The sequence below is a fragment of the Podarcis tiliguerta genome (assembly GCF_965153285.1).
Source record: "Podarcis tiliguerta genome assembly, chromosome: 10".
NCBI classification, from domain to species: Eukaryota; Metazoa; Chordata; class Lepidosauria; order Squamata; family Lacertidae; genus Podarcis; species Podarcis tiliguerta.
Genome location: NC_139543.1, coordinates 44,959,519 through 45,030,545, shown reverse-complemented (window position 1 = coordinate 45,030,545; position 71,027 = coordinate 44,959,519). Strand labels below are relative to the sequence as shown.

Below are 71,027 nucleotides of genomic sequence, written 5' to 3'. Positions count from 1 at the left end.
TGAGATTTTGCATCTGTGGAATTTCTCCTAACTTCAAAACACTGAAAGGAAAAAAGAGCTTTATCCAGGGTGCCATTTGGTAATTAGATTCAGACCAAGCCTGACGAAGATGACCAGGGAGGTGGCAATACTGTTTTCTCTCTGTTCTCCTTTGCATGGCAATGACTCAAAGTACAGTATTGCATTTATTATGTTCGCAGGGGAAGTACATAGTTTCGGTCAAAAGGGTACTAGGGATCTAGCTATGCCAACTCCCCACTCGGTCATGCAGCTCAGTGAGTGATCGTGAGCAGGTCGCCACCTCTCAGCCTAACCTGCCTCACAGGCATAGCTGCCAACTTTTCCCTTTTCTTGCGAGGAATCCTATTCGGAATAAGGGAATTTCGCTTAAAAAAGGGAAACGTTGACAGCTATGCTCACAGGGTTGTTGTGGGGATCATATGAGGAAGAGAAACCCATATATACCAGTTTTGTTTCATGGAGAAAATGGTGGGATATACATGCAATAAATAAATAAAATATAACATAGTCTAACCAGCCTTTCTCAACCTGTGGGTCCCCAGATGTTGTTGAACTACAACTCCCATCACCCCTATCTAGCAAGCCCAGAGCTCAGGATGATGGGAGTTGTAGTTCAACAACATCTGGGGACCCACAGGTTGAGAACGGCTGGTAGCCTAACCCCTGTTAAAGCACTCCTTGCTATATATAGGAAAATATTCTGAATTATGGTGAATACAAATGGCAGTTGTTAATCCAGATTAAAACCCCTTTGTGGAAGTTGGGTTTGGACAGAAACAGTTCCAAATGCACCAGACATCTTCACATCCTACTCATGTACAGAAAAGATAAGACTATTCAATGCAGAATTGGCTGCTCTTACCATGAAATGATTCTAGTAGGAGCTCCATTTTCTTACAAACAATATTTGTGTGTGTGCGTCGTTTCAAAAACAAAAAACAATGAGGAGGCATCATCCTGCACCCACAAAGGAGCAGACATTTCCCCAGAGACTCCCCGTCCCCCGCAACACATCTTGACACTTCCTCCCCCCCCCCCCCCCCAATGTCTGGAAAGAAGCCTAGTAAGGGTGGCTTTTTAAAATGGGGAAGCAGAGAAATGGCAAAGAACTCAAGGAAGGAAGGAGGCATACATTTAAAGCAGCTATACCACTTTAAAAGTCATGACAGTCCCCAAAGAATCCTGGGAACTGTAGTTTGTAAAGGTGATGAAATTCCCCTCACAAAACTACAATTCCCAGAATGCTATGGGACGAAGGCTTGATGGTTATACTACTCTGAGAATTGTACGTCTGTGAGGGGAATAAAGGTCTCCTAACTACTCTGAGGACCCTTAACAAACTACAGTTCCCAGGATTCTCTGGGGTAACCATAACTATTTTCTTCTTCTTCTTTGGTGATCTCTTGTAGCCGAGTAAGATTGTCTTCCATAAACACGGTTTTAACAATGAATCCATAAGTGACTGTGGAGGCCAATTCTGGAACTGCATGTCCTTCCACAGTGGGGACATTGGTTTCTGGGTGGGAGTTGATCACAGTGTGGATTTGTCAAGCGTGCCTTCCTCTTAGCACGTTTCTCCCTTGCGTCCTGAGTTCGAGTGTAGCTTTAAATGCAAGATGCAGGTTGGACCAACATAATATAAACATGCCCTGTGTCTTGGCAACCAGGTTAGGACTAAGGAGGATAGGCACTGCATTTCCTAGCTTGCCCACAAAGAGCTACATAGTTTGAAACTACACACACACACACAGCCTCGAGCAAAATTATTCAAGCACTTTGCCATATAAAAGGAGGATCGTAACTCCAGCTTGTCAGTTTACTGTTCAGGGTAAGGAATATCTCAATATTACACAGTTTTTACATCAACTTGGTTGAGGCCTCAAGGTGCTTCTGTCATAGAGCAATAAATAATAATTAAGGAGACAGCGAGGCAGCAGTTTTAAACTTGCCTGATTGCATGTCAAACGAAGTTACTAAAACTTAAAAAAAACACCCTAGAATGAAATACACACTTTCAAGTTAGATCTGTAGCATCAAAACAGCACAGCGCAGGATGGGGTGGGGTGGGGGGGTTAATAATACATCGTTCAAGGGGTCTGGCGGGGGGTGGGGGCAGTGAGCCAAGGCACCAGCAAAGAGCCACAAGCTGTTGAATGAGCCTTGCTTCATCCCCCTTGGGCGCATTAATAAGCTCCTCTGCCATGTTAAGCATACTTAGTGTGCTCCACCTGTCGTTCTGATCAAAGCTGGAGGTCGGCTTCAATGCAAGAGTGTCAGATGGGCCAGTTGTGAAGCTAATTGTGGGAACAGAGAACGCAAAACCCAAAGCTCCCCACCTCCTTGTGTGCCTGAGGCAGCCTTGGAACACCAGTTAACGTCTTCACTAGCAAGTTGCAGCTGCTTTTCACTGCAACTCCAAAGTGGGAGAGGAGACTGGGAACAGAGGCAGAGTGAAGACTCACACACAACCATCCTGACCACGGACACAGGACTCAAATCAAGGTGCCTAGCTTTGAAGACCAGCCACGTTAGTTTGGTACCTGAGGCGGAAAATCCCACAAGCGGTATAAACAGGGCCGGTTCTACCATTAGGCAAAGCGAAGTGACCACCCCAGGCAGCAGATGTTGGGGGGACAGCAGCAGCCCCCCCTTTGTTAATGAGCTCCCAGCCATCTTGCTCTGCTGTCACGTCACCTGTCCTGGGTCCTCTAATCTGACTGCTGTTTCAGGTGTGGTAAAGGATACTATCCTGTCATCAGCAGTGGAGTAAAATTCAGCAGCCAACTCAGTCTGCTGCTCTACAATGGAACAGGGAGTGGGCAGCCACTTATTGTATTTAAATTTATATACCGCCCTTCATTAGAAGGCTTCAGGCGGTTCACTTGTCATTCACCATAGGTAGTAAAATGTCTCTGGACAGCTCTGTGTAAAAAGACAGCTGCCACAAAATAAATGAATAAAGAGCAATTTGGTTTCCCTTCCTGACACCCAAGTCAACTGCCTGGAGGTGGCTGCCTCTCACTACCTAATGACAGAACCGGCCCACAAGATCTCATTCCTGAAGCAGGCTGGGAAACTATGGGGTTTTTTTGAGAGAGAGGCTATTTGCAAAACAGCCACCTGGATCTAGTGTTACCAGGTTTAGTGGTGAACCCGTGTCTGAGATCCTTCATGGATGAGCCAAATAGAAAATGGCAAGGAGAGCTTCTCAGGTCAAAAACTTGTAGTGGAGGGAAAAGTTGCGCGTGTGGGGATTATGTCTTATATAGCTAATAAAGCCGCAGGTGCCTGGTTGCCCGTGAACAAAAATCCCAATACTATTTATAGTTCCAGAGCAGTCCATGAAAATTGACAAACAGGGTGGGGTGGGGACAAAAATGGATACTTCTTGGGGTTCTAAAAAATAATGTGAGGGAACCATCCTCCTCTGAGGAAAACTGTTTTTGTTTCTTAATTAAGCTTTGGAAAGTCAAGCCCTACCCAGCCACACAGAATCTTACACAGAGGTGTGAGGCAGATGGACATGGTGTGAGGAAAACAGCCTTGTGGGCCAGATCAGGACCCTGTGCCAGCACACATTGGGACCACAGGCCAGACACACCCTACCACTGTGCCAGAGTAGCAGCCAATCAGTGCTTATTTTCAAAGATTAAAAGTGCTGGGGTTCTAAACACGCCATCCTGAAGTTTCACTTCTGACTCCGTAAGCTCTTAGCTCCCTCCGCACATGTCAGGAGAGCAGCTTACAAAGATGGCTTACAGTCTAAAAGGCAGAACACAACAGATTGGTTGGGAGAAGGGGAAAAAAGCAAAAAAACCTCAGGGGCCAGTTTTTTGTTTCCAAGTTCTCATACCATCCAGCTAGAATGGAAACCATTGAAGTTACCTAACTGCACTACTGCATCCATAACAAAATAAATCACATGAGAAACCAAGTTACCAAAGGTGTATTTAAGTGCACAACTATTTGCTCTTTGTCCTTGTTCCCAAATCTCTGATCTTGAGAACGAAACCTCTTGCCCACAGCAAAGTCCTGGTCTGTGACCTCACTTGATTGTTACCTGTTGCTGTGGCGACTGTGTCCTAAACATGGAAGGCAGAAACTGAAAAGCTGGTTGGCGGAGAACGCAGGCAGTTCAGCAAGAGCAGAGACCACCACCTACTGGTCCATTCAATTATCACTTGAGTGGCTGCTTTCAAGGACATTTCCTATATGCAAGGCAATCAGGCACATTTGAGTTCCCTGAGCATTTTATATTGAAGCTTGGTCACTGTGGAAAACAGGATATGCATTGATGAGGGCATTGGCATACATACCCCTTAATGATTTTTCTTGCTGCTGTTTTGCCACTGTAATGCGCTGTACTAGATGCTAAAGTCGTTCATTTTTAATTAAAACTTTCTGCCATGCCCCACCTGAATATTTGGGACCACTGGTGGCCCACAGACCATACCTTTGGGCAACACTGGTCTGTAGCAAACCTGATTCAAATAAGATCCAGTTTAGGACTCAAATGAGAAATATCCTTTATGTTCTTACACATTCCCACATTCTTGGGAGAATGCCCATAAGCCATGCTTTACAGGAACTAATACTTGGCTACCTCCTCACAGGGTTGTGAGGATAAAGTGGGAATGAAGAGAAACAAGTATGCCACCTTGAGGTGCTTGGAGGAAAGGTGGGGATACAAATATAAATAAAAATAGTAACACTTTCCTAAAAATGCCAGGTTCCACTATTATTATTGAATTCAATAGCATTTTGTCTTGGCTTTCTTTGAAGGCTGCAGTCAGAGGTTTTGTCAGGTGGGTTTCTAAATGTCTCTTGGATGCTATTCAGGTGGCAGCGCAGACCAAACCTTGACAGAAATTGAGATATACTGGAATCTGAGCTTGTCCATCACCTCACACCTCCTGCACCAAGCCTCATCTTCAATTATAATCTCACTCAAATCCTGTGGTTCAAGTGAACTGCCGACTCTGGAAACACAGACTAGGGAACAAGGAATGGTACAGGTGCAAGGCTTTTATGTATTCAAAGCAGCAAAGAAACATGAACCAGGCTATTTCTGTTTGTGACGCTCCCTGTACATCTGGGTTAGAAATGAAGGTTCTCCTTCAAGAGTCCTGTGTATTAACGAGCTAGAGTTGCTTAGCACAGGTGTGGGGAACATCGGGCATACAGGTCAGTCTTATCCAGGGGATCATCCATAGGGCCAAGGAGGTTGGGTACTGAATCCTGTCAATAAGTGCTGGCAAAGCAACCCTATGCAGCTGGTAGCATTGCACTCTCTGCTCATCACCTGGAAATGGGAAGATTCAATCCTGCTGGGTGCTGCTTTGCTGGTGAAGGCGACCCCTCCCTACTGCATGTTAGATGATGTAGGTGGGGCCACCAGCATTGCATAAGGAAAATGTCACCTAATACTTCACAGCAGTGATGTTCCCAAAATTAGTGCACCATCATGCAGACAAAGCATTTTGGTTTAAACCAGATTTATGTTGTATACCTGTTCAACCGAAATTTCCTTCCAAGCAACCTTGGAACAGAGTGTACTGGACAACCTACCTTGCCTTGTTTTGGAGCAGTCCTAGTGTGTGTGGCATTGCTAAAGGAATGTACCAGTCCTGACAGGAAAGATTTGTGGTTGCTGTAAAGCGGAACATTGTATTATGAGAAAAGTGGGGGTGGGGTTTGCATATAAAAGGTGCCAGGTTCAACCAAGGGTATTTCCAGGTAGAATGGAGAAAGCCTTGTGAAACCTTGCTTGTCCATGCAGGCAATACTGCCTTAACACAAAGGTCTGACTTGGTCTAAAGGTAGCTTCTTATGTTCCTACCTTATTCCAAACTAAATTTTCATTTAAATTCATTATTTGAAACCAACTGTTTCTAGGAGCAGATGCTTTCACACTTGATTCTGTGTAAAGTTTGCTGCCCATACATCAGCAAGTCTACTGAAATGAGGGTGAATCCACCACATAGCATCCTGTCTTGCAGAAGTGCAATGCTACATAACATTTTAAAATCCAAGCAATTATCACAGCCCACCTAAAGACCAATTACATTTCTATCGTTCATAAAACATGAAGCAGACAGTGTATTTGATATTTGTAGCTTTATTATAAGACTACAAGCCAGAACAGCATTCCAGAAATTAAGCGGTCTCTTCTTTGGCAATGCGATCTTTCTTGAGTGGTCCCTGCAAAGAAAATAGAAATGTGTCAGTCTAAACAACAGGAGATCCATAATCTCAAGACACATCCCAAACCATTTAACATTAATTAACAGGTGGATTTTTTTTAAAAAAGAGACAGAAGCCAATAGACTATGGAACACAACACAATTGTTAAAAGTCTGCTGCCACCAACTGGCCACAGCATATAGCAGTTCACTAGTGGACTACTGGTTACATTCCTGAGGGAACCACTTAATGCTTGCTGGTTCTGGAGATTCCCAAAAATGCTAGACAAAGTGTGGTCAGCGAGATTCTTATGTGAGCAACTACTGTTGTGCCTTAACTGCAAATTTGGAGTAGGTAAATGCACACAAAGGTCCCCCAATTGAATTTGAATGTACTAGGGCTTAATTGAGACTATGCCAATACCATTTAATCCATTTACACATTACCCTCCTTTGGCAAGCTTTACAGAACCTTAGTTTATGGTTGCCATCAATTTTGATTTTAATTAATTTTTATAATGTTTTTATAATGTTGCACTATTTTAGTGTTGTTAGCCGTGCTGAGCCCAGCTTCGGTTGGGGAGGGAGGGAGAAATAAATGTATTATTATTATTTATTATTATTATTATTATTACACATGCAAGAGCTGACCCTAATCCTGAACCATTAATAAGTCTTTTCACACAACTTAGAACAAATTTTGGTGCTGCCCACTGTTCAATTACATAGGCATTAAAAGATCAATTCAAAACATCACATTTTCCTAAGAGCAAATGCAGCAAGTAGCTTATATACTGGACACTAGAGAGGAAGTGCTCTTACCATGAAAACCTTCTTCTCCTCAGCTGTCTGGAAGCGGCCATGACCAAATTTGGAAGTGGTGTCAATAAATTTCAAGTCAATCTTCTCCAGGGCCCGACGCTTGGTCTGCACAAGCAAGGACTAGGGGAAAAAGGACATAGAGTAAGGCCGACTGGCAGGCAACTGCAAAATCTCAAATGGAAAAGGTTAAGCGATGGAAAGCCAGTAATTCAGAAACATTTTTCTACAGCTCTTCAAGCTTCACTACTACATTGTACTGCAAATTCTAACGCCCCCCACCCACCTGGTATGTGGCTTGAAGAACAATATTAACTTTAGATCTCAGGCCTGCATTCAACCACTGTGCATAATGTGCCATTTAAGAAGAATTTAGGCCTGATTTGCCAATACATGATTATGGCCTAACTATATAAACAGAGGTCAGCAGCCAACAACCTGAGGATTGTCCCTGCTGGAAAGCCTGGTTGCTGTATACTGTTCTAAGAATGTAAAGAGGCCAATGAGCAATAAAAGCCCTCTCACACTTCTTGGAGAAGCTGATCTATTGGAAGCAGTGTGCATGCCCCCATTTGCTATTTTTAGTGTCACAATCTGGTACAGAAAATGCTAGCCTTCTAGCACCCTGACATTATTGGAGAGCTTACAATATTCAAACAAACAGCTATAGCACCTCATCTAGCAAAGGAACTTCAGAGATCAGTCACCACCCTTCCACTGCTCACCTTGCGCAGAGTGAGAACTCTCTTCTTGGTCCCAACAACACAGCCTTTCAACATGATAAAATCATTGGTCACTTCACCATAATGGACAAATCCGCCCTGTGTGAGAAGAGCAAATAAATGCGCATGGCAATTATTTAGTACTACATACCACCAATATTCTGAATTCTGCAGTTTCCCCTCACCCCCAATGGGATTCAGAGGCCAGAGATTTTAATGTGCAGCCAAAGCAGAAGGGCAGAACTCATGGCAGACAATCACTGAAGGGGTAAAAGGTGGGGGAGATGGTTTATGTTGAAGTGAATGGCACCTTTAGGAACTGTTAAGAGGACAACTTAAAACTAAGAGCACTGAAGGTTACTCTATGCCTCCAAAATGCAACAGTGGCAAATCTTTGAGGGACACACAGGCTTCCACCCAATGATGTTCTACCCAGACCCCCACATTTAAATTTGAAAGCCACTCACCAGAGGATTAATGCTCTTGTCAGACTGATCATACTCTGTTGAAGCATTGTTTTTGATCAGCTTGCCATCCTTGATTTGGTATCCTTGGCCAATCTTGTAGATCTATGTGAAAAACAAAAAAAGGGAGGAAGAAATGAATACTTTTCAACAACACAAAAAGGGCGCGAGTTTATGAATCTGGTGACACTTGGCAACTCACAGATCCCTACTACAGAGGTCTAATTTCCCATTATAGGTTTTGAGAAGGCAAGATTCTGAGCAGCTGTAGGTTTCCAATGTTTCTTGCCTTAATTAACCCTAAACAAATGTAAAAAGGCCTTGTCACTCAAGCATGTCAAGAGTGATTGGTGGCGACCACGAAAAAATCCTGGCTCAAAAGCCACACAAAGATTTGTGGCCCACCAATCAGGACCTACCTCTTTAAAAAACCTTTAATTCCCAAGGAAGTTGCAATTTTGGTGTTAGCTGGTACATTGCTATCTCCTACACATGTTAAGCTTTGGAAAGTTTCACTTTGGAAAGTTCTATTTATAAGCAAGTTGTACCATTACAATGCTTGTAATCAACTGCAGTGACTATCTTTAAAACTTGCAATGACTCATAACCATTTTAAGAATGCACTCACATATTTACAGTTGAGGGGGAGGTAGCGATTGGCCAGCAAGTGACATTACTGGTATGGAACTATATTGTCCCAACTGCTCAACTAGGACAAGATTTCCATATAGAATTTTAGCAGAATGGGTTGCTCTTTAGTGAAATGCTGCATTCTTATACAACCTGCAGTGTTGTAGAGCAAGTGGTAAGTGAAGCAGACACTGTTGTAGAAGAGCTTGGCACAGAACTTTTTCATGGGCTCAAATCCAGCTAAGTAAACCAACCTCTAATAACACCACACTCTCTTTCTACCCACCTGCCGTTCTGCAGTAACATTTTATGAACACAGAACATGTTCAGGCTTCAACTGGAATGGAACCATTAAAATAAAATAATAATAATAATGCTGCTGCAAAGCGCATCCATACCTTCTTATTGATTTCTGTGCGGTGATGGTACCCCTTCTGACCAGCTCGAGCCACAGAGAAGGCCACACGAGCAGGATGCCAGGCACCAATACAAGCCACCTTACGCAGACCCCTGTGAGTCTTACGGGGCAGTTTTTTGGTGTGCCATCGGCTGGTAACACCTAAGAGGAAGAGACATGGAACTTGTTAGAACTACTTAGCTCCAACATCTAATTGACTGGAGCCTCAACTGTGTGGGATATCAATGAAATGTCTTCCAGACACATGAGATTACTATACTAAAATAAAGGGATCTTACAAATGACCACCCTGAAGTGGCCAAACCCTCTCCCGTTTCTTGCAAAGCTGGTCTCAGAAGGAAGGCAGCATGGAATGACTCCTCATGGGTATCGGGCACTGCGCCCAGTGCATATTCCATGATCTCATCACTGAACAGCCTCTTGCAAACTAAGAATATTTTGCCAACCCTCTTTACGCCAAAGCCAAATAAACTACATAGGATGTTAAGGACACTCTTAGTACAGTGCAGTTTAATCTTTGACATATTGTTGACTGGGAAATAAATTACCTTTGTACCCCTTGCCCTTTGTGACGCCAATGACATCAATCATTTCATCCTGGCCAAAGACAGTCGACACGGGCACTTGCTGCTCCAGCTTCACTCGAGCCCAATCCACCTTCTCAGCTACAGTGCCACCATTCACCTGGATTTCCATCAAGTGAGACTTCTTTTGCCGAAGCGGAAGCATTCGCATCTGAGATACCAAATAAAGAGTTAATGCATTGGTTGTGGCAAAATGCCTAATCAAGTTTGCATTTTTTCAGTACCAATTATTATTTCTAGCTCAATCTATCCAAAGCGAATAGTAATTTAATGCTTTTACAAAAAAATTATGTTTGCAACATTAACTGATGACTTAAATTTCATCCAATACCATCATTCTCCTTGAGGGCCTTCTGAGCCAAACAATGCAATGCATTTTTAAAGGCTATATCAAAGGACCCCGCATTTATTTTCTGATGCATTCATCAACAGCTCATTGCATGTATTAGAATCAAGACCCTTCACAAGTTAAACAAGAGCCTTTAGACAAATTACTGTGAAATAGCTAAATTGTAAAACCCTTGAAGAAATAAACTATATTTTGGGTCAGCAAGGTTTGACTGAACTGACAAAATCCTGTATCCTTCCAGTACTTGCCACCTTCTGGTTTTCAATACTCAATTAAAAGGATTCTGAAAGGCTTATAAAGCATTGTCCAATTTTACAGCCACAAAGCTGTATTTAAAAAGGGCTAAGTCAAAGGGTTGAAAGATAGTAAGTGCATCATGGCACAATAGCTTCTAGGTAAATATTACATCAAATACCAGATGCAACGAGGCACCATTTACTTCACAAGACTTTAAAAGCACTACCACCCAACTGTTTAAAAAAATGGTAATACAAAGTTCGGCAAAAATAATAAAACACTGAACTTGACAAAAAGGTGGAGTCTGCCCTTTTCAGCTGATAATGGCAATTATGGACATGAGGATAGACAGAAGGCAAACCAGTCAAACAGTGGAATCTGCTATTAGCAGATCTTTGGCCATTGACACTAAACTATCTGTGAATTCATATGTGCTTCAGGAAATAAGCAATGCAAGAGCTCACCTGAGTGTGAGCTATGACCCTGATAACCTGACAGTACTTCTTCATGCTGTTGAAGTCCTTCTCCAGTTGTTTCTTGCCTTCTTCATCCTGCCACTTCTTGCAGTACTTGGTAAAGGCCTTCTTCTTAGACTTATGCCTTCAAGGAGGAGCAGAGCAGAGATGGGGATTGGCAGAGCCCTTCATCAGCCCACCCAGAGAGGTGGTTGAGTGGAAGAAGCTGCCATAGGAATCAGTTTTGGCTCATTGCTGGCTTCTAAGGAGCCTTTTCCACCAGCAAGCGGAGCCTGGAGCTCATCGAGCAAAGGCAAGACTGCCAAAGCTGAGTGGAGCTGCCATAATTTCATAAGAACATTAATATGCACTGCACAGAACAGTAATTAAGAAAATGTATTCCACCTTAGAAGCTCCATTTCTACTTCATAGCGTTAACTTCACTTTACTCATTTATAGCTTTCCAATCTTGCCTTTTAACACCATAATGCCACTTCCTAACATAAACAACCCACAAATCTTAAAGGGCAACTTTTACATTTGCATACCTCAAATTCAGATATTCAGGAAAGTTACCAGTTATAGTATCCTGACCTGAGTGATTAACATGAACATGCCACACTATAAGGGGAAGAAATCCTTCCCAAGATCCATGTTAAGACTATACCAGGAGGCAACTCAACTAGAAATTTGTTGCCTTCAGGAAAAAAAGTCATACTACACTCTCCTAAGATAGCAAACTACAGTCAGTGCTCGACAATCAGCAACAAGCACCAAAGGTGATTTTTTAATGTCCGCCCGTCGAGAAATCATCATCTGTAGTGTTCACATACCCAAGGCATCATACCCCCTTACTGCAATGTAAACTGAGTTGCTACCAACTCAGTTCTATAGAGTTCTACAAGAGAGCTAACTATTCCTGCATCTTCCTAACTCATGGAACTCAAGAATCTCAGCCATAATTACCAGTTCTTGTAGAACCGACGCTTGCACTCATCGCTGATATGCTCGGCAAAGATGGTCTTGAAGGTGCGAAGGCCACGGGGAGTTTCAACATAGCCCACAATCCCCACAATCACCATGGGAGGGGTTTCCACCACAGTAACTGCCTCAACAACTTCTTTCTTGTTGACCTCTATGAAACAGATAACAGAACAGATGAGAACTAAAAGATAGTAATGAACCTGAATTATATAACTGAGGGAAATTAAAACACCATCCAAAAGCAACCTAATCCTTCTGTTGTCAGGTTAAAGCCTAACATGGGGCATGTGTGCTGTCCTGAAAAGCTAAAGAGTGCATAAGGTGAGGAATAGGTGCAGCAACAGTTCTTATGCCTGGTCTTTTCAAACACAAATAAACAACAACCCTGGTGATCAGAACAATCCACTTCTTTCTTCTGCCCCCTAGGAATGATAGAGCACATGGACTGGTAGTGAAGAACAGCAAGTCCCGGCTCATACGTACTCCATCTTGGCTATGAAGCAAGTAAATGCAGGCAAGCTGCTAGCCTCACACCTTCATCTAAAATAACAAAGCTAATAATGTCACACTGTAGAAGTATTGAAAATTACTATGTGAAGTGTCCTAAAGTATATCAATGCCAAGTATCAATTTCACTTCCCTCCCAAGAGAAGAAATACATACTGGAGCCAGGTCTGTCAACCTCACGGACAATGTGGGTCATGCCAGCTTTGTATCCAAGAAATGCAGTGAGGTGGATGGGCTTGCTGGGGTCATCTTTAGGAAAGCTCTTCACCTTGCCTCTGTGCCGACGGCTACGCTTGCGAGGCAGAAAGCCCAAAGACCCATGCCTGGGAGCTGAAAACTTGCGGTGGGACTAGAAGGGAGGCAAAGACATTTTGCTTAGTAGGAGACAGCTTTGCAAGTCGTCAACAACCTCAGGGTTCTTAGGAAGGCAAGGAAATGCTCTAAACACCCTGGGAGAGAAACTTCCCTTGCCCATAATAAATCCCTTGGGAGCAACACTAAAGTGTGCTCCTGTTGTGTACAGTAATGCAGTGCATGCCAAGCAACGTGCCTAACCTGTTTTCCTTGCAAGTTTGGCAATACTACATCTCAAACACAGGTACACAAGACTCACGATGTTGCATTAAATAACCAACCCACCCTATGAGAGATTTTTATAAAAATACAGTCAGAATGGCCCTTTTATAACTCTTCAACCATAACCTGAGGTAATGGGAGACTTTTTGTCTTTAAGACAAGAGCATAAAGCATTTACTAAGAACAGTACAACTTGCCCCTTGTATAAGATCAAAGACTATAGTATAAAAAGAAACCATCGCCCCTCAGCCCCAGCCAAAGATCAGGGATAGAAGCAGCTGGAGCCAGCAACATCCGGACAGCCACACGCCCTCCCATTCCTGCATTAAGAGCCATGGCCCACCACGCTCCTTGGTGGAGCTGTTCTAGTCAACCACATGCAATGACCTTATAAAATTATCTGTAATTAAGACGTTCAAGGCGTCTTAGCAAGGGCGACGCTACCAATGCACTCCGGAATAACAATACGAATCTTATGCACGTCTCCTCAAAAGTCCCAATGGGGCCTTCCGCTTAAGTATGGAATTGCTGCCTAAGTATCTATAACAAGTTTCGGCAATTTCAAGACACCCTTTCCTTAGATGAGGTAAAAGATGACGGCAGGCAGCCTCACATTAGGCCAACTCAGCAGTCATCGGTAATGAGAATAGGCCCAGGACCCAGTTAGAGGCGTATGTAGCACCCAAATAACTCTCGGTGTGCCTTCAACAAAGACCCTAAAGCGAAATACACCGGGATTTAGCGAGGCCGGAAAGACCACTGACCCGATGGCAGCGGATTGCATGTTTCCCGCAAAGCCAAACTACCACCTACCATTTTGTCTCCGAGCCGATGTAGAAGGGAAGTGGAAAGGCGCGCGCGCGCTATTTATCCCTTCGCTTCCTAGGCGTGCGCAGACGCGTCCAGCCTATACGCATGCGCATGCGTTTCCAAATCGGTCCCATGTGCACTGTAATCCTCTATGCGAAATATCGCGAGGAGACAGAAGGAAACGATAACTTTTTTAAAAAAGTAAAGGCTACGGATACCGGGAGGGTTTTGCATTCCTCCGAAGATGCCATTTCGCGTGAAGGACTGCTTTTCGGGAGGTCCCTCGTTAAACTCGTGCATGCGTGCGAGGAAGCAAATTCCAGCCTTTCAGTAGGGGATCGGGGAGGGGTATCTCTAGCTAGTCATAATACTGGAGGCCGAGAAATTGGGGCTTAAATTTGTCTATGAAAGTACAGGATTATCAACGACGCGGGAGTCCAGCATAAACCTATATTCGCCCCCCCCCCAAAAGCAGAGAAGATGGTATTGGTTTGGAGGTGTCTGTTAAAGTTTGGTAATGGCTGAATATGCAAGCTTTTGGGTTCCATAGGTCTCTTCAGCAGCCCCTCTTCCAAGTCGGAAGAGGTTTTTCTCAGAACCGCTTTGTGGTTTTGTTTGTTTGTTTACAGTCATGTGATATACACATTTTATTAAGTATAATAAAGAGGAACGAGCAGACTGACGAAGAAAATTACAGTATTCCTTACAGAAAATCCCTTCTGCTTCCCTGCACTGCTGTCACTGATGCTCAGGCAGCTCTGTGCTTTTACTGACCCACAGAAATCTTACTGAGTATGGCCCATCTCTTTCCAGCATACCCAACACCCAAGCACACTCCAGCTTCTTATCTGTGAACTTTCCCCCACTATGGGGTTGTAGTCTGGGAGTGGGGAGTCTGAATCCTGCCCATTAGGTTTTTTTTTTTAAAGCTCATGGTTTGGAAAGGCTGGAGTTCAAGGTAGCAATCCCACCCCAGCATAACCACACTTAGCCCTCTTTCTGATGCAATCTACTGTGGTGTCATCATCACCCAGTTACATAAGGGGAGTCCAAAAACAGATGGCTCAAGTCAGAAAGCAAGGCAAGGCAAGACATTTGTGCTGGGATGAGCGTGGCCTTGCCTCTAAGGGGTCCACATTAACAAAATGGCAGGTGAGAAGAGGCTTGCCATTTACCAGCCAATTGGGAAACGAACTGTGATGTACATGGCACACCTGACTTTGAGGCTGCTGCCCCAAACCCAGCTCATGCTACTCTACTTCTTTATGCATTACCTATTGGTGAAAGTCTACATGCCGCTATTGCGCCCCTTGGCCACCATTGTCAAGCTAGTCTTCTGTTGGGTCACTGTGCAAGTGACTGGGATCTTCATATTGTGGCACTGCAGCCTAAAGATGTTACGTGCCATGCATTTAATTCTCATCAGGAAGCTCTGGAAGGAAGTGCTAGTCCCAGCATTTAAAATCCTATGGCATTCTCGGGCAGCTGCAAGGTACTTGTGTTTTTATTTGGCTGGTGTCTTGCAATGGTGTGCTGCCAAATGGGCTCTGGAGTTGCTAGGGTTCCTGAAACAAAGAGGTCTACCAGCTATTTCATCTACAAGGCTGCACCACTCCATAAGCCCCTTCCTCCAAGAAAACTATGAAACCTACCAGACAGTGTTGCGACCAGTCATGAAGCAAATTATTTTCTCGCTCTTCCTGGGATTGCTTGATGGAGTTCAGGAAGCTTCACAGCTGACAGCAAAAGTAACAAAATGTGCACTGACCCTGCTTTTTAGCTTAGTCAGACCCACATTGAGTTCAGCCTGCAAAGCGAAGATCTTAGACCACATCACCAGTACACTCCCACATCCCTGCATGTCTTTGTGCTCACGTTTCGGGGGCCCTTCATTTTCCATCTTAAAGGACATACCACAGACTTTTGCTGCACTAAAGTTTGTTGTGGCCACTGAACACATAACCAGTGGGCCAGGCAAGTATGGTTTAGATGGCACCAATATCCCTCTGCATGTGAGATTCCAGACCAACATCAGAATGAGGAATGCTTTTGCTATGCAAGAAACAAGTACAACTTTGAAGCAGGTGAAGGTTGCCTGTGTGCTCTTCATTGCAATCTATCTTTCCGTGTTCTACAGTGTTGTTAAGGCCATCATATAAATGGATAGATTAGACAACCTCTTTTATGTATAGTTGTTTTAATTGGTGAAAAAATGTCCTTTGTGTAGCAACTGCACTCGGATTTTATCCTGGTCACTGTGATGATATGCAATAATCCAAAGCTAATTTTGGGATACAGGGGCATATAAATTTCAATTCCATATTTATGTTGCTCATGCAGCTCTGTACCAAATAAGGAAATGTGAACTAGTAAGTGCCTAGGAATCCCAAGAAGAAAATGTGCTTCTGAAAGTCAAGCCTCTTGAGAGTCGTAGTTCATATCCTGACTGATGACAAATTATGATAATGGTGGTAATAAAAGTGTGGCTAAATGCTTAATGGTGAATCGTTATGGCAATTTGCACACATTTTCTGGTCTTGGAAATGTGAAATGCAGTCTGGGAAATTAGATAGATGGGTCTAAGAAGGTAGTACTGTACTCTTTCGAGAAGTTGCATACTCTGAAGCAACAATTATTATGACAGCACAAACGTTATTGAAAGCAGGGAGAACTCAGGTGACAGTCTTGGGTGACAAGCTTGGGAGTCAGAGGATTGCACTGTCAAAATACACAAAAATATGCAAGACTACCTTTCATCATATCAAACTTTTTGTCCATGATCTGGCCTGGTGTTGTTTACTCTGCCCGGAAGTGATTCTCCAGGGTCTGGGACAAAGGTTTTTCACATCACCCTGCTACCCAATTTTTTGCTTTCTTAAACAAACACCCAGAAATGCCAGGAATTCAGCCTAGGACTGAAATCACTTCAATATATTTTATGGGAAGTGACTCATAAGTGGAGTTAAATAAAGAAATAGTCTGAATCACCCAGATGTCTCAGGGTCTGTAATGTTTGAAACCACTCCAAAACACTCTTTGCTGGGTTTAAGAGGAGGGCAGAAGGTTAATCACTAGTAGATCGTCAAGGGTTTCTGACTCCCAATGGTTTGACAATATTGACCCTCCAGAAGCCCCTTTCCCATGCTTAAATGAGGCTGCTGAACAAAGTTTTCACAAATGCTGTGACCAAGCAGTAATATTTCCTATTCATTTGTATGCAGCTAGGGAGAATATTACTATATTTCTATGCTGCCCTTCCTTCAAGGAGCTCAGGGTGACTGACATACATGGTGTCCCCCATCCCTCTTTATCTTCACAAGAATCCTAATGATGGAGGTTAGAGTGACTGGCTCAAGGTCACCCACTCATAGATGAGTGGGGTTTTAAATAGGGCCCAACACTCTTCATATTTACACCACACTGCCTCTATTGAATGTTAGACGACCACAGTGGGTGCTTCCTCCACAAATAGTCATGGCTTACCTGAAGAGAGAAGAGTTGGGGTAGCTTAGCTAGGTGTTTGAGAGGGAGAGGAAAAATAAGTTCTGCTATAATTTGGTCCAGTTCTCTGGGGGAGTTGGAGTGGGTTCAGGTGGGGATGGCAAAACCCAAACCCCTATCCAAGTTTTTCAGGCACTGACAGTATGACTTCATTATTATAAATATTTCATTTTTCTCTCCTGAGTACGATCTAACATTCTGTAAGAGGCTTTGCACAATGTGATGCCAAATCTGACTCCATCCTAGACACGTTACTGTCATGTGCTTCTGTAAATATTATCAACTGGAGGTGGAGAGAGCAAAAGAGGAAATGAAAAAAAGCATGGAGAGGAACGGGGCTGCAGGAGTCAAGACAACAGGGTTATCATCTTTACACATAAAATATACACAACAGTGTAACATTATCTTCCTCATCCTGTTTGGTAGTGAACAAAAACAGATGTGATAAAAATCAGCAATATCGCTGTCTGTTGTTGGAGGTAATTGTGTTGACTAATTTAAACCAGATTTTTTGGGGGGATAAGGTGCTATGTATAATGCTGGCTAAGGAGATGAGAACTGCAACCTGAACAGGCATTAAATTGAGAACAAGAGGATGAGTAATAAATTATTAACTCTTCTTTTCACCAATGCAAGGTAATGTTGAATGCAAGGTGTGCTCTCTTAAGCCTGTGCAGATTGACCACTTTGAAACCACTTTTCTAGCCAAACTTTTAATTCAATCATCCTACTCTTAGCATGGTATGCGGGTGGCGCTGTGGGTTAGACTACAGAGCCTAGGACTTGCTGATCAGAAGGTTGGCGGTTTGAATCTCAGCGACGGGGTGAGCTCCCGTTGCTCGGTCCCTGCTCCTGCCAACCTAGCAGTTCGAAAGCACGTCAAAGTGCAGGTAGATAAATAGGTACCGTTCTGGCGGGAAGGTAAATGGTGTTTCTGTGCGCTGCTCTAGTTCGCCAGAAGCGGCTTAGTCATGCTGGCCACATGACCCGGAAGCCGTACACCGGCTCCCTTGGCCAATAAAGCGAGATAAGCGCTGCAACCCCAGAGTCGGTCACGACTGGACCTAATGGTCCAGGGTTCCTTTACCTTTACTCTTAGCACATACAGATTTATATCTTATATTTTGAACCATTTTGTTATCAGTTGTCATGGATGGCAAAGATTAAGGTTTTTCTTTAAACCAGGCATCCCCAAACTCGGCCCGCCAGATGTTTTGGGACTACGATTCCCATCATCCCTGACCATTGGTCCTAGAAAGGGAGTATTCTAAGTAGCATAGCTCAGCCTTTAACCAGAACAATAAAGCATATATTTTACTAACCACAAAACCAGACCTGCCAACTCTTTTGCTTTGGCCGGTAAACACCTGGTTTTAAAACTAATTTCTCCCATTTCAGAAAAGGAGATTATTTTTCATCTTTTTTTGGGAAGCTAACTTCTAATTAATTTTAAAAAGTGATCTTCAGTCTTTCCCTGTCTTCTGTTCGGTTTCTGCTGTGAGACTGCTCCCTAAAAGAATGCTGTTGTCCTCTAAGTCTAAAGCAAATTGCCCAAGAGCTCAGCAAAGAAGCACGCACTTCAGCATGCTTGCACAATATGAATCATAGTCGCTAACTAAATTCAAAGACTGTGCAAATTGGTTGGCTCTGAAAAATATCTGAATTAAGTTATCATTAGCTGGACTTTAGTCAGAGCCTCTAGTAGCTGAGCAGAAGAATGTTTCAAACTACTGATCAACCTTAAATCGTATCACATGGCAAGGATAGGACTGCCGGCTTCTAGTATAGGCCCTGCTGCTGTGTATCAACAGCAGCCTGACATGCAGACATTTAACAGGCAATGTTTCTCCCGTTAGTGATAAATGGGGGGGGGGGGGGGGAGTGGATTTATGTGTGTCATTCTGCTATAAAAAGCAGAGGATCTGAGCCAGTAAAAACTGGCAAATCTATGCAGGGGTCACATCAGTTTGCAAGACAACAAATTAAGGTCTTCACTTAATACAATTTTTAACCACACATGGGTGTAGCCAGGATTTTTGTTGGGGGGGGGCAGAACCTCAGATTTGTATTGTTTAGTAGGGGCAGCTGCCCCCCTCCAGCTATGCCCATGTAACCCCAATCATGTTGCACATTGTATGTATAACTTGCCAAAGCTGCCTTTCTGAAATTCATTATTCTTTTCTGAATGTAACAAGATTGAAAGACTGACTCTTTCCTGCAATATCCTTTTCGCTTTACAGAGTTTCCATTACGTGCGTGGTTTACAAGTCAAGCAAAATATTACTTTCTTTCCCTTTAATACAGTGTCTAACATCAGCTAGAAATTGTCTCCTGAGTGTACCAGTGGGGGACCCATTTCATAACGTGAAGGCATTCAGAAAAGTATTTTTATTGGCAGCTCTAGAGCCATTGAATTTTCATGTACTGAAGACTTGCAGCACTTGTTGGGTCTTTTATTTCAGCGGTCTTTCAAAGAGCTGGTGCTAAGCTGGAGGATGTAAAAGTGTTCTTGTCCTCTAGATGTAAAAGACAGATGTATTTATTTTTAATGCTGCATGACCAGAATTGGCAAACTGTTTTTCTCCAAGTGTCTCAGCAAGTACCTGCTGAAACATGAAACAAAGTCATCAGAAGTTTAAGCAGCATTGCTGAGCCAAAGCTAATCTGCCCTGCTACATACAGACATCATGCTGCTGTCATAGGCAAAGAGTCTGTGACATCAGCACACAAGCATGCAATGCCAAGTACTGTACCTTTTTTAAATAGAATAGTTTAACAAGTGGGTTTTTTAAATCTTTGATGAAAAGTGAATATTTAACTTAATAAACAGGATTGCTCTGTAACCCTCCTTTTCCAAAGAAGCTCTAGTTTACAGACAGCACTATAATAGCACTAATAATATCCTGTTCATTTACTTGAGAGCAAGTCTCACTGAATTATGGTGAACTTACTTTTGGAGTAAAAATGCAAGGGATCAGGTTGTTAGGTGGAGAGACCCCAGGCAGATAAGGGAATTTCTTCCTGTCCCAAATGAAGTAACCCTAGATGGCTGTTCCCTGTTTAGCTTTCAAGCCATTAGGAATATTATTCACACAATTTCAACATATGAACTGGTGTTTTTCTTCAATATGGGGTTAGTTTTATGAATTTAGCCAGTGTGGAGTAGTGTTCAGAATGCCAGAGTATTTAGTCATGAAGCCCTTTGGGTGACCTTGGGCCTGTCAGTATCTCTCAGCCTAAACTACCTCACAGGGTTGTTGTGAGTATAAAATGGAGAAGAGGAAGTAATATACCATCTTTTAACACTGGGTTAAAAACGTATTAATAAACAAATATTATCAGCACACACTGCACTACAAAAAGCAGCTGCATGAAAGAAAATCAAATGGTGTCTCCCACTGGGTTCAGGGGGGTTTACGTCTATGTAAGTCTGCAAAAGCTTTAAAGCTCAATCAATGCACCTTTTGGCACGACTCTGGCGAAGCATGTCCTGTAGAAGCATATATACCCCCCTCCACGGAGTCTCTGAGGTGCAGAAGCCCCCAGAGGCCCACCCCCTCCCCGCTCCCTTCGCCCCGCCCCCCATGTTGCCGGGGCTGCGCGGGCAGGAAGGTGCGCGCGCGCGCGCTCTCTTCCTCCGAAGCTCGCGCCAGCCCCATGACTGCCGCGAAAACGGGAGCGCGCCTGGCTTGCCGCTGAGCCCAAGCCTGCCACTGGTGCCCTGGCTGCGAGCGTGTTGCTCTCTCCTCCATCGCCAGCCAGCCAGCCAGGCAGGCAAGCAGGCGGGGCGGTGAGCGAGAGGCGAGCCGGAGCGCGGGCTGCCATGCCCAGCTAGCCTTTCCCTTGCCTCGCACACCACCCTTGCGGTACTGCCTCCGCTAAGGCTGCCCCTGCACGGTGCGCCCTCCTTGCCGGGCAGCGCGGGCTGGCTCGCTTCCCCTTCTCCGAAGCACCCCCGGCCCGCCAGTGCAATAAACTTTTCGCTGCCGACAGAGCGACCAGCAGAGCGGCGGGTCTTGCCCCGGGGTCGCTCCCAGGATGGAACAGGGCGCGTACGGAGCTGGCAAAGCCGGGGGCGCCTTTGACCCTCAGACCTTCATCCGGCAACCTCACACGATCCTCCGGATGGTTTCTTGGGTAAGGACTCGGAGGACGCCTCCCTGGCCGCGCGGGGGAGGGAAGGCCATTGGCGTGGGAAATAACAAAAACACGTGCAAAGCAATCGGCACGTCTGAAAGAGAGATCTGCAGAGAGCCCTGAGCGGGCTTGGCTTGGCTGTGGGGTTGATCCCTATCCTGCTGACTGAGCACCCAGGGCAAGCTTTAGATGACACTCAGCGGGGCTTTAAGAAGGAGGAGGAATGTCCTTCCCAGCGCGCGCGCGCGCGCACGCGAGATCGTGGAAAGGAAGATTAGGAAAGCCCAACGCCGGGTGGTTGGATTTGGGGGACCCACTTCTCGGCTTCCGCTGCCCCCGTGGGGCGAAGGAGATCGCGGGGTGGGGGTGCCGGCCAAGCGGGCAACTGGGGGGGGGGGAATCCTGCAACGCCGCCTGCCCAAAGTGACCTCTAAGATGGGAGCGAGGCCGTGTCTTCGCTGTCATGGAGCCCCCAGCTCGGCTTGCTTCTTCCATCTCCGTTTTCCGTCTCTTGTGCAGCGCCGCTTCTAGTCGGCGGCGGGGCGGCAGTGTTTGCAAACTGGTGCTCTGTGTGTGTTTGTGTTGTGCAGACTGTGGAGCACACAGCTAGCCCGGCAAGCAAGGTGCAAAATGGCATTGTGAGCGCCCTTCCCCCGCCTCTCTTCATTGCCCAGATCTCTCCGGGTGAAGCGTTTGGAAAACTAGGAAACATGCCCTCCCAGCCGCCTTCTGTATTGGAGCCTTCTTCCCTCTCTTGTTTCTTCCCCTTTCCTCCTCCAAAACTACTGCCGGCTTCCTTTGAAAGATGGAAATGGTTAAGCCGGTCCTCCAGCCTCTTAAGCCCGACGCTGCTATTATTAAATGTTCATCAAAACATGCAGAAAATGGGAGTTCCCCATAACCTGCGCGATGAGCTGTTAATGGTGAGGCAGTTGGACGAGAGAACTGCAAAAGTGATTCTGAATTTCAGCTGCCCTTTTCCTAACCCTTCCCTTAATTTATTTCAGTTGGTTCCTGCTTATTTCATTTACAGAGGATGGGGCGCGCGGAAGGAGAGAAGGGTGCAAATGCGTGGTGTCCTCCTCTTCCAAATCCTCCTCCACCTTCAATTTTACCGTGTAGCAAATTTTATGTAACGCCGTTCATGTGTGATGGAGGAAGCGAGTTGATGGGATCCGTCAGCAAGAGGAGGGAAGGAAGGCTGCTCTCTCGACTGTGCGGCTCCCTCGGGGTGGGGGGAGGTCACTTATCTTGTGACACTTTCGCCATGGCCGCCCGTGTGTGCCTGGAGCATTTGCAAGAAGGTCACTGGGATTAAGGGAGCAGGCTGCAAACAATAAGCTGGAGGGCGGGGGAGAGAGATTTGTCTCTTGTGGGAGTCTGTAGGGAGAGAGGGAAGGAGGACACAGTGAGGTAAAGCAGATCTTGGAGGTGAGATGCCGCCTTCTCACCCTCCCCCAGTAGGCCAAGAAAGAGAGAGGAGGGCAGAGTAAATGTTGGATAGGGATAGGGCATCTCTTGTTGTGAGGGGTGATGGTGTAGCAAGAGTTTAGCTCTCCTATTGCAGCCATTAAGGCAGGGGTCAGCAAGGTTTATCTTGCCTGGGCCGGATGGGTCCCATGGAGACCCCTCCGTGGGCTGGATTCTGCACCCGCGTGAGTGCTCGCACCCATGATTTTCTGCGCAGACGCGATTTTCAGCACCGCGGGAGTGAGTCCCCGCACTGCGCTGCACCAGTTTAGCACAGCGCGCGAGCAGGCAACTCAGTTTGGGGGCAGCTCATGGGCCAGTCAAATGACCTCCGCAGGCCACCTCTGGCCCATGGGCCTTCGGTTGCTGACCCCTGCATTAAGGTTAGCCCAGGAAGTTGCCTTGAAGTCTTTTGTTCATCTCACCCACTATTTGTCTACCTTTTGCAAGCACATCATTTATCTTTTACATTTATATCCCACCTTTCTCAAGGTTCTCCCCCTCCCCATATTCCAAATAGTTGTTGCTTTTGTGCAAAAAGAGAGTTAGCAGCCTCCTCAAGCACAACCAGTGTGCTTGCCACCTGTTTTTCTGTCGACTGCTGGCTCCCCTTCCCTTCCTGTGCTGCCTGACTGCATGTGACTTGGAGGAAATGTTTGGAGATGAGAGGAGGAGGAAGGAGCTCTGCAGAATTGCTAGCAGTGCCCTGAAGAAGGGATTAATATGGTTGGCTGGTGTGTCTGCCTGGGCTCATTTTGCAGTGCTGTATGCTAGTGTTCGAACCAGAGGGCGGAAGACATTCTAGCAATAATCTCCTGGCTTTCACATCCGCCGGTGAAATTCAACATGATGTGGTGGAAGAACCTTTATTGCTGTTGCGCAAACACTTGAATGAGGCAAAGCAGCAAAGAGCACAGGTGACAGCGCTGGCCCAATTATGATTGACATGACGTTAGATGGGACACTTCTGTCCTTGATAATCTGGGACAGAATGTTCTCCCCTTTAAAGCTGTGACTTCATTCTGTTACTGCAGGGCTTTCCAAGTACAGGAGAAGAGAGAGGGTTTCTGCAGTCTGCTTCTTTCTGCTTCAGAATATCACCTTATTGGCTCTCTTCACGAAATCAGATGACTTCCCAGCTGCAGAAAGAAACCCAGCATCCAAATTTTTCTTGGATGTCCTCCTGTTTCCCCAAAGCCACCAACTATCTACTGCACCTTGACCTTGGAAGTGACTTTGATACCCTTCTATTTCTTGTGATAGTGTGTTACTTTGCTTTGTAAAAACACGTGAGTTGCAGAATAGTGGAAACTCTTAAAAACCATTCCTGTGCATGTTTGCCTAGGAGTAGGTCCCATTGAATTAAAGGGGCTTACTTCAATGTGCATGAAAATCTCAGGAATTGGAGTAGTGGCTTAGCTGAGCAAGTCAAGAGATGGAGAAACTTAGAGCCTCATTCCTCCCGCATTTGAATGTTCTTCTCTCCCATATGGTAAAAGTTCAGTCTTTGTGCCTCTCACTCATTTTTCACTCCTGTACTATAGGTTACAATTTCACTTGCAATGCAAGCTTAAGCACGCTTACTCGGGAGTAAGTTCCACCAAGTTCAGTGGGACTTGCTTCTAGGCAATGTATAGCTGTACATGTTTGAATCCAGTCATATCATTAGAAATGTGCTCGGTACATTAACTTTGCATGGTAAAAAAAATCCCCCCTTTCTCCATCAAGTCTGAAGTGCTTAATAGATGAGGCACACAATATTAAATTTGTTAACCTATTTTTTCCTTTTTTTGTCTCAAGTATATTGCAGTGGTGGCCAGAATAGAATTTGTACCCTCCATGCTGTCTCCAAAACTTTCAGACTCTTAACTTAATTATTTTTGGCCCCCTGCCCCCAATTACTGTGGCAACATTTTAGAACTTTAAGGTGCTTGTTTTTTAAAAGCCATATTCTAATCCTCGTGGCAATAATGGCAAGGCTGAAAATGCAGTGGCAATGCCTGCTAATGGAGCCATCTCCAACTTGGTGCCTGCCAGGTAAACACCGCCTTGCTTGCTGGGGCTGATGGGAGTTGTAGTCCAAAACATCTGGAGGGCTGTGTGAACTAAGTTCAGTTTTTTCAAGTCCCAGAACCTCCAGATGTAGTTCATGAACTGCAAGGGAGTGTTCAGTACTGGGGCTTCTGGAACAATACATTGCCGTGTAGGTACAATATATTGATCAGTTGTGGCTGTACCTGCAGCATTCCACCTTCGAGATGAGCTTCATGACAAGCAAAACAAGCCAACCCATACAGATTCCCAGTGTGGCCCAATAATGAGATACCTCAATGGTTAGATGTGCAGACGCATCTGATTTGCAGATTTTTGATGTTTCAAGCTTTGTTTGTTTATACGGAAACTCATATGGATGCAGAAGTTGGGAGATTTATAGGCCCATTCTAGGTCTCCTAGGAATCTCCTAGGAATCTCCTAGGAATTTGTAGGCCCATTCTAGGTCTCCAAGGAATCTCCAGTTGGGAACGGTAGTGACTAAAAGAAGACAAGAAAGAGCTTCTGAAATTCCTGGCACTTTTCTAGAATGCCACTGTAGAGCTCAAATCTCCACAAGAATCTGGGGGGCAAAGATTGCGGGACAGAAAATAACATTAACAGACCAGCCCTATGTATGCTTACTTGGAATTAAGCACCACTGGGCTCAGTGAGGCTTAGGACTAAGTAATTGGGCAAAGGTCTGCAAGAAAAGACTGCACACTCAATTGAAGGCATTTTGAGCTAATAGTGACTTCACAGCTGCTCTGCAGAGTTGCCAGTTTCTCAACCAGCCACTGCAGCTGTGCCTTTAGCAATAACTTGGTGTGCAGATATTTAAAAAGTGATAGCGTTTTCTCTCCATCGTGTGAAAACTTGCAAATGCTGGGATTAATTCTGCACCTCGAGCTGCACAGGAGCAGACCAAATTGATTTTCATGGTCATTTGGCAACCCTAATGCTACACCTGTCAGATGCAGTGCAGCTTTTAGAAGCCCATGATCAAGAATACAAAAATAACCCCACTCTTCTGTGAGGTATCATTGGTGGCAGCAGTCCAATTTGAACTGTGTTTGGAATTCCCATTGAATTCAATGGGACTTAACTTCCAAGTATAAATATATTTCAGGCTGCATCTTTAAATGACCAGGCCTTGACATATTACCATGCTGATGGTACTAACACTGTTGGAGTGATAAGATGCCACAGAAAGTAGGGCTCAATATCCTAAGTGGTTTTTAGAAGAAAGGAAACCTGTCTTCTGTTACACCTGCGCATCCTGAATGCTAGGTGAGATTATATTTGGGCGTGAAAGATACCTTTAATTAACTGTATAGGTTTTAGTTTAATCCAGTGTTTCTCAACCTTTTCTTGACTATGTACCCCTTCTGACCTTGTTTCCTTCCTGTGCCTCCCCCCCCCCAATGTGCAGCCAGGGGGAATATAGGGGGGCAGCTGCTCCCCCAATAAGTAAAAATCAATACAAATCAATGGTTCTGCCCCCCCCCCAAATATTGACTATGCCTATCAGGTAAATAAGGTAGCTATTTAAGTGTTTTATTTGTAAATAGAACTTGTTTTATTTATAATTTTTTATAATTTATACAACATACAATTACCAGTTGTTGTTGTTTAGTCCAGTACATAAAAAAAGGAACATAATGAAATATTGTTGAAGCAGAAAAACATAGATCACAGAGCTGGCAGGGACTCCAAGGTAGGAAACTCAGCTAAAACATCCATGATAGATGGTCATCCAGCCTCTGCTTAGAAACCTCCAAGGAAGGAGAGTCCAGAACCTCTCGAATGAGAGCCATCTTCCATGTATTATAAAAAGTAAACAACACTTATTTGGCCCCAGTTATTTGACACAGAGGGTGAAACCTACAGATACAAAAGGCACATGGGGAGTTCTGTATATATGGGAGAATTTTGAAAAGCAGGTGATCCTCACTGACCTGGTGCAAAAAGATGATGTCATCTGGAGCAGCCCTGGCTGCCTAGATAAAACACTATAGTCCCACACGCCCTTACCTGGGAGTAAGGCCCACTGAACTCAGTGCAGCTTTCTTCTGAGTAGACACCTAGTTATTTACTAGATGCAAGTCGGCTGCACCAGATGACCCCGCTCAGCTAGGCACTGTGGTGGATTTTATCCTGCGCCTTGCAGAGCTGGGCTGACAATGCCAACGGGCCCAGCGCCCATTGGCAACATCTAAAGGCACCGATCCAAGAAATGCACATGGCAAAAAGGAGCATTAGGCCCTGGTGGGCTGTCCCCTTACCCGCTTGTGATTGGCCAAGCAAATAGCCAGCCAATCAGGATTTTTTTATTTTAAAAATGTGGTTTCCCCCCTTCACTTCTCACTTCCCTCTGTGGCTACCTAGCCTTGTGCTGTGGCCTCCCACTTATGCGATTTTCACCTGTGCCCCCCTTGGAATATCCTGGGGCCCCACAGGGGGCCATATGGCTCCTGGTTGGGAAACACTGGTTTAATAGTGAATTAGATCTGCACAAGTCCACTTATGACCAAAAATAGTTCTGAAAAGAAAACAAAAACCCTCCATTTTTTGATGATGTACATTTATGCCATAGCAGGAATTACCTTAGTAGAGACATTCCTTACTGCATAGGAGAGGAGCAGGATCTTAAGAAGGCGATCTGCAGTATTTAAAAGTATTAAATATATATTTAAAATAACTTTTTAAAAAATAACAAAGTGCTGCCTAATTAACTGAGGGTGGTTCTTTTTAGCGAATTAGCACCTTATGTACAACCAATTGGAATCTGCATTCCAGATAAGCCTGCAAAAGCTGCTACCCTGCTCATTCCCACTTACTTCATAAGTCACTTGTAGAACATTCATGGCCTCAGCAAACGAGTAAAATAACCAACACATTTTCACATTTGCAAATGCTTCTCTGCTTGGTCACCTGGAGGTAATTCTTATCTTGCTGAAGGTGATCAAGCAGGAAAGCGACTGTTTCTAAGCCTCAAATAGATCAGCTGCTATTTATGGCACTAACTTTTATAAATGCGAATGCTCATGGCCAGTGGTATACCACTGCTCCCAGTAGCCTTCCTGTTAACGCTACACACACACACACACACACACACACACAGCAAAAAGCACTTGCTTTGAAGCTATCTGGGAGGGCAAGTTTTCATTGTTTACCTTTCCGAATCGGTTTTTCTTTTTGCATGCAAGGCTATACACAAGCAGAATAATATTGGCTGAAGTCATAGGAAGAAACAGGCCTGCCTTCCAAATCCCCCTTCTTCAGTGTTGAGTGTGGAAGTCAAAATGTGGCTAGCAAGGTCCTTGTAGTGAGGTGTGCCTGTGGCGTGTGGTTCAGGTTTTCCAGTTTGCCTGGGGAGCTCTTTGTTCACCAACAGCTGCACTCTTCCTTTTAATAATAATTGAACAGCTTTGTGGTGTGTCTTTGTTTTCTGAATGCGGTGCCTTTTGAAGTGGCATATGTTCAAGGAAGCTAGCACATAAGACAACTCCGTGTAACAGGGGAAGCTATGCTTCAAATCATGTGGGAGTTGGCAACCTTTTGGTGCATATTTGCAAACCAGAGAAACTCTCATGGGCACTCCAGAAACTGCCACTTATTCCACTGGCTACAACAGGATACATCCTTCATGCCTAATTTCAACAGGGGTGGCAACCCTCTGGGAGCAAGGGAAGGCCTCATTGGGCCCCTTTGTACCTGTGGCTGTCATGTTGCCAACCTCTATTAAAACACAACATGGCTCCTAATCTTCAGAAGAGGGTTTTTGTCTTTTTGTGTTAATGGAGCCTTACCTGAGAATAAGCCTCACACAGTGCAAATTAATTATGAAGCCTGGAATTGTGATGCAAAGGGCAGACTTGATAAGATTTCCCCCATAGCGCTTTCCCCATTATTATCAGGAAAATGTTCCTCCACCTGCCTTGCACATGTTAAAAAAGGCATGGGAGCTCTGGTGGAGAAAAGATTTGGCAGCCTTATTTGTCACATGATCTACAGCAATCATTCCTCTCCCCTCCATTTTGCAATTTGTCTCTGGGTACATCAATATATCTGGCACTGAGCAAGCTGTAGCTTTATAGGTTACACATTCACATTTTATTATAGCATTATGTGCTGTTTCATGAGATCTTATTCTGGGCATTCATTTAAAAGTTCTTTGACAGGAACTGCATCATGTGAGTAGGAAAATGGCTGTCTGGAAAATCGTAATAATTGTATGGTAATGATTGTTAACAAGCTGCTGCCTGTTTAAGGTTTTTTGTTTTTTTTAATCTGCTTGCAGAATAGGGCTTTTCAAAAAATAGAATCCAAGCCATATTTAAAGCCCACCTTTTTCACTTGGAAGTATTTAAATGTAAAAAGACCTTTGCAAGCTGTCTATAAAATAGAACAGAGCTGAACTTTCATTGCAGCGCAGAGGGAAATAGCACGGAGGGACGAATCATCGGGCAAATGGGGATATGCTGTATTTGTTTTTGGGAAATGACAGAGAAAGTGCTCCGAAATGAGAAGGGCTCATGCATGAAGCTTAAATGCTGAGAAAGATTGGAGGTGGCAGCTGTACTGTGAATTAAATGTGAGCTTGCAGCAAGTTGTGGCAGAAAAGGTACCCCTCGTTATTTCAAGCAACATATGCAGAAACACAGAATGTTTGTTAACGTTGTGAGACTGTTGCATTTAAACCGAACCTCTTGGTTGCAATCCTATGCACCTGTTATGAGGGGTTTTTTGGGGGGGTGGGTAGGCAGTATGCCTGAGCCCCTCTTCTAATTCTTGGATCCAGCACAATTGCTGGAATAGCCAAGCCAGCGTAGTAATGGCCCACAAAGTATGGGTCATTAAGGGAACAAAGGGAGTGGCTCTGTGCTAGAGAAGAAATGGGTGGGCCTCTCCCTTCTACAAGTCAGTTACTTAGAAAGATAAAAGGCCAGAATGGCAGAGAGAGAGAGAGAGAGAAAGAGAGAGAGAGAGAGAGAGAGAGAGAGCCATAGCCATACCTGATTTCTGTTTGAATCCAAGGCTGTGACTATCTGAGAAGCATGACCCTCTTGGGTTGTTAATGCTATGAAGCCTTCCATCGTAGGCTCAGGTTGTGCAAATGAACCATATAACCTATTGACACTGCAGTCTCCACTGTGTCTCATTCCAAAAGGAAACAAACCCTGAGTAAGCGCCTGGAACCCCCGGCATCTTGCGCCACTCAGAGGTTGGGGTGGCATGCAACAAACCTTTATCTAAGTCCAAGTGCACTTGATAGGATTTACTTCTGAGTAGACATGGAAAAGATTGCCCTGCTAGTAACAGAAACATTGTCGGACATTCCAAGCCACATAAGCCTTCATATTGCCCTCATGAACTTCCCATTTATGTGAAGGAAAATTCAAAGATTCAAAGTATGTCTTCGAATGACATCACATGGAAGAGGGAGGCACCATGAGTCCCAAAGTAAAGAGAATAAGTGGTGTGCAATAGTCTGTTCTGCTAGTGCAAGATACTTCTGTTGGTGGAACAGGACTTTCCTCTCTGTAGCTCCCACCCACCCAAATCTGCTCTGGAGGGTTGTAGAGCTTTGTGTACAACCCAGTGACTCTGATGGGTTCAGCAAGCATTGTTAAGCAAAGCAATGATCCCAGTGACTTATAAGCAACAATCCAGGGCATCTTCTCCAACCTGCTGTGTTCCATATGTTGTTGGACTACATCTTCCCTCACCCCTAGTCAGCATCGCCAGTGGTCAAGGATGATGGGACCTGTAGTCTGACAACATCTTGAGGGTACCACATTGGGGAAGGCTCCTTCACTGAAATGTTTTCAGAGCATTGGGACGTGGGTGGCAGTGGAGCACCCTTTTGGAGCAAGGGAGCCACTGTGGCGCAATGGGTAGAGTTCAAGAGGAGGAGTGGAAGACCCAGATTCAGAGTCTCCGCTCTGCCAGAAAACTTTGGACCAGGTTTTATCTCAAACAACCTCATGGGGATAGCGTCAGGATAAAATGGGAAGGGAATCGAACTGTTTTTGCCACCCTGAATTTCTTGCAGGAAAGGTGGAATAAAAACACCAAATTGAGAGTTCTAAAATATTCCCCAGTGAATGCTTGAACATTCAAAACTCAGGATCATTGTATTTGACTGATACCACTTCATATTCCCACTAGGATAGTTCTTACTTTGTTTGAAAAAATAAATAGCAAAGAAGTCATTGTTCCCTCGTAATGGCATCAAAATCTCTCCAGCATATGGTTATTGGGTCCAGAGCTCAGGATTCCTCCAGGGCTTTGGTTACGTACAAGGCAGAAATGACAAGTCGTCTTGTGATAACTTAAAGGCCAACAAATTTGTCAAGGAGTAAAGATTCATGGACTTAAAGTATATTTCCATCAGATGTAGGAAGTGTTATCCTGAGTTGCAGGTACATTGTTGGAGTTCTTTAGGCTCTGCTTTTTGCAGTGCTGCAGAGACAGGAGAAGCCACGCCTGCTGAGATCCTACACCTACCCCAAATGAAACTTTTAAGGTCCAAGAGCTCGCTTAGTGTCTGAACCTTGTACACCATTTAGCATTTGTATCAGAAATACATATCAGCTTCCAGACTGCCATCAGATGCAATAAGAGCTGATGGGTCTCTGATTTAAAAAAGAGAGAGCAGCAAAGCAAACTCTGTTCCATGAGTAACGTTGACTTTGGAATTATCATCACAAAAGAAGGAGGATTGAGAGAGACTCTTGCTTTAGTCAAATCAGGCAGACAAGTCTCCAGGTAATGACTGTCCTTGAGGACTGCCCAAGGCAGCTGTATGGGTCATTAGCATCCATAGCAACAGTGGAACGTACCTGCAGTCTTATTTTTTCCTGCAAAGCGTTCTGCCAGCTATATGTCTTGTGCTGTTGTCCATTCACAAAAGCCAGCCAATTACGAAAACATTGCAGTGCTTCTGAGAAATATTATATGCCTTTCCTGGGCCAGACTGGGCCAGTCTGTTGTACATCAGGACAAGGGGTGGGGAACATTTGGCCTTCCAAATCTTGAAGCACAACTCCCATCAGCCCCAGCAAGCATGGCCAGTGGCCTGGAATAGTGGGAGTTGTAGTTCAGCAACAGGTGGAGGGCCAAAGGTTCCTCACGTGTGATCTAGCACACTGGGTTGGGTTGTACAGTTCGGTCTGTCAGGATGTTAGCTGTGCTGAAGGAAGGAAGCCAGGCAGCAGCTCTCCGCAGGCTCAGACAGGGATCTTCTCAGTTGCCTGATTCCTGGTCGTTCAAGCCAGAGAAGCTAGGAGTTGATCCTGGGACCTTCTGCGTGCAAATCATGTGTTCTGCCACTGAGCTCTGCTCCTTCCCTGCAACTCGCAATTGAGATCTCTTCTGCGGAGAGGGATATTATTATTGTTCCCCAAGGCTGACAGGTCCACAGGGCTCTTGTCTCTTCCAGATTTGCATGGAAAGAACAGTTCCCCCGCTGTGCCTTTTTCTATCTTAGAGCAACTCTTAAAGGTACAAGAGCAGACTTGGGATCGGACGACCTTACATGCTCCCTCCTTGTTTTTTCTTCTTCTCTCTGGCTAGGTGTGATAAAGATTGCTTAAACACAGTCTTTCCCAGCCTAGTGTTCTGCAGATGTTATGGGCTGCAAAACCCACCAGCCCCTGCCGGCACACCTGTCCCAGCTAGAGCTGATGGGAGTTGCCCAAAATATCTGGAAGGTCTCAGGTTGGCAAGGGGTGTTACAAAAGCAGCTGGTTTTGTAAACATAGCCTTAGACTAGGCCATTGAGAGGCTACCGCAGTGGGATCCAGTCATGGCTCCAGATGAGCCTCCAAGGGAACAGAAATGGCTCTGTGTGCTTCCTTCATTGGTGCTGATCTCTTCCAGCGGGTGGTAAACCAGCTAATGCTGTGGGATCAGCAGTTAAGCTGGGGGAGTGGGCAGGGGATAGGGGCCAGATGCAGCAGCTTGTAAATACCGTTCAAAGGCAAGGAACAAACAGTGGAAGGAGAGGAGGCCGCAGTTCACATCCTTATCAGTTTGCTGCAGTTCAGTCGCTTGCTCTCTGCGGGCGATGAAATGTTTTTACTGTTTGCCTGTTTGAGGGGCGTACTGTATATCTGAAACAACTACCGTATTTTTCGCCCTATAGGGCGCACTTTTCCCCCTCCAAAAATGAAGGGGAAATCTGGGTGCGTCCTATGGGGCAAATGCAGGCTTTCGCTGAAGCCTGGAGAGCGAGAGGCGTCGGTGCGCACCGACCCCTCTCACTCTCCAGGCTTCAGGAAGACATCTGCAGCCTAGGCAGCCCTGCAGGAGTTCCCGCAGGGCTGTCTAGGCTGCGGATAGCAGCCTGCTGCCCGGCGCGAGGGGCGCTCTGAAGCAGAGCGCCCGCACGCCAGACAGACATCGGCCAGCCCCAGAAGCTCGGGGGACAGCTGTTCCTTGACCTGGTTCGGTTTCCCCAACCAGGTTTTGGGGGGGAAATAAAGGAACGGTTCAGATTGAGAAATGGAACTTGCGTTAACCCTGCCTTCTCCTGGCAGCCCCATGCGTGAACCATGGTGGTTCCACATAGTGGTGCAAGCCAAGTAATTTTTGACTCTGGACTTCATGGTCTCGCCAGCGGAGGGGACAGTTTTCAGTCGGTGCCAATGTGTGTTACTTCATTTCCTTCTAAATGTTGCAAGGCAGTCCAGCTGTCTTTGGGGCTCCTTCTGCACATTCTGCTGAGTGGAACCCCAGACTTTTGCCCTGAAGTCTTGCCCTTACGGCACCATTGGCTCCACGCCGGCATTTGTTGCAGCAGTCGCATAACTCGGAAGGCTGTTGTACGTGTGTCTGGCTCAAAGCTGTCCCGATGCATGTGCTCCAGTGTATGCCACTCACAAGTTACCTGCTTGCTTTGGGTAACCTCAGTATTTCCAGTAGTGACTGTAACGTGTGGTGACCTGGCCAGCGTGCTCCTGCTGTTTGAGTTTCTTGGCGCTCGTGCTCAGTTCTGCCACCAAGCATGTCTCTGGGGGTGTAATACGGAATCCTCTTATCTTCAAAGTCCATATGGCACAATTTTGGATGGATGCAGCATAGATGTTTCTGAAAAGCATAGCTTGGGTTGGTTCTGCTCTCTTTCTATTCTAAAAAATATGCACTTAACAGCATGGAGTAACTTAAGAAATCTGAAAAGCAGGATTGGGGCTGGAATCTGACCTCGCTTCCTCTCTCTCACAGGTTATTCCAGGTGATGGCTCAGACGTATTATCAGGGAAGCGTGTGTGAAGCTTTGCTGGGGCACTCCGACTGATTCTGTGTGCATAATGGATAACATCATTTCTTAAAACAGTTAATCCGGCATCATTTTTATGATAACAATAAAAGCTTCTTTTTTTTAGCATATTTTTGGTGAATATGCCTTTGAGGTCTTTTTGATAATACAGTCGTACCTTGGAAGTCAAACGGAATCCGTTCCAGAAGTCCATTTGACTTCCAAAACATTCAAAAACCAAAGCATGGCTTCTGATTGACTGCAGGAAGGTCCTGCAGCCAACTGGAAGCCCCATTGGATGTTCGGCTTCCAAAAATAGTTTGCAAACCAGAACAGTCACTTCCATGTTTGCAACGTTCAGCAGCCAAAATGTTCGGGAACTAAGCTGTTCGAAAACCAAGGTACAACTATATATGTTGTTAGGGAGTGGCCCAGATCCCAGATCTTCTGTGGTGGACCCCATATTTCCTATCCTTCTTCTCCTCTCTCCTTTATAAAAATAATTTTTACTTTGCTTGTAGGGTGGCTGGGCACCATGCTAATGAGACCCTAAACTGCCCACCATCTTAATTTCCCAGTGGCATCTATACATCTAAATTGGCTTATGGAAATGTTATGGAAATTCAAGGCCTTTGCCCAAAGTGCTTCTAAGTACCCAACAATACCCTTGCTTCTAATAAAAGTGTGCTTGTTGAACTGCTACCAAACACTTTCATCGCCCTTAATACAGTACTTGCTTAATAGCCGCTCTTTGAGTCTGAAACTTGTTTTCCAAGAGATCTGCTAAATTCTGAGCATGGGTATTGCCCAGAAGGGATTTATAGCTTTTTAAACATTTTGTTTTCAGTGGTGGGGAAACGCTATAAGGATGTGTTAACCATTAAATGTTAAATCTATATGTATGATTTAGTATATTACTTTATATTGATAAAATGGCTGTTATCCCAGCCTGAGGGATTAGGCTAGAAATAATGTTACTTTTATAAATGAAGTAAAAAATAAGAATACGCAAAGGAAGAAATAATCTCGTTCCTGGCTCTCTGGAGGTACCCAAAGCTTGCAGCTGTGAATGGCTGAATAGAAATGAAATGGGAGTTGGATAATCTGTAGCCAGCAGCTTCCTCGTTTTTCTTGCTGTGAACTTGGAACTCTCTCTATATTTGGCAAGTGGTCCTGCAAATGCAAGAAAAGCTTTTGCTTTGTTCCATCCGGGGTAGATTTGATTATAAATCCAGCGAGGAATATTATGTAACAGAACAATTTCCTTTTCATAACTCAATTTATAAAATTTCAGCAAGGGAGATATTGTAGCAGCCTCGTGACTGACGGGGAATCATGGTGAGTTAAGGGCTGGGAGCAAAGAGGCATGCAGAGCCTAACTGAAAAACAAGATGGGCATCGTGGGATGGCGAGGGAGAATGACAAGAGTTCTTCCCATGGTGCTCAAGGAACATTAATGGGCTGAGTTGCAGAGGCATCACATGATACTCAGGAGGGCTTAATAGCCTGCTCCAAACGGGTATCATGCTGCAGGCATCACATGGCACTCAGAAGGTTCATCTACGCTAACTGCTCAGTTTACTGTGCAGTACTGGGGCCAGAAGGGGGGAAATTGCACGTTTGCAGGCCTTGATTTCTGGAGGTGGCAATGCAAGGAGAATACAGTGGTACCTCGAGTTACAAACGCCTCAGGTTACAAATGCTTCAGGTTACAAACTCCGCTAACCTGGAAGAGTTACCTCGAGTTGAGAACTTTGCCCCAGGATGAGAACGGAAATCGTGTGCTGGTGGCGCAGCAGCAGCAAGAGGCCCCATTAGCGAAAACACACCTCTAGTTAAGAACAGTTTCAGGTTAAGAACGGACCTCCGGAACGAATTAAGTTCATAACCAGAGGTACCACTGTACCTCACCATAACAGTTTGCTTTAGGGAAATAGATGGATATGCAAAGTATTTTCCAAAAGAGTTGGCAAGCAGAGTAAGGAAGCTATGGGGGGCAGTTAAAATGGTAAAGGATGCTTAAAATTGCATCTTCTGGACACTGGAATTCTTCCCCAGACCTCATCTGAATTTAAAGTCTTCACAATGTACAGTATTCACATTCACCAGGTTCCTGATCTGGTGCGTGTTGTGAGAAGGGTTTTTCTTCTTTCCCATGTGCCCTGATCGGGTCAGGAGGCAGGCACCAATTCATTTTGCTCCCAATCAATAGCTAGAAGTTCTCTTTTTTATTATTATGATGTGCCAGATCATTTTTCATTGCTAGAAACAGGGTTTATAAAACGGTTGCTTCAGGCAGACAGCTTCAAGGGGAGCACAGTTTTTCTCCCTTCTCTCTATGAATAGAAAAGGAAAGAAAACCACAGTCCAGAATTGAGTGGAGCAATTCTGACTTCTTAGTTCAGGTATGGATGAACCATTATCAGTAGTGTTGGATTCTCTAAGCTCTGAGAAGCCTTGTCTGGGTTCTGGAAATAGACTCTTTCCATATCAAGGTATACCTTGGATTGTTCCTTTCTGCACTATTGGGCATATTTATTTAAGGGGTTTTATACCGACTTTTACCAAACAGTTGACAGGGCAGTTTGCAAATTCAAAGCAGAATACATAATATAAAATGGCATAATATAAAACTAAAATAAGAACTAGATTCAGGTAGGTAGCTGTGTTGGTTTGATGCAGTCGAAATAAAAAATTAAAAATTGTCCAGTAGCACCTCAGATGGCATTCTTCAGATGGCATCTGAAGAAGTGTGCATGCACATGAAAGCTTATACCCAGAACAAACTTAGTTGGTCTCTAAGGTGCTACTGGACAATTTTATTTTTTTTAAATTAAAATAAGAACTGTTTCAGCAATCACCTAATTTTGCAATTCTGCTATTCCTCATCACATGTCCTCTCCATCAAAGGCCTGGTGGAAGAAGTGTGTGTTTACCTGTTTCCTAAATGAAAGCAGCGATGCAGCAAGGTTCACCTCCGTGGGGAACTTATTTCAGAGTTTCAGAGATGCCACTGAGAAGTTGCAATTACAGAACCCCTTGCTCTAGATCATCAGGGGAACACCAAATGTTTCCCCTCCACTGTTCTTAAAGGGCAGCAGATTGATATGGAATTCTATGGAGTTCTAATTGTATTAAATATATATATATATATATACAATATAAGAAACAAAACAAGCAATAACAATACAGTTACAGCATCTAGCACAGCACATTGGAAGGCAGAAAAAAAACACATTAAGCAGTCTACCAAAACAATCAGCAATTTCCAAGTGGTCCATGGGGTTGGGGGAGTTGGGAAAGTGCAAACGCATTGCATTGGTGTGTGATTTTGGGGAGCCAATGCTTCAGAGGAAAATATTTGCACATAGATGATCTTGTTGACTACTCCATGATTACGATGATTGCAAAACTATATCTGAACGTTTTCCAGAGGTACAGTCAGGTTGTCTGTATACTGGGATTGCCGAGTGCCTGCAGATGGGGAGGTAGAACACCTCCCCAGTTTTACAATTACTACTCTGCGTCTTAATCTTTATAAAAAGCCTTAAATAGCTTGGGAGCAGATTACCTTAAGTTACCACTGGCTCCCAAACAAGCCCGTCCTGTTATTAAGACATTCCTCAAATGGACCCTCTTCCCCCACCCCATCAAATATCAGGCCATTGGAGCCCTATGTGGAAGCTTTTTCAATGGCACCGCCCTGACTTAGTAACTGCCCCCACAGAGACTCTTCTGGTGCTGAGGCTGATGCCTTTCCAATGCTAGGCAGACTTAAAAAAAACAAAAATCCACACAGCAATAGTTGCCGTGTGTTTTAGCATTAAATAAATGAATGGGGATTGGAGAACTGTAGCAGTAGTAGTAATATTCAGCTAAGCAAATGAAAGTAGGCGGTTGGAGGAATACTGAGCTAACAGATGGGAAAATAGATGGCAGAGATGGCAGGTGGAAGACTGAGTGGGTGCTTGAATCGTGGTGGCGAATTACTAGTTCTGGGTGACTTAGAAATAACACTGCTTCCGTTCTCAGGCATCTTCCAGCTGGATTAGCTACCAGCAATGGCTGAAAGCAAGGAGGGGCTGTTCAGATCTAGGGAGCTTCTAAAATAGTGCATTAAAACACCTGGGGTACAATCCAGCCACACACTGCAGCATAGTTAAGTCTTAGTTTGGCTTAACTTTGCCCAAGCTTTCCCTCCACCATAAGATCAGACCCTGTCTTATGTGTTTGAACCTTCCGAATTCCTGTTCTATAAGCTATTTTATTCATTTTAGGTTGCATTTTTGTCTTGGCTGTCTTTTAATACTGTGTACTGTGTAGAGCAGGCACAGGGAAACTCGGCCCTCCAGATGTTTTGGGACTACAACTCCCATCATCCCTAGCTAACAGGTCCAGTGGTCAGGGATGATGGGAATTGTAATCCCAAAGCATCTGGAGGGCCAAGTTTGCCTATGCCTGGTGTAGAGACTGGGGGAAAATACTAAAGGCTTTATAAATGATTTTGAATAAGTCTTCCATTTAAATTAGTTGGGTTTTACAGGTGCTTCTGCCTGGCTGGATTGTATCCCCAGCGTGTAGAGTGAAATCTTCTAAACCCCTCTCTCACCTCCCCACACCCAGCTCTTCTCCATCGTTGTGTTTGGTGGCATTGTGAACGAAGGCTACGTCAACCGGCCGGATGAAAAGGAAGAGTACTGCATCTTCAATCGCAACCAGAACGCCTGCAACTATGGCATCACCGTGGGAGTCCTTGCCTTCCTCAGCTGCCTTCTTTACCTGGCGCTCGATGTCTACTTCCCACAGATCAGCAGCGTCAAGGACCGCAAGAAAGCTGTGCTCTCTGATATCGGTGTTTCTGGTGAGCTCTCCAGCGGATCAGAACCGCAGGGGTTTCCATACGGATGGTGTGTTTATACCATGGTTCTTTGTGAAGGAGGGTGCAGTCCTGGGCACGCTTGCTGAGTTTATGTTTCATTGTCCACAGAGGGGCTTAGTGATGGCGCTTAGGACTGGGCTGCACAGAGGCCTGTCTTATTTCATAAACTTACTGATAAGCCACCACAGTTGGAAATGCCTCTACCTCTTTTCCATCACCTTCATTTCCCCCTTCCAGTTTTTATTACTGGTTTTTCTTCCTGTTTCACCCAATCGGGTTGGGGAGGACCCTAATTCAGTGGTGAATGGGGCAGTTAGGTAATTTATAGATTTGATTTAACTGGTTTTATGGTCCTGTCCTTTCCTCCCATTTAGATGCTAATGGTTCAAAATAGGGTAAGCCAGCCCTGCTGTATTTGGGAAGCGATCAGCTGCTCATTCTGTTGAATGAGACCCTAGATCTCTGCCCCAAAGCCCTTTCCTGATGGCAAAATTATCCATGAGAGGACACAGCTTTGGCATGCAGAAGGTCCTAGTCCCAAGCATCTGAGATGGCTGCTGTCAGTCCAAGGGTCTCAAGTGTAAAACTGCTCCATACATCCCTATTTATTTAATTGTTTCCTATTTTATCATTTATCTGACCAGTTCTGTATATGTTATCTGTCCAACGGACGGCAAATTGGTTCATGTCCTGGCTGACCTGTCTTCAGATAAGCCACTTGACCTGCAGTGTAACTTCTTCTGTGCTAAAGGACAAGGATCGATATCTGTACAGAACAAATTGATTTAAATGAGGCCCACGTAGATCAGGATCTGTCCCTGCAGAATAACTGCAAAATGTTAGTTCACGCTGCACTACACTAGTTGGCAAGACTGTCTTAGGCTCAGTAGTTTGCACCTGTCACTAGTAAGGTCACCAGTGAGCCAAGATTAACCCACAAAACGATCATTGATTGGTCATGTCCATGTAAGCAAGAGGACACAAATAATTCCTGCAGAGAAAGGCAAAATGACCTACAGGGGAGTTACATGTTAGTTTTGGGCTTGTTTCTGTAGTGAATAAAAGTAGTTCGAGAGGTTTTGCAATCACTCCCTCTCCCTATTTCATCCCCCGCCCCCGCCCCCGCCCCAGTTAGAAAGTTCATATTTTGTGTGAGAGCTCTTGGACAAAACCAGAAATGAGAATGGCAGCTGTCCAGATATTTTAAGTGCAGGGTGGTGGTATGTTGGGTTGCAGAATTACCTCCTAATTGCTGGTGAGCTTTTCCCAATCAAAACAAATATGAATCCAAAGCCTTTCTTTCGAATTCACCATATTAAAGCACCATTGCAACCAGTGTGCCATGCGCTTTCTGGGGGCTCTGAAGGACTCTGTCGAACTCCTGACTCTCATAGCAAGGCCCAAGTTATTTTCTGCTTCCTGTGAACCATAAGAACCAAACTGAAATGCAAGTGCAATGGGGGAGCAGAGAGGCAAGAGTCAGCCTGGGGCTGCTGCGATGGCAGTTCTCTCTCAGCACAGGGAATAGTCTGCCAATGCAGCCACCAGGATCCTTGAAGTGGAACAGAAAACCGCTGCAAGGTTTTAGAGCTGGAGCAGCTTATGCGCACCTAATATTTTCAGCCGGAGGGTCGTAGAGCCAGGAGGAAAATCCTTGCGCTCATAACCACATCATCTTTTGTATGCCTGGCTTCTCTGGCTCTCGCTCTTTTCTCTCCCATCCCGTCCATAATTAATGCAGAGCTTCTTGTTTTGATGCTTTCCTCCAGTTCTCTCTTCATCTGTGCTTTCATTATTATTTCTAGCCTGTTGTATGCGTCTCCTTGCTCCACTCTCTCTCCTTCTCTCTCTCTCTTTCTCTCTCTCTCTTAAGCCTAGTTCTAATTCGTGTGTGAGTTCTTGCTATGATTCATCCATCCTTTGTCTCTGTGAGCATCAGTCATACAAACAGGCAGGTGATTCTGACAACATGGTAAAAATGCCCATAGGATTGGGTTGGACCCTAGAGCTCCTTTCTGGCTGTGCATTGTAGAGGGAAATTGGTAGTGGTGAGCAAGTTACCTTTCAGAAAAACCAGCCTGCCATTACTGATCTTCTCAGTGAAGAGCTGACAAAGATCCAGGAATCCTCAAGGTTCCCTGGAATGCCATTTGGAACCTGCAAAAAGCGCTTCTCCGCCTCTTAGGCCTTCCATCACCCAACTTCCAGCTATGAATATAAAGCTCTCTAGGGCATTAAACAAAATGAGTTAAACACTCTCATTGCAAGAGGTGAATCCCAAAGAAAACATGGTTTTAAATAAATAAATGTCTATATAAAAAGAAAGGAGTAAATATATATATAGAAAAAGACTATACATGAACACACACACACACACCTTTCAGTTTATCCTGGCCTTTAACAGATATACATTGGCCCACCCTATTCTCCTGATGTAAATTGTTTTAACTTAGTTTTAATGCTGTATTAATATATTCTTGTAATCTGCCCGGGGACCTTATGGGTTTTCCAGAAGGAGTTTGGCAATGCCCATGTCTTTCTTAGGTATGATAATAATACACAGGACTGATTTATAAAAAGCACTTGGGTTCCAACATAGGATGGTGCCTTTTGAGAAATAAATCAAAAGTGCCAGCAGGCAACACACATTATTTCATTAATGTTACAAACTGTTTCTCTTATTGTCCTTTAAGTAAATTGTCCGCTCGTTCTTAAAACATCCTCTTCATTCAATAAACTGGATTCTAGCTCTCCTGCAGTTAGTGACGTCAGCGTGAAAGGGACATTGGCTCAGCGCTGGTTCATTTTTCTGCTTGTAATTAAGTTTGCAAGCTTATCCAGGGACAGTTTTCTTTCCCTTTAGCAAGTTCCTTAGTGCAGCTAGGCAGCATACAGCCAGGAAGAGACTATATTAGTAAGGAGCACTCGGACACAGTGAAGGGTAATAAACGGAAGCAAATTTTTAACTTAATAGCTCAATCCTCCTAGCCATCATTACTTGGAAGTAAGTAAGTAAGTACACTTGCTTGTGAGCTAATAAGAGGCTGAATTAAGAAGTTCCCAGTTAAAATCAGGCCTCTGCTATGAACTTTAAACAAGTCCATATTGATTTCACTGGTCTTAATCTGAGTGAGTTGGCTGGATACCCCTTGCAGTACTTCATATGTTCTCAAGAACAATATGAATGCTGAGCTTTATTATTATTATGTAGTCTCTACTTTAAGACTGGAGACAGAGATAGCTTGGAAGGAAGCTGAAAGTGGTTTCAGAGATTCCACTTATAATGGTGTACCTATACGTTTCTTTTGTCTTAAGGTGTACCTATATGTTTCTTTTGAAATACTAAAACCTGCAAAACCTGTTTACCAGTGGAGGACGTGGGAGTGAGGCAGCCACCGCTCTTCTAAACTGCCTTCAGTGCTTTGAAAAACACATTGGTTTGGAGCTAGACTTAGTAATACGTAGAGTAGATCCACTGAAATCAAGCAGGCGAGCAAGTCCAGCCCATTGTCTGTCTCATCATACACAAGGCTCTGTTTCTATATTTCTAGAGTGGTTTTCTTTCTTACTTACTGCTTCCTGGTGTTGCTTTTCTGTGCATTTCTAGTGCATGTACAACTCTTCTGGGTATAAAGCCCAGCAACCAGGTCATACCAGGGACCATTCAAAAGTATGAAAAGATTCAATGACACATTTTCTCCTTTAAAACAAACAAGCAAGTCCTGGGCTTTTGGCAAGAGTCCAATAGCTGTGTATGCAGTCTGGGGTTCTGCTGCAGTTGATTTTGGAGCTGTTCATCCTTCAGCTTCCAAATACAATGTTTAATTGTATGGCTCAGTTCTGCAGAGATGCTGCATTTCAAGAATAAATGAGCAATTGAGGCTTCTTTTTCTGATGCCCGATGAATTAAGTGGACAGACCCATTGGCCTTACTAGGTACTTAAAGACTGGGGATGGTGACCCAGATTTGCAATAAATAAATAATGCACATGTTAATTTTTAAGCAATAAAGATGGCAGGTGGCTGGGGTATCACCTGCACTGTGCTTTGCAGTTTGCCCAGCACTCCCGTAAGCAAAGGGGATTTTTTTTTTAAAGAGAAGGAATGGGTGACATATCTCACAGCTATAGAGGAGGACCAGGAGGACACAGCCTTCCACGAAGCCCTGCGTCATCTGGTGATGAAGAGCCAGGATCCTGCAAATAGGCCAAGGAAGGGCCATCCATACACAAGGGTGAGATCAGCCTACTTTGAGGCTGAACAGGTCCCAAGCCTGAGGAAAATGTGGCGCCTCAAATGCCAGATTAAACCCTGTCTCTTCTGGAGAAGTGCTCAACTACAGGCAAGGGATCCTCAGGAGTAAATGGATAGATGTCTCCTTGGGTATAAGGCTCTCTTTTCTGGAAGCAAAGGGAGCCGAGAGAAGTGGACAAAATGCCAGGCAATTCCTTTGGATAAATCCACTGTGCAGGGAGTTCACTGCTGCCGAAAGTGCCTTCCCTCATCACTCCAGAGCATGGGTAGGCAAACTAAGGCCCAGTGGCCGGATCCGGCCCAGTTGCCTTCTAAATCTGGCCCGCGGACAGTCTGGGGATCAGTGTGTTTTTGCATGAGTAGAATGTGCCCTTTTACAGTATTTAAAATGCATCTCTGGGTTACTTGTGGAGCCTGCCTGGTGTTTTCACATGAGTAGAATGTGTGCTTTTATTTAAAACGCCTCTGTAGGTTATTTGTGGGGCATAGGAATTCGTTCATTCCCCCCCCCCCAAAAAAAAATATAGTCTGGCCCCCCACAAGGTCTGAGGGACAGTGGACTGGCCCATGGCTGAAAAAAATTGCTGACCTCTGCTCCAGAGGATGTCACTTCCTTACTTCTTTCATTTATTATTACATTTATACCCCGCCTCTACTCTGTGGTGGTTTAACAGTCACTCCCTCTTCCCAAGGAACTCTGGGAATTGTACCTCTATGAGGGGATTGGGGGTTTCCTCACAACTCTCAGTTCCCTTAACAAACTACACTTCCCAGTATTCTTTGGGGTAAGGGGAGCCACATCTGCTTAAAGTGATACGATGCTGCTTTAGATGTATAGGGAAGTTGGGGCCTAAATGTTATGAGGGAACCATGAGACTGAGAAGGTGATAATTTTGCCTTTTAACCTGCAGTTCCATATCAGATGCTCTTGCATAAGGCTACTCAATTGGACTTGGTCCCAGTATGCGAAATAGATTTGTAGGGCAGCCTTCCTCAACAAGATGCCCCCCAGATTCTTCGGACTACAACTCCCACCAATTGACTACAATTCCCATTCAGCTGATGGGAGTGGTAGTCCAAGCCTTCTGGAGGGCACCTGGTTGGCAAAGCCTGCTGTAGGGTATTTGTTGGCTGGGGGAATGCAACACCTTCAAACTCACTTAAACCTTGTCCTCCCTTGTCGTCCTCCTTCTTTTGATGGTGGTTTTTCACAGGCTTGTGGGCCTTCCTCTGGTTTGTCAGTTTTTGTTTCCTGGCCGACCAATGGCGTGTTTCAAAGAAAGAAAACAACCCATTCAACGAAGGAGCAGATGCCGCCCGAGCAGCCATCACGTTCTCTCTCTTTTCCGTCTTCACCTGGGTGAGTAATACAGGCCCAGACCTGGCTAGCAAGCTATGGATGTCATTCGCAGACAATCCTGTTGTCTCCACCTCCAGTCTTACTAGATGCAATGCAGTTCCCTCATTTCAGGCTCCAGCTCCACCAACTAGGAAGTCACCTTACAAGCCAAAATAATCATTGGCCAGAAAAACAAACGTTGGGCAGTTTCACCGGACATACATTTAGTTGCCCACATCTCTTTGAAACCTAACAGTCCACAACCACGTAGGAAACCCAAAGAAAAGATGTAGCCAGAAACTTGCACACCAGGTGCCTCAAGTAACTATGGCAGGGAGGTCATCAGAACATGAGATGAGCCTGCTGGATTTGTGCCACACAGACCTCCAGGCAGCAGCCCACCTGACAGGAAACTAGCATAGTGACTGCTCCCTACCAGGTGAGCTGCCTCTGGATGAAGGGAGGGGGTTGGTTGTCCTTGACAACCATATGGATAATGCCAAGAGCGAAAGGAGGCCCTCCAGCGGCATCCCAGCCCTTCCCCTCTGCCAAAGAGACCTTAGACACCTTTCCCCTTTTGTTCCACGGGAGTCCTTATTTCAGTTCCAGGGCCTTGCTTATGTTCCTTCACCAGCTCTCTTCTCTCACGCCCACCCACCTCTTCCTACCTGTTCTCTCCCTACAGGGCATCCAGACCTTTCTGGCCTTTCGGAGACTCGGAGAAATTACTTTTCAGGAAGAATACAACACACTGTTCCCTAGCTCTCCGCCAGTGCTCCCCTAATCCCAGTCCCCATTAAAAATGGGCATATCGGGGAGGAAATTTTGGAGTGAAAGTATTTCTGACTTTCAGTCTCAGGGGCAGGAAGGAAGATAAGAGAGAAAGAGGAATAAAAGATACGCAATTTGTGCAGCTGATGGGGTGAGGAGAGAGGGGGGGAGAGAGAGACCACCAGCACCCCCCCTTGGAATTGTGGAGGGCTTCACCTATCCGCTACCTCTTAAATAGTTTAAAGTACACCTGCATACTGTTCAGGGTTCCCTCTTTTGTGCCTTCTCTGCTGTGCCTTCTCCCCAAATAACTAATGCCAAATAACAACCATGTGCCTTTCTCTCTGCCTCAGTCCTGTCTTAATATGTTTAACCATGATGGGTCACTGCTGAAATCAAACTTCTGTTTCTCCTCATGTCCTCTTGGCTCTCTCTTCTCCGGCACAATCTCCAAGCTGACTATGTCACATCCACACCAAGCATTTAAAGCACTCCTATACCACCTATACCAGGGACGCGGGTGGCGCTGTGGGTAAAAGCCTCAGTGCCTAGGGCTTGCCGATCGAAAGGTCGGCTGTTCGAATCCCCGCGGCGGGGTGCGCTCCCGCTGTTCGGTCCCAGCGCCTGCCAACCTAGCAGTTCGAAAGCACCCCTGGGTGCAAGTAGATAAATAGGGACCGCTTACTAGCGGGAAGGTAAACGGCGTTTCCATGTGTGGCTCTGGCTCACCAGAGCAGTGATGTCACGCTGGCCACGTGACCCGGAAGTGTCTCCGGACAGCGCTGGCCCCCGGCCTCTTGAGTGAGATGGGCGCACAACCCTAGAGTCTGTCAAGACTGGCCCGTACGGGCAGGGGTACCTTTACCCTTACCTTTATACCACCTTAGCTGTCATGACTTCCCCCAAAGGACCCTGGGAGTTGTGGTTTACCAAGGGCTCTGACCTCACAGACCTACAATTTCTAGCATCCTTAGTGGACTACAGTTCTCAGGATTCTCCATGGCTGTTAAAGTGGAGCAAGTGTGCTTTAAACCTGTGGTGCAGATGTGACCTGTGGCAGCTGAAGAGCCACAATCCCTGCACCTCCCACACTCTTTGTTTTGCCAAACAGCATTGCACAAACGAAGGTTTAGTGATGGAGCCGGGCCTCTGCACAGCTGCCTTGAATGGCCATGCGGTTGTGTGTGCCCTTGTGTAAAATGTCAGTCTTCCTCCGATCCTTAATCCGTAGATACCCAGGGCAAGTCCTTGGAAAAGTCAGATATCTTTCCCCCCAAGCCGCTGCTGCCGTTTCCCATGCTGATGCTGCCAAACTGGCTACCCAGCCCTGCACTGATTCTGCCACCCCCTTTAATGAGCAGGAAACTGGCCTGGGCTGAAGCCCTCAACAAACCTAGGCTTCGTAGAGGCCTTGTGTGCACTAAACAAGCACATCCAATCCCAGAAAGAGGTGCCGCCTTCCGTGTGGTGAATTGGAGCACCCACATTAGCGCTGCCTTCCTTCTGCCAGACTTTTTCATGACGACAGCGAGATACATACAACGGGTTGTGGAAGCAAGCCTTCTGCCAAATCATCTCCCACTGAAATGAGCTCCTCTCCCCAGTTGCTCTCTCTCTCTCTGTGGCTTCTTTCATGAACGTGTACTCTCTCTAGAGTGTGCCAAATCTTCTTCTTCCTGTAGGATGTATTTGCGTTTTAACTTGTTAATTACAGTATGTCTCATGCGCTAAGTTAATGTCTTGTGCACTAACCACTACTAATCCGGCTTCTGTTTGTTTCTCCTCGGTATGCTTCCCTTTCTCTCCCCCCCCCCCCCGTCCCCACCAAATGCTCTTTCCCTTCCGGAAACCTCTCCCGCGCTGCCGCGTCCTCCCTTAAAGGTGGGCCAGTCGTTCCTGGCATTCCAGCGATACCAGCTTGGCGCCGACTCAGCCCTCTTCTCCCAGGACTACACGGACCCGAGCCAGGAGGCTGGCATGCCTTACGCTCCCTACACAAACGAGGATGACACTATAGATAGCCTGGGGACGTACCAACAGGCCCCTTCGGCAGATGCATTTGATGCTGAGGCACAGGGGTACCAAGCCCAGGACTACTGAGAGCCGGTGGAGCCCTCCCCCCTCCCTCCCCCTCTGCCCGCTCCCCTCTGCCACCAACAAGCCAAGGTGCAAAACAAGACACAGGTGCATCAGAGTCAGAGGGGGCTCTTGGCCGCTCTCCAGCCTTCTAGGGTCTCTGTTTTTATTTCTTGTTTTTTTTTAAAAAAACAGGGTGGGTGGGGAGAAGCAACAGCCCTGACACCTCTTCCCCACTTCTGAATTCGCCACCCAAACCAAATTGTTGATTGCAAAGTGTTTTACGGTCCATTCTGCAGCGCAATGTCGCCCTCTCTTTGTAGGAGAAACTGCCAAGGGCAGGAATTCACCCTTTTCTGTAGGGGGGGATGGGGTGGGGGAAGCATGGCTGCAGGGCAGGGGGGTGGGAATGACTGGCTGAGGTAGTATCCGAGGTTGACACGTCTGTGTGTGAGTAGTGAGAAGAGAGAATAGGACTTAGACGGGTAGACAGACCTGGGAGAGTGAGTGAGCATGCAGGCATGCAAGGGCGAGTGATGTGCAAGCTTTGTGTGGTATCAGTGATATCAAATAGGACTGTGATTTGCCCTTTACCTGAAATTTCAAAGATTCACATCCATTCCTTGCCAGAATTGACAGTATTGAGCTAAAAAAGGATACTCGCTTCCCTAAATTTCACAGACATTTTGACCCCGATAGGAGTACTTGTTTTTTTCTAACTGGCTATGTAAAGCTTTCATAACAAGCACGTATTGTGCTTGGGTGCTCGCTCAGCTTGCATTTTTGGAGAAGCCATTGGGAGCACCCAACTGCAGTCTGAGCCTGTGGCAGAGGTATCATGCGACTCCATCGCTAAGAGCAAAGCGCAGGTCAAAGTTAATCCCAGTTGAAAAAGTACAAAGTGGCTGTGAGCATTTGTTTTGGGTATGAGGCAGCTCTTTCTTCCCGGGAGGGGAATATAACTCCCCACCCATTCCATGTCAAGCTAACACATGGTCTGATGAACTGAAATAATTTGCTTTTGGTTTTTTTTTTAATGGCGGAAAAGTGTTGAGAACCTGCAAGGAAGTCTGCAAGGAAATTTTTCCGGCACAACCAAAATCCACAGGAACGTGCAGTTTTAAAGGAACATGTAGTTTTAAATGTTACTCCAGCTGTGTCTCATTTATGACTCAACACAGGGTTGGACTGGACTGAAGTGGGATCCCAAATCCAGGGCAGAGGCGATTACATGGAAGAGATTGCCATAGGCTTACATAGTGCAGAGCAAAGTTCAATTGGGAAAATGGCTACCTACAATGGTTTGGAAGATCTTGGCAAAAAGGCTTAGATTATTTGTAATCCGGACACATCAGAGCACTGGCAGAAATGGTTCAATGTGCCAAAATTTCCGGAAAATATGAACCCATCTTCACCGTGTTGTAAATCAAGCTTCCGTTGAGCAAAATTACTATAGCTTTGTTGTAGCTCATTAGAAAGCTCCCTGCTTCCAAAGCTGATTTTTGCTCTCGGTTTATATGAAATTTGTCCTTCTGTACAAAGTATCGGGGAGAATAAGCCACACCTACAGCTTGATCCAATACACGTTTACTTGGAAATAAGCCTCAGTCAATTCAGGGAGGCTTACTTTTGAAAAACTGTGTCTATTGGATTACATCCTAAAGGTGTTTTTGCACATACACGTAATAATGAACTTCTAAAAAGAGGTGTATCAGAACCTCCCTGCAGACCACATGTAAAGCATCAGTTAACACAGGACCATGTTAAGATGTCATGGTCAGCTGCATTGGACTAGATGATCCTCAGGGTCCCTTCCAACTCTATGATTCTATAATTTACTTGGTGTGCAGTGTAGTAAAGCAGAAATTATTTACTGTAGGGTCTTCCCCAACCTGGAGCCTTCCAGATGTTACGAGCTACACCTCCCAACATCTCTAGCCGACATAGCCAAAGATCAGCAATGATGGATATTCCAAAACATGCAGAGGACTCTAGTCTGGGGAAGGCTACTTTACTACATGTTAACTTGTCATGTAGAAGTACCCTCTGTGACTGCAATCCTTGAGATGAACAACATCATGGAAGAGAAAGAATTAATGGGACTGGCTTGCATGGACACTGGGCTATTCAAGCTTACAACCATGGCAGCCTTTGCCAAGTGGCAAATTTGTCCACTGGACAAATTCCCTAGCTTTCCTGGAATTAAGAGGGAAGCCAATTTAGCTCCAGGGCTGAGCAGACCATCTGTCACCCCTGCTATCTTTGTGCTCAAGAAGAATGAAACCAGAGTTTCCATTTGGTGAACACATTGCCACGCTGGGAGAAAAGACGGTTGTGTTAGTAAACTAGAGCCTGAATATTCTAGATTGGGTGAGATAAGTGAAAGTGCCTGCCCTGTGTTATGCTCATCTTCCGTTACCCCTTCATGAGCTGAGCATTCAATAAATGGTTGAGAGAGCTGCAAAGAGAACACACCCCTTGCTTCTAAAAGCATATGTGGAAGCAGCACTCTCTTATTTCAAATTAATCTATTTTAAATAGTTACAAGCTCTCCCATTCGCTTCTTGTTATTCCTGATCAGATGAATAATCATTCAATCTGTAGATAGCAATGCATTAAAACATTTGGTAGAAAAACCTCCCATAGCTCTTTCTATGTATCTGATCCTTTCAGCATTACCAGAAAAGAAAATGAAAAAAGCTGTCTTGGCCACTTGTGTTTTCACACAAATAGGGAAACACAATGTGAAAAGTGACCCAAAGTGAGTAGGGTGGCGGCATTTGTTTGCCCTAGACTCTCTGCTGCCTCCTGAATCTTAATCTCTTGGTTCCTGATAGCTGGCACTCGGTTTATGTGGCTCTGTAGCTCAGGCATGTTACCTTAAGAGTTTCATGCTTTCAACATCCCAGGAGATAATTTCCTTGCTGGTCAGCTGGAAGACTTAGTGAGCTAAGGACTATATAGTTAGGATGAGATCTATGGATTTCTACACCAGAACATCACAAACCAAGGCACTACATGGGCCCTGTAAATGTTTTAGTCTGCTCTGGGTGATTGCTTGCCAGTGGAGTATATTAATGCAACAAGAAGTAGGCAGTCTTGTTAAAAGAATGCTTTATATGTGCTCAGAGCCACAGTGGCTACATAAAATCATCTGTGGAACATAATAAGCAAACACCAACTAGTTCCTCACTTATTAATCATCCATTTGTAAAAATGCCTGCCTGCTTCTAGTTGCATCATCATGCCCCAGTGACAAGCATTTTCCCAGAGCCAGTCTAAAGAAAACAGTTTTGCAGTTGACTGGTAAGAAATATATCCTAGAGGAAGGCACACAACAGGCCTGAAGAACATTTTGATTGTAGCATTACAATGTAGAGATCAGGAACAGAGCACTACCTGTCAGGAATGCCGGGAGTGCATAGCTCTGAGCCCAGAATGAAGAATCACTGCTCACCTGAATATGCCACACTAGTTCCAATACTACATAGTCCTTCTCCTATGTAAAGAGAAGCCTGCTTTGGGTCTTCGCATTGCTGAAATCATCAGATGCAGTCACCTGTATTTTATGAAGCTCCCACAATCTTGGTCTTTAACGTATGTGTAGTTGGCCTTGCCAACATGACAGGAATAGGTTGGTTTGACCAATTTGTAGTCGAGTCTCTAAGCTGATGCCCTCCAGGTGTTTTCGACGCAGTGCTGGCTGCAGCTGATGGGAGTTGTAATCCAAAATACCTGAAGGATACCAAGTTGGAAAAGGCTGCCATACATTTTTTTAAAATGTAAGCGAAGAACAGTGTTTGGAGTAGATGTCATTTGGCCACTGTTTCACTTTGCCAGGACCCAGCTAGGAAAAAGATAACTGAAAAAGACACAGCTGTGGCATCAAGAGAGAAGCCTTCCTATAAATAGCATGTTGTTATTTAAATTGAGAAGACATGGGACCTCTCTCAAGGGATGAAATGGGAAGGAGCCAGTGTAGTGACAACGGGTCTTCCTCTGGTGTGTGGCTTGCATGTTGGTGTGAGTGTGGGTGTGTGGAATTGCCTCTAGATCCCCTGTTGGTACCTCCTTTCTAGAGATCCACTAAATACTGTGTGTGGCTAGAAGCCGGCAGGGAGTGAGACAAGGGGTATAATAGCCTGTTACTCATAAAGCACAAAGAGGAACAAAGTCTCTCGCTTTATGGTCCCAAGAGAAAGCAATATTGTACAGGGCTTGAGGGAGGGGGAAATGTTCTCCATCCCAGAGTTCCTCTTCTATTGGGATGGCCTAATATTTAGGCTTGCGGGTGGGTGGGTATTTTACCGAGTGGGTTTCTTTATAACTGTGGTCAAGGAGAGGTCTTTTCTTCACTCTCCCCCTGGAGGGAAAGAGAGAAACATGGGATTGGAGGGTAGGGAGGGGGGGGAGGAACCCACTGTTGCAGCAAAGTTTTATGGGAGTCCATTGCATGCTTTTCACGTGGGGGTGGAAGGGGAGATGGTCCATTTTCCAACATCTGTTCCGTTAGCAGATTTATAAATGGGTTTTGCCTTGGGGAATAGGCCAAGACTGTGTTAAACTACATAGGTAAAAACTGAATCCTAACTTGTGCAATGGGGATTGTTTTTACATCTCCTTCCCTGTCACATATGGATGGATTCCTAAGACCAAACAGAAATGCTTTTCCTGGTTATGCACAACACACTCACAAAACTACGAGAATACCCTGCACATAACTCTGGTGGAACATGTCAAGTTCAGGGGGTCCCAGTCCAAGAAGAAAGCATGGAAGGCCATGGATTGCAGTTAGTGCTGGCACACCTGTAGAATTGTTGTTACCATGTGTGATAGAACTTTCACCTGGAAAGAAAACTAGGTTCTACTCCTGTCCTGGCCAGTGGCCCTTCTTGGCCTTTTCTCCTTGCTCTTTGATGATTCCCAGTTAGTATTTGTTGGTATATTTTCTGTTTTATCTGATTGGTGCAAGAACAATTGTTTTGGGTGCGTTCACAGCAGTTTTAATTGCACAAAGAGTGTCCATATAGCCAGAAAATGTGTGTGACGATACTGGTTATCATGCTGTGCAAGCCCTTCCGGGTATCCTTCATTGGGCCAGGCATTCCATGCATCTGAGGAGCTAATTCTGGAAACCCAGAAATTGCACTCCAGCGATTGGTGTTTGATTATGCTGCTGGAATACCTTTGTATCCTGTGAAGCTACAGTCTAGCACTGTGTTGCACATAAATATTTGCCATATATGATTACTGCAAACCATTTCATAGTTTATAGAGCAACTGAATTATACCATTCTTTCCCTCAGTCAACACGTCAAGTGTGAAGGACCAATGAGCATCACTTGCACATAGCGGACATGCAGGGAGCTGGGATCAAGTGTTGCTTCCTGATACATCCCCGTGTGTGTGTGTGTTACCAACACATACCTGCCTTTCACACTTTGTGTTTCCCATGGGAAACTCTTGACATAATCTGCTGAGTCAAATGTGAAGCAGTTCTAAACTGATGTTATTAAAAACCCATTCTCATTGTGCTTGGATACTGCATGATGCTTCTGTAGTGTGACTGCAACCTACAGCTTTGAGTTACTCAGACTCATGGAATGTAAGCCATGCACACAGAGAGAAATATTGTTAAGCACATGAGACATCTCCCTGTCAAAACAGTACTGTCAACCAGGGCCGTCCAACTTCTGACCCACCAATCCAAATGTGGCCCACCACCAGCCCGGTAGTGCGCCCTTCAGGTGTTTTGGGTCCCAAGTGGGCATCAAAACCAAGAGTGTTGATTGAACCTACTGGCTTGAGATCTGTGTTAACTGGTTGATGAGTTGGAAGTTCTGTGTGTCTACTGTAGTCTTGTATGTGCCCCACACACCCATCTCTAGATAGAGGACCTTCTGATGCACCAATATCCATGAGTGCAAACCAGCTTGGTGTCATTCCAGTTCCTTAGCCAATGCAGCAAAAATAAGGTCTCCTTTTAGCTCCAGGTAGGCATATGAACTTACTTCATTCACTTCTCGCACATCTTGGGAATAATGGAAGAGAGGCTCGCTATTTGATGCTGCCAGTCCCCCATAGCTTCACATACACGTGGGCAGAACCTCGTATGCCTAGACAGGCAGTCTGGTCTTAGGAATCTAAACTGGAACATATTTGAAAATACGAAATCATAGACCTCAGTTCATTTTGCCTCATGCGACACACACAAAGACTTGTTCTGACATTCTCGTTGCTCCTGGGGCATTTGATAACATCGTGGGGTCTCTACAGCCCTCATCTACAGCATTACTGCCTCTGTATAGTATATATATTATATATGTATAATATAAAACTATGCATATGTATATGCATACATATGTGACAATGAAAGGGTGGCCTGCTCCATACAGGATCTACAAAACGTCCGGTGAACTACAAGCCCTACCCCAACTGGCCCATTTTTTCCTCCAGTATGTCTCCCTCAACTAACATACATCCCTGCCGCCCTGGCACCTGTGTTTACGACGTCCTGTATATTTGTGGTTAAAAAAAGTGAAGGTGGTAACTACTGGTGTGTCTTATCAATAAAGTTATTACATTCAAAAACAATTGTAATGGTGGTGTTACGATTTCTTCCCCCTGGGTTTAAACGTTACATTGATCATTTATATCTGCATTTGAAAACCTTGTACAGTGTGTTTTCCCCCACATCTGCACCATATAATTAAAGCACTGGTTCACCACTTGTAACGGTTGTGTTTCCACTGCCCACCCCCACATTCTTGGAAACTATAGTTTGCTAAGGGAGCTGGGAGTTTCTTAATTCTCGCCACTGGATTTCCCATTGAAAGAGCTTGTCCAGTGAAGAACTTGCTCAGAGAGCCATTCTTAGCATAAGTAGACAGCATTGGGTTAGTCAATATGGTTTCCTCCAGATGACATTGGACTCCAACCCCCATCATCCCTAACCATTGGTCATGCAGAAAGGGGCTGGTGGGAGTTGAAGTCCAATAACATCTGGACAGCACCATGTGGGCTCCCTTGACTGATGATCTGACTCAGGGGAAGACAAGTGCATACGAAGTTGAGCAGTATCAAATACTTATGTACCCACTTTAACAGCTGCTGAAGGAAAGACTTGGTTAGGTCTGGAACAGGAGGAAGTATTGAAAAGTGACCCTCTGAGTACGTGCAGAGTGGATTTCTCTTAACTCTGGAGCAGATTCACACTATACATTTAAAGCATATTATTTCCTCCCAAGAATCCTGGACACTCTAGTTTGTTAAGGGTGCTGGAAATGGTAGCTCTGTGAGGGTGAACTTCAGTTCCCAGAATTCTTTGGAGGAAGTCACAAGCCTTAAATGTGTGTTGAATATGCTTTAAATATAGAGTGTTGATCTGCCCAACAACTCATACTCGGCTGGTATAAACAGATTTGAGTGCCACCTACCCCTTTCTAAAAATTAGCCATGAGTTAAGGCTATGTAATGAGTAGTCTTCCCGTATAGCCTATGGTTGCTGCTGATTAATGTCGCTAGCAGTGACATTAAGATGTCCTGTACATACCTATTTTGGGAATTAGCTACATTGAACTCGGTGGGAGTTTGAATAAGCATGCAAAAGATCAGGCCACACTTCTGCCCGTTTGTTTCTGACTGCTGGCTGGCTGTTTCCAGGCACAATTCATGGTGCTCATGCTAAATGATTCAGGCCCCAAATATCTGAGAGACGGCCTCCTTCCCTGCATTGCCTTCAGGTGTTAAAATCAGTGGAAGGGGCCCACTTGGTAGATCCACTATCCCCAGAAGTTCAGAAAGTGGTGGCCCAGGAAAGGGCATCGTTCTCTGTGGCAACCCCTGTTTGCGCCCCACAGAGGGGCTTCAGGTGCCTTCACTGCACAGCTTTCAGGGAATGCTGAGGTAACATGTCTTTACCCTGGCCTTTGATGTGTGTTTTCTGAACCCACCTTATTCCTGTGACTAATTTGTTCTAACTGTTTTTAATATTGAAGGGCAGGCAATACGTTTATTTATTTAGGTATTTATTTTATATAATCTCCCTCTCTACAGTTGCTTAGCAGTAAGCCCTATTTACATCAGTAGGGCTTGGTTCTGAGTACACCAGCTTAGGGTCATGCTGCATTGGACACAGGTAACCATGGTAGCTTCAGAGTAGCGTAGGCTTGCCAGCTCAAAACTTTTTGATCTCCCAGTAGGTGACACTTATATAACCCAAGTGAAGTAGCTGAGTGCAATAAACTTTATATGAACCATGGGTTTGCACAAGAACAAATTCTCAATTCCAGGCTTCATTGTACTGGATGCTTCTGAGTTCATTGTGTATGGCTGGAACTGCCTCTTAGATCACCTCCCTTTGTTACCACTGTCTGCTCCTTAAACCTACCTTTTTCCATGAAGACCATGAGACACACACACACACACACACACACAGAGGGAGAGAGAGAGAGCTCCCATGCCCTACGGATTCTGTTGTCAAGTCTAATTATCCATCATCGAAATAAGCTTATATTCTTCCTCTGCTTCCATCTTCCTCCTGTATCGAATGTTAAGATTGTAAGCTCCTCAGGGCAGGGACACTCTGCAGTAGTGCCACACATATTGATGGTGCATAGGCGGAGCTACAGCGCAGCCTGTCACTTCACCACTGATGACGTCCACCACAAGTATGGGACAGACTTGTACAGCCACAACAGCTCAGTGCATGCAAAAGATTCAAGATTATGCCTTTGCTACGTTCAGGGTCACAACCAGTCACTGCACACTGAGCTAGTGGTCTGATTCGTTATAAGGCAACTTTCTTTGTTTTCGGGGGTGTGTGTGTGTAATTAAGATGCCAAAGGCAACTGGCACATTGCTGCCCACTGCACCCTTCCATCACCATCGAGAGCCTCTCTGCCCCCTAGCCAACCCCCTTCCAAGAACGGCTTGGAGAAGTGGTTGTTGCTATTCAACGGCGGTCTTTCTGCCACCTCCAGGATCACAGATGCCTCCCTTTGGAATACTAGCTGCTGGGGACGAGCAGAAGGATGCGGATATGGAGCTCACATCCTGGCTTCCCAAGAGGCGCCTGTTTGGCCAGGGTGGGAAATAGGATGCTCAGCTAGGGGGCCCTTTGGTCCGATCCAGCAGGGTCCCTCTTATGTTGTGTCCGGAATACGCGTACAACCCACCCGCCGCGTCCCCTGGAATGCCTGCAATTTCATTTTTTGACCTGACGCAGAACAACTTCCAGCAAGCAGGGAAGAAGATGGGAGAGTCAGTCGCCTGCGATGCCTCCCTCCGTCCTCCTGGGGGCGCTGTGGCCGAGTTTTTTTGTGTTTTGTTTTTTAAAGGCGCGACGCTACGCTTCCTGTCCACCCGACGGACGCTCTCGCCGCTTCCTCTCGCTTGCTCCTCCTCTCCCTTGCCAGGGGAAGGGCGGAGGTTGATGTTGCTTCTGCGTAAAGATGGCGGCGGCGAGGAGGAGTCTCCTGCAGAGCGTGAGCAGCCGAGCCTGTTCTAGGGGGGCGCTATGGGCGGGAGCTCTCCGGGGCCAAGGGGAGGGTTCGGGGCCCCTGGGCTCCCCTCTCGAGGAGGCGGCTCCCGTCTTGGGAGCACAAGGCGAGGGTGGCAGCCTGGGAGCGAGAGAGGGAGGGTGCGAGAGGTGGGTTCGTGTATCTGTGCAAAGCAGGCATGGGGAGCCTGTGGCCCTCCAGGTGTTTTGGGACTCCAGCTCCCATCAGACCCAGCCAAAATGCCCCATGGAGAGGTATGGTGGGAGCTGGAGTCCACCAGCCTGTGGAGGGCCAGGTGCAAAGAAAGAGGCGTGTTGCTCTCCTGCCAGAGCCAAAGAAAAACAGGGCGCCTTGTGCCTTTAATAACGAGATCAAGGGAAGGTATTTGGGACAGGTGCAGCTCACAACGGGAGCATTGAAAAAAAGCTGCACTTGTCAGTCACTCTCTGCAACACGGTGATATAAGTTCTGCTCTCCTCTGCTTCTGGTTAACCGGCTCCAGGGATGGGAGACTATGACCCTCCAGAAGTTGTTGGACTCCCATCACCCCCTCCATCCCCAGTGCCAGCATGGCCCATAATGGGAGCTGTGGTCTCCACAAAATGGGCGAGGCAGAGGGACAGGTTCTCTGTCCCTCTCCTGTTCCCTCTACCATCATCATTAGCACCACTAGCTGCAGAGAGTGTAGGACGGGTGTAAGGATGCCAGTGCCAAACTCCTAAAGGGTTTGTTGAGTTGCATGGAAGAAGTAATTTCTTCAGAGGCTGCTGATTCTCCATTTGCCATACCGTGATGGGGAAAAGCTGCCCCTGGGAAAATTTTCTCAGCCTGGGGTTTGAGATGTGTGTCAGGGGAAAAACACCGATGTAAGTCAGAAGTTAATGGTCCCCAGATAGGAAGTCTGTGGTTGTATTTGTCAATATGTATCTGTGAAGAGCAGAGAGGTGGTTTCCTCAATTCCTGATATTTTGATCAGCAGAAGGTGGTCTCTTTGAGGGGAATAAGCTCCTCCTTTCCTCAATTTTTTGTGGTAGGGAAAGGAGGGCATAATAGAAGAATTGAAATCAAAGTGTGATGCCCACAAGATGTGCTTATTTAGTACTCCTGGTCCTCACCATTCCCATATGCTTTGCTCAAGTCCCCTTGCCTGTGACCTCTCATCTGTCTATACTCCAGAAAAGGATCACAGTAGGGTTCCTGAGGACTGCATGGGGTACCCCAGCATATCTGTGCACTGGTGCCTGTCCAACTTTGTACCAGCTTTTCAGAGCCCCTCTTTCAAATTTGTGGATTAATGCTAAAATATTGACCCCAAAGCAAAAGTATGTGCGACTGTGTGTCTCTTGAATGTACAGAGAGAATTGTGCAGGTGTTTCCAACCCAACCCAGAGTGGCCCACCAAACTGAATGCATTCATCAGCTACGTATGGCAGTCTGTCAGAACCTAGATCAGGGACCCCAAATTTATGTTCACTGCCATCCCTACAGGGTTTAGTTGGACTTTGGAGAGCCAATCAACTAAGGAGATTTCCCCCTTCCCAATAGATGTAGGGAGGAAAGCAGAGACACATTGGCTTGCTAGATAGAAGACTGACATGTACCTTGGCAAGCAGTTTGTGAGTCTCATGGCTAGATCTTCTGGGTTTAGTGGGCCTTGGAAAACAGTGTTTCTCAAATCTCTGGTGAGCCACAGTACAAGGTGGGATGTGTTCATTTAGTGGGGTGTGCAGACCTTTTTCAGATGTTGGCTTTCCTCAGCAAATCATAGTCTTTCCATGGATGACCAGCATAATGACATGCCAAATATCCACATGCGAGCAGGAAATTGGGCCACTCTGCATCCCAATCACTGCTGGTCCAAAGGTACTAAAAAGATTAGCTTGTAGAGAGAGTAACGGTTTTGCAAAATCAGTGACAGTAGCTCCAAACCCATGCAAAACAGGTACCTCTTGTACAAAATTCTTCCTATGATGCTTCTGGGGAAGCTGATATCTGGAGGACCCCTTATAGTCCCATAGTTCTATAGAAGGACAGAGTGATGTCACTTCTTCCTCAGACCATGTACAGAGGGATGGTACAAGTTCCCTACTGCAGGGGTGGGGGACCTTTGGCCCTCCAGATGTTGCTGAACTACAGCTCCCATAAGCCTTGACTATTGGTTGTGCTGGTCAGGGCTGAAGGGAGATGTCGTTCAGCAATATCTGGAGGGCCGAAAGGTTCCCCACCCCTGCTGTACTTGGAAAGGAATGTTACCCTTTCCCCTTGCAGAGAGAGCTGGTTTACATCCCCCGCTGCTCTGTAAACAAGAGTTGTGGCGTCCTGAAAGGCAGCTGTTTAGAAGGCACAAGGAAAGTGCTCAGAAATATGTACCAAAATAATCCGAATTATGCTCAGAGAAGCATTTATGTGGCAAGAAGGCTTCACTTCTCTAGTTACAGTCATTAAAATGCATCAAACGTATCTGGCTTTGATCTGCAGAACCAGCTATGTATCTGAAATATGTTTCACATATCTTTCGGAACCTAATGCTAGATGAATTTTGTGTGTGCTTAATTTGTGGGGAGAGGTATGAGTGAAGGAAGACAAGGAAGCTGGGTTAGCAAAGAAGTAGCAGGAGGAGAAGTGTGGGCAGGTAAAATAAAGTATATAACTGAATAAAAAAGAAAGGCAACAAAGGGATCAGCTGCAAGTGGGAAAGGGGACTCAATAAGAGATTGTCAGCTATCTTAAAGTAGCACCCTAATTGGGAGGCTAACTCTTCAGCTGATGTATAGTCATTATCCTTGTGGCTTTTGCTGGAAGAAGTTCATTGGGGCTTCTTTCTTACTCTGTTATTCAGGAGCAGCAACCAAGTTGGACAGATGACTTGCCTCTTTGCCAGCTCTCCGGTGTGGGTTCAGCTCCTAACCGTTCCTATACCACAGATGGAAAGGGGACAGAAATTCACCCCTTAGAGGATAACTGGCTGAAATTCAGGTAAGCAGCCTGTAGATTTGGGTGGAGCAGGGCAACAGAAATAATGGCATTCATTCAACAAGCCCACTTTAACCCAGCAATATTTTTTGTAGGGGAGGCCAAACTCCCATCAGCCCCAGTTAGTATGACCAATTTGTCAATGATGATGAGAGGTGTATTTCTGCAACACCTGCAGGGCATCACATTAGAAACTGCTAATTTATTGAATGACCTGTGGGCCAGGTTTTTACTCCCAGACCACAGGCTGAATGCCATGCCTTTAATTGTCCCTTCCCATCCTGACCCTCTTTGGCAGGAGTGAAAATGACTGCTACCTCTATGGGGTCTTCAATGGTTATGATGGCAACCGTATCACCAATTTTGTGGGAGAAAGACTCTCCGCAGAGCTCCTGTTGGGCCAGCTGAATGCAGACCATGATGATGCTGATGTGCGCAGAATACTGCTGCAGGTAATGGAGTTTTTTCTTTGGAAAAAATCAGTCATAAATTGGTACTTCTTGTTGTAATTAAAAGCTCCTGAGTGGTTTGTAAAACATGCAAAGTTTTGATGTTTTATGCAGGGAGAAATAAGTTTGGGAGATTCTGTGTAGTTAGCAGTTCAAAGCTTCTGTTCTAATACATAACTTTGTGTTGCCTACCTTCTGGGCCTCCTCAGGCTTTTGATGTGGTGGAAAGGAGTTTCCTGGAGTCCATTGATGATGCACTAGCAGAGAAGGCCAGCCTCCACTCCCAGCTGCCAGAGGTAACTTCTCTTCTGAGCCTTAAGGAAACATCATTGAATTCAGGAAGCGGTAACAGTGCATTTTCTTCTTGGAAGGACCTTGGAGCCTGCTGAACGAATTTGAAAGTGTGTGTTGGGAGGCAGGTGGCAGCAAAACAGGCTTAGTCCCGTTTGCAGCATTTCATGTTTCAAAATCCCACCTTCATTGGTGCTTTTTGAAGAATTGGTGGTGGTCTCGGAAACACTTAATGGCAGAGAGGTTAAAATTAGGACCTGCCAGAATTGATGTGGCTCCTGCAGTCTGGGGTGAGAAACAGTCAGTGCAGTGCACCTCATCTGTTCATTTTGCACTATAGGCACTAAACTGCATCCTTGTACTGCTTGCTGAATAATACAGAAGGGATACCAATCCTTTGGTTTCCTGGTTTCAAAATCACTAAAGTGATTTTCAGTCCCCACTTCACCTATAAAGCGTGCCTGTATGGTGAGAAAAAAATCCTTTCACAACCCTGATGAAAGTATTTTAAGGAGTGGCTGATCTATGTTCAATGAATTACGTTCTGTATTATTTAAGAGCAGGTATAGGCAAACTGCGCCCCTCCAGATGTTTGGGACTACAATTCCCATCATCCCTAGCTAACAGGACCAGTGGTCAGGGATGATGGGAATTGTAGTCCCAAACATCTGGAGGGGCGCAGTTTGCCTATGCCTGTTTAAGAGTCATCTGCCTAGAGCTTGTCATGATGCTGTACAGCTGTTTTAATGTGGAAATGACAGACTCCTGCAGAACCTTAAAGGCTACTGCATTTGTTATGAGACTAGCTTTCATAGACTAGTGCCCAGTTCACCAGATGCCTGAAGCTGGCAGGTATCTATACACCTGGGTGGAGATGTGCAAGAAATGGGATCAAATGTTTTTGGTATGTCTAGAGAAGGCTTCAGAAATGCTGCACTGATAAATTTTTACACAGGCTTCCACAACCCTGTATTCTAGGGGGTGCCCCATCACCAGCTGCCTTCCCAGTACCAGAAAATCATGGAACGGCTGAAGGCTGTAGAAAAGGAGATCTCTGGAGGGGCCATGGCTATTGTGGCAGTCATCCTCAACAACAAGCTCTACATCGCCAATGTAGGTGTGTTCCTCTTCAACGTCGTTTTTGATTTGGGCACTTCCTGGTCACAGCACTGAAGGATGAAGAGTTAGAGCAGTTGCAGCTGGGTTACTTTATCCTCTTTGTACAAGAGTAATGCTTCACTGACATCCTTACAGAGCCACTAAACCTAGTTGCCTGGGTAAATACAACAGGGAAAGCAGGAGAGATGAGACGTTGGCATTGACAAGCACCGCTTCCAGGCTTTGCTGGAGAGGGGTAGTACTGGGTTGCACTTAATAAGCGTATGTATTTCCTCAGGTGCCTCACTTGTCCCCCTTTCCACCTTTGCAAAATGCACTCCTTCTCCACAGGAACAAACAGGGCACTCTTGTGCAAATCTACAGTAGACGGGTTGCAAGTGACACAACTCAACATGGACCACACCACAGAGAATGACGATGAGCTCTTCCGCTTTTCACAGCTGGGTGAGTGTTGCGTTCCTGGAGCAGCAGAGAAGTAAGTCTGGGAGAGGATGGGCCTTGGTGAGCCAACAGAGGAGGGGTGGCTTTAGCTGTGGCCCTCCAGGTGTTATTGGGCCAGAACTTGCATCATTTGCAGCCAGTGTGGTCAAGGGTCAACGAAGATGGTTGGTGCCATGGGCCATGGGTTCCTCAACCGTGCAATAGAGAAAAGGCTGCCAGAGAGGAGACTTTTGTGGTTATTTCCCCACCTCTGTGGCACATCACTATCATTGGTGGCTTTTGTGTTTGCCAAACACAGGAGTGTTTAAATGACCAAGTTACAGTGTTAATGCCTCCTCTTCCCCATAATAGGGAATACATGCTGGATATCAGAAATGATCAATAACTGAGGGATGAGGTAGCTTTCTTACTCTTTCCTCATACTGAATCTGGGTGGGGAATTGAGTCGGAGAACAAATAATAAAAATAAAAACTGACAAACAATATACAAAAATTTCAAAATTATATAAATAGATGTAATCAGCAACTAAACAATTCTGTTGTAAGATAAACAAGCAAAACTACAGCAACAAACTTTAATATTTCCAATTTAACTAACTTTATAGGTAAAAGCAAACAAAAAATCTGTACAAATTAAACAGGCAATGCTTTTACCAACAGTTCCCACCCCATTTTTTACTTGCAACAGCCCACTGACTCCATCTCTGCCTCTGACACAAAGAGGGCCCCAAACTGTGGCTTTTGAGTAACTTAACCTCTTTAGCGCAGGCTCTCCAAACCACCCTGGCTTTCATGCTGAGCTGAGTGGTATGTATTGTTGCCCACAAGCATTGATTGCAAAAAAACACCCCCTCCCATGCCTTATCCACTGTAGCAACAGTCATGGGTTGTTGCGCATTAACTGCCCCCTAGAGGGCGAGCTGCTAATAATTGGTGCATGCTTCAAAATAGGACAGTGGCTTACTCGCTGCCCTAATCAAGTTTTTTACTCTTCAAAATACTTGGCCACCTGCACCAGTTTTTTCACCAAACGGTTATGAAACCAGCTCTGTTGGAATCCTTGTCTGAACTGAAATCCTGTTGAGGCCCGTAATGCAGTAGGGGGCTCGCCAAGGAGAGCCCTCCAAACTTTCTTCTCTTCACCATTGCAGCCAACTTGCACACCTGCATCACACTCTAGTGGAACTGTGAATGCTGCTGCTTTCTTGCTTGCTTATTGGCTTTCTGCAGCAGCAGCTGGTGATACTGGTGGTGATTTGCAAAACTCACTGTAACGGGGGGCTGTAAAGAGTGTCTTGCCCATGTTCCCTCCCAAACCTAGAGCCAGCACTGCAGCAGACTCTTCTGGCACCTTAAAAACTAATGAGTTTTTAATAGCATAAGCTTTCATGAACTAGATTCCACTTTGTCAGATGCAGGACATGTAATCCTCTGTTGACATGGGTGTAGGAAAATAAAATGATTATTATTTTTACATGAAATCTACCTGTTGACTGAGGGTAGCTCACCCTGCACTGTATTCCCAAAGAAAGCTTAAGCCAAGATGGTGGTTGATACTGAATCATTCTCATAGCGAGTTCAGTTATGAGTCCAGTGCCTATTAAAGAAACTGAGATTCTTTCTTCCAAGGAAGAGCTGTGACACAGTAGAGTTGAATGCAGTGGGGATTCATCTGGCTGGCTGTCTAGTTCTATTTTCGCCAAGTGTAAAAGATCTCAGGCTGCATCAAAGCACCCTGACCACTTCTGAATGCATGTGCAGACTTCCTTTCTTGTGTGAATATATTACAGATTAATAGCTCCTTGCTGTCCTCATTCATCAGCGTTTTGTTTCAGTCAAAATGCCTGTTTAGCTGGGGGTGGGGTGGGCTTCCTCTTCTTCCCTTGGAATGTAACTATAGGACACATTTAGCATCTGCCCTGAAGTCAGTGAGCTGATTCTTTATCTGCAGGTTTGGATGCAGCAAAAATAAAGCAAGTAGGAACCATATGCGGGCAGGAGAGTACCCGGCGCATTGGGGATTATAAAGTCAAATATGGCTATAGTGATATTGAACTGCTGAGGTGAGGCAAGACCCAATACTTGGTCTTACTTTCCTTTCCTGTCTTTGCTTTTGAAGACATAGCTGTCTCTGACGCTCTGACCAGTACTAACTTAGTTCTTCTCCCTTTGCAGTGCTGCGAAATCTAAGCCAATCATAGCAGAGCCTGAAATCCACGGAGGGCACCCACTCGATGGAGTCACGGGCTTTCTGGTTCTTATGTCAGAAGGGCTCTACAAAGCTCTGGAAGCAGCTCATGGCCCTGGGCAAGCCAATCAGGTAAGAGTGCCAGGGCAGCTTTAAATTGACCTTGGAATCCTGTGCAGGTCTTCAGGTTGACTCTGTCTGCACAGCGTGCATAGATGCACCCATTATTAGATTTGAAATTTGCCCCAGAGTGTTTTTGCTCTCTGGGCTCATAGTCCCCTTTGGGTAGCCCTAGGCTACAGAGATGAGCAAGGCTAATAGTTATAAGTACATAAAATCCGTTGTGCAGGAGAAGGCCAGAGAGGTGAAGAGGATTCCTAGGGACAACTTTTTTCAGGGAAGTGAAATCATGTTCCTGCAGAAAATGTTCCCTCTACTTTCCATCCCTGCTGCCCCAGCCAGTGGCTCTGCCAGGGAGGAATAAGGAGTAGGTTCTGGTCTGCCTGCTGCATCTATTGAACATTGATTCAATAGCTGAACTATGGGATTCCCTCCTATAGGAGTCAGTGACAGACACCAACTTGGAAGGCTTCAAAGAGGTTTAGACAAATTTATGGAGGAAGATAAGGCTGTCAATAACTACTAGAGAGCCAGTGTGGTGTAGTGGTTAAGAGCGGTGGACTCGTAATCTGGTGAACCGGGTTCACTTCCCTGCTCCTCCACATGCAGCTGCTGGGTGACCTTGGGCCAGTCACACTTCTCTGAAGTCTCTCAGCCCCACTCACCTCACAGAGTGTTTGTTGTGGGGGAGGAAGGGAAAGGAGAATGTTAGCCGCTTTGAGACTCCTTCGGGTAGTGATAAAGCGGGATATCAAATCCAAACTCTCTACTAGCCACAGAGGTTACGTTCTGCCCCCACAGTTGGAGGCTGGATGCCTCTGGATGCCAGTTGCTGGAAATCACAGGTGGGGTGAACATTTTGGACTTCCCGTAGGCATCTGATTGGCCACCTTGAGAATCCTGGGCTTTTGGCCTGATCCAACGCCTGATCTTCCGTTCTTATCCTTACATTTAAGTCCACTATAAAAAAACTGCAGGCTTCTTCTTTCCTCCACTTCCAATTGCAGGACAGGGAACGGAGAAGACAAGAGAAGGTAGTATTTATTTAATGCTGCTTTAACCTCCCCCCCCAAATAAGCAAATGTAAAAGTTGCAACCCACAAGGGTGGACGTGAAAGCCTCCTGTAGGAATGCAATGAATGCCTTCACCATTTAAACACAAGGCATCTTTCAAGTAGTTGAACAAAGGCACCCTAGAGGGTGACGTGTTGCAGCCTTTCCCCTAAGGCTGATTACTTGGGTGCCCTTCAGATGTTCTCCCAGCTGTTTAGGAGATGCTTATCCATTAGAAGCTCCCAAGCAGCTTCTGTGAGAATGTTTGAAGGGCCCATGCGCATGGGCAGGGCCACATTGCATGGTTCTTTCCCATGGAATCAGTCAGCACAGACTTGCTCCACCTGGTAGGAAGCCACTTCCGTGGCTGACATCTGCCCCAGTCAACCGGGCGGTTGGGTCCTTTAAACATTAGCCCAGCTGCGCAGGGCCTGCTTCTGTACATGGCTGGGGGAATATCTGAAGCAGCAGCTCCAGTTTCCCCACCCCTGACAACTCTTTCTCTTTCTAGGAGATTGCAGCCATGATTGCCACAGAGTTTGCCAAACAAAGCTCACTGGATTCCGTGGCTCAAGCAGTCGTGGACCGAGTGAAGCGCATTCACTGTGACACATACGCCAGTGGTGGGGAACGGTCCAAGTTCTGTGCTCGGCATGAGGACATGTCGCTGCTGGTGAGGAATTTTGGGTACCCGCTGGGTGAGATGAGCCAGCCCACACTGACTCCGACGCAAGGTATGGGGGAGCTCAGTGTGCTTGTACAGGAGAGGGCGCAAGGCAGATCAAAACTGTTCTGCCCAACTGTGTGTGTGACAGATAGATAGGCAGACAGGTGTGCCTGCATTTATGGTGAGCTTGTGATTTGTAGTCTCTCTCAGAGTGTGTGTGTGTGTGTGTGTGGATGCTTGGGTACATTGGCCGTGCTCTTTATTTGCATGTGGCCCTTGGGGATGACTGAGCATTAATGAGTCAGAAAAGATTCATCATCCTTGTCTTGGAGAGTGATCTTTGTCCATGGTGTCCCAGGAAATTCTTCCCACTTGTAGAGGGACAGAGGTATGGGGTTTTCTGAGAATCTTGGCCTTCCTAATGCTTACAATGTCTTATTCTGCATGTTCAGGAGGTCGAGTTTATCCTGTGTCGGTGCCGTACTCCAGTGCCCAGAACACAAGCAAGACCAGCGTTACGCTATCCCTTGTCATGCCATCCCAGGGTCAGATGGTCAATGGCGCCCACAGTAGCTCCACGTTGGATGAAGCCACGCCCACCCTCACAAAGTAAGTGCCCCTTGCTCAGACCAGCTGTCCTTTTGCCCTCCTTTTTGCTGGAGGCAACATTCCACTTCCCCTGTTAGCTGCTTCTTAGGCCTAGCAGTGGAGGCCTACTAGCCGTTTCACTTTTAAACCCGTATGATAGGGGCGGGCAATCTGTGGTCCAATGGCCTAATCTCAGAAACCCTCTTTAGATGATGAGCAAGAGTGTTCTGTCCCTCCCCCTTGAAAACATAAGCAGGTCATTCATATCGGACAAAGCTCAGCTAAGAACAAGCTGCTGCCTTTTAGCTGCTTCCCAGAGAAAGAGTGGGTTGCCTGGTTGTTGCCCAGAAAAATAGAGCGATGGTACTGCTCTTGGCTGATCTTAAGTGTTGCCTCCTTTGGCTGCTCAGGGATAGGGACAAAAATATGAGCATGCAAAAAAAAAAAGGACCCACCCTGTATAGTTGTAGAATGAAAAATCAAATCTATTAGCAGTATTTGCTGAAAGTTCCTCTTCATCATTATAAAAAAGCAGAAGTGGCTTGGATAAGAAAGGAGAAACTTCTCTGTGTTACACAGAGGTGCAAGATGAGAGGCTTTTATTAATAGACTGTATATGCATTTACATTTTTAATGCCCTCTTCACACTTAAAGACGTTCCCAGTGGGTGCCTCAAGCCTGCATTTTGCAGGTTTGTGTACTGATACAGGTGCTCACATCAGGCAACAGGGATTGTCTGTGATGCTCTGCGACAGCCTTCGTCAACCTGGGCCCTCCCCATGATGTCGGACTGCAACTCCCATCAGCTCCAGCCAGCATGGATAAAGATCAGAGGTGATGGGAGTTGTAGTCCAACATCATCTGGAGGGCTGCAGATTCCCCAGAGTGGAGGGGAGAGGCCTTAGGTTGCATTTGCTGTGTCATTTGTGCTGACTGAAGGTTGCTTTTCTTTCTCTTTCCCTCCCTGCAGTCAAAGCCCAACAGTGACCCTCCAGTCTACCAACACTCACACCCAGAGTAGTAGCTCCAGCTCAGATGGGGGCCTCTTCCGTTCTCGCCCTTCCCACTCCCTCCAGCCGGATGAAGATGGGCGTGTGGAGCCCTACGTGGACTTTGCAGAATTCTACCGCCTCTGGAACATGGACCACAGTGAGCAGGGAGCACTCACCGTGCAATAATGCGCCGAGACCAATCCCTCCGAACCCCTGTCAGGTGGGGGGGAATGGAGCCTGGCAAGGCAGGAACAGTTCGCCGCCTGACAGCCCACCTTCTGCCATTAAGGGATGAGGTCAATGCTGGGACTGGTCGCTCATAGCATTTGTTTCTCATCAACTTGTCAGGGCATGTTAACACGTCCCTTTTCTAAAGGTCCCTTCCACTGTGAAACCTTGTGGGCATTAGAGAGGGTTGTGACCAACCTCTCCTGTACCTCCAGTATTACAGACAGTTGCTCTGTTGCGGAGAAGATGACAACTCAGATGTCTGGCAGGAGAGGTACTTTGTGTGCATATAAGCTGCTGCTGGAGATTTAGGTGTGCCTCATGATACTGATGTGTTAAGTCGATGAAAGATACCTCTGTTCTGCAGAATAAATGGTAACTTATAGCAAACGCTCTGGCCAGTTATGTGATGTTAGTTTAAGAAATGGTATTAACCTCAGCTACCTAAGTTTTTAGTTGCCTTTGGGGCCCAAGACCTAGATGGAACAGGGTGCGCAGACACACACACACACACACACACACACACACACACACAAAAACACAGACAGCTCCTCTAATGCATCATCTACAGGTGATCCAAATGTCATTTGCAGTTGTTAGAAACAAACATGGAAGGTGGGGGTGTTGTCTTCTGTTTTGGTATCCAAGATGCCACAGCCACTGTTAAATGCTTCCTTTTGTATCCAAGATCACGGGTGAAACAGGCAACATTAGACAGATTTGGAGCCAGATCTAACCTCTCTGCCTCTTATCTGGGTGTTCAGAAGATTCTCCTGACTTCCTTAGAAGAGTGGCATGTTTTTCCCCATCATCTTATACAGGTTTTGGAAATGCCTTTGTTGCTCTCAGACAGTCATCATGTAAGAATTCCTTCTGGGAAAGCAGCTTAGCAGATCCACCATGCATGCATGCTAACAGGAAAAACGGCAACAGAAGACTACTGTTGTAGACTTCATGGCACCAAGTGCCCTGGGCTCCTCTTGAAGAAAGAGCAGGATATAAATTTCATTATACATAAAACAGTTTTAATTTTTTCTTGGAATTTCTAAACTACTGTTAATTTTCTTTGCTGGTTCTATTCTGGTTTGTTTTACAAGGTATTTGTTTTTTAAAAAAGAATCTTAGATTTTCATTATTCTTTGCGTTTTACGGTTCTTACCTTTACTGCAGAGGTGCCTAGCCTGCACCCCTTCAGATGCCATCAATTGACCCCACGAGCCACAGCCAGCATGACCAAGGGTTAGGGGTGATGGGAATTGTAGTCCAGCAACATCTGGAGAGATCCAGGTTTCCTACACCTCCTTTACTGTAACTGCCCAGAGAACTTTTGTTAATGGATGATGTGGAAGTGTTGCAAAAAAAAAAGCTACATTTAACTGCAACGAAACCCAAACCAACTTTGTGCATCCCGCAGAAAGGTGAGGCCAGAAGGAGAAAGCGCCAGGAGGTGGCACTAGCAAAATATGCTGAAGCTGGATTCGATGCAGTTTACAGGAAGGCTGGAGGTTGCTTTAGCAACACCTGCCTGGAACACTGGAGAGAATGGGCGTTCTTGGACTGGGATCAGGAATATTCTGATAAGCAGCACGTGCTGCAGGGTCAGGATCACACGAGTGGGCTGGACTCCCACATTGTGGCAATGTGCAAGAGCAACATGCCCTCAGTGCCTGCGTGGGTGGCAGTTCCTGCGAGTGGCAAATACGGACGCAGTTGGCTGCACCTTACTAAACTTGGACTAGCCCCAACGCTTTGGCTCACGGCCTCTGACTGCTTTCGCTGACTCAGTCCTGGTGAGAAATCTGCTCCACTGCCTCTCCTGAATGGTACAGGGACAGCTGGGTGGAGCCAAGCATCCCTTTGCGAATTCTTTGGAACCCAAGGGGGGGAGTGGGCTTGAGCAATGTGCTGAAGCAAGCAGGGTTCCAAACAGCAAGGCAGCGAGGGCTGAGCCCATGGATTGACCCACTGTCAGATTGAGCCATCTTGGTGTGACCCTCAGGGTCAAATCAAAAGGTGAATTGTTAAGGAGGAGGGTTGTGCAACTTGGGGTTTGCTATAATTAAAAAGCTATGCCGTAACCAAGGCTAAACTGCTTAACCTGTTGCATTTCCAAGGTGCTGCCTGTGCAGCCTCTCCACTCTCAGAGACTAGAAATGGCCATTGCATTAACTGAAAATTTAGGGGTGCACCTCTTGAAGGATGGCAGAGCAAGTGCTTGTTCATGGATGCACAGACTGAAGATTCAGTTTCAGCACATGACAATCAAGCCGCCTCACCCCAGGAAAGTTTTCTAACTATCTAATGTCACTGAAGGCCCTACAATGCTATGCTAAGCCCAAAAGTTCCAGATTATGAACCACCTTTGTTGATGGATTGGACAAACAGATAGAAGCTAAAACAGAAGAATGTGAGAAGAGGCCCAAAGGCCTACCTACTTCAGTGCCCTGTTCTCACAATGGGCAACCAGAGGCCTAGATGGAAGCCACAAGTAGGGCATGTTGCATTCAGTCTGCTGTGTTCCTTGGACGGATATGGTACATTACAGAAATTCCCAGGTAGAGAATTTGCTGCTGGGATCCACCAGCTGCCACTGTGTGGCCCTTTAGATCAGGAGGCAGTTGTGGAAAGCTCCCACAGACACCATTGGGGGTGTTCCTCCCATTGCAAACAGCAGGCATGGAAGGGGAGATTTCAATCGAGACTCCCATGGGTACAATTATTATCGCTCCCCTCCCTTCCTGCCATGGTCCAGATTTGATTTGGCCCCTTTCAAAATAAAGCAACTGCAAGGGTAGACTATGACAAATGTCAAGTTTAAGGCTTAATTCCAGTTTGGATATGCATTTGCTGGGTGGCCTTCCCTGAGCCATCTTATTTATGGTTCTACATCAATAAGAAGGCATAGGGACCGCACAGATGAGTCACTCAATTGCCTTA

The 71,027-nt window shown here is 45.6% G+C and overlaps 2 protein-coding genes across 6 annotated transcripts; one reads left to right on the top strand and one right to left on the bottom strand.

The window, feature by feature from the left end:
- Positions 1-6,123: 6,123 nt before the first annotated feature.
- Positions 6,124-13,864, bottom strand: RPL3 (ribosomal protein L3). The gene is made up of 10 exons (XM_083400462.1): positions 13,762-13,864; positions 12,529-12,721; positions 11,848-12,016; positions 10,891-11,026; positions 9,805-9,991; positions 9,237-9,397; positions 8,212-8,313; positions 7,748-7,843; positions 7,026-7,145; positions 6,124-6,222 (listed from the first exon to the last, which is right to left on the bottom strand). Exons 1-10 carry the CDS (start codon positions 13,762-13,764, stop codon positions 6,178-6,180), a joined length of 1,212 nt encoding a protein of 403 aa, XP_083256588.1. The 5' UTR covers positions 13,765-13,864; the 3' UTR covers positions 6,124-6,177.
- Positions 13,865-20,831: 6,967 nt separating this feature from the next.
- LOC310658482 (TGF-beta-activated kinase 1 and MAP3K7-binding protein 1) lies at positions 20,832-68,480 on the top strand. 5 transcript variants are annotated; one of them, XM_083400449.1, is made up of 13 exons: positions 20,832-21,396; positions 38,786-39,023; positions 44,510-44,655; positions 59,821-59,957; positions 60,253-60,406; positions 60,613-60,699; positions 61,673-61,811; positions 62,144-62,257; positions 64,206-64,317; positions 64,430-64,574; positions 66,127-66,349; positions 66,735-66,891; positions 67,841-68,480. In XM_083400449.1, exons 1-13 carry the CDS (start codon positions 21,298-21,300, stop codon positions 68,046-68,048), a joined length of 1,959 nt encoding a protein of 652 aa, XP_083256575.1. In that variant the 5' UTR covers positions 20,832-21,297; the 3' UTR covers positions 68,049-68,480. The 5 variants fall into 5 exon arrangements, with proteins under 5 accessions (XP_083256575.1, XP_083256577.1, XP_083256578.1 ...); XM_083400448.1 differs by lacking the exon at positions 20,832-21,396 and adding an exon at positions 21,571-21,762; XM_083400450.1 differs by lacking the exons at positions 20,832-21,396; positions 38,786-39,023; positions 44,510-44,655 and adding an exon at positions 56,825-56,966.
- Positions 68,481-71,027: the final 2,547 nt, after the last annotated feature.

Coding starts and splice junctions, on each gene's coding strand:
- LOC310658482 (XM_083400448.1), top strand. CDS start 21,586: ATGACACTCAGCGGGGCTTTAAGAAGGAGGAGGAATGTCCTTCCCAGC. Junction 21,763..38,785: donor AAGGAGATCGCGGGGTGGGG/GTGCCGGCCAAG, acceptor CCCCACACCCAG/CTCTTCTCCATCGTTGTGTT. Junction 62,258..64,205: donor CTTCCGCTTTTCACAGCTGG/GTGAGTGTTGCG, acceptor CTTTATCTGCAG/GTTTGGATGCAGCAAAAATA.
- RPL3 (XM_083400462.1), bottom strand. Junction 9,992..10,890: donor GGGTCATAGCTCACACTCAG/GTGAGCTCTTGC, acceptor TTGGTATCTCAG/ATGCGAATGCTTCCGCTTCG. Junction 6,223..7,025: donor AGGAGAAGAAGGTTTTCATG/GTAAGAGCACTT, acceptor TTTTCTTTGCAG/GGACCACTCAAGAAAGATCG.